The sequence below is a fragment of the Amborella trichopoda genome, chromosome 6 (genome assembly GCF_054954075.1).
Source record: "Amborella trichopoda isolate Santa Cruz 75 chromosome 6, AtrichopodaSantaCruz75HAP2 v2.0, whole genome shotgun sequence".
NCBI classification, from domain to species: Eukaryota; Viridiplantae; Streptophyta; class Magnoliopsida; order Amborellales; family Amborellaceae; genus Amborella; species Amborella trichopoda.
Window position 1 is genome coordinate 42,749,750 of NC_142341.1, and position 60,948 is coordinate 42,810,697.

Genomic DNA, 60,948 nt, shown 5'->3' on the forward strand with positions numbered 1-60,948 from the left:
GGTTTAGAACTGGCATCAAATATCCAAGATAGTCTTGTTGATATAGATGAAGAATTAGAATTTGATAATATTATAAATAGCTATAAAAGACCTTTATCTCCCATAAATGAAATACCAGAATCTTCTAATTCAAATCAAAATGTTATAAAAACAGATGATAATAAAAACCTACTCAACAAAGTAGTCACACACATATGGTTTATGTTAATAAAAATAATAGTTAATGAAGAATACAGTTTCTAGTCCCTAGCATTAATAGACTCAGGAGCTGATCTCAATTGCATAAATGAAGGCTAAGTTCCTACTAAATACTGTAGTAAGACAACCCAGATACTGAATACTACAGATGGGAGTATATTAATTATAAATTATAAATTACCAAAAGCTGCAATATGTAATAATGGTAATTGCCTTGAAATGCCTTTTATAATAGTCAAAGGAATAAACCAAGCCGTTATACTTGGAACACCTTTTTAAAATTTATTATACCCAATAAAAATTGATAGTTCAGGGATTGAGTCTAATATTGAAGGTCATAATATTAAAATTGAATTTATTGACAAACCAAAAATAAAAGAAATAAACAATGTTAAACAAACTTTAAGAAATAAAGAAAAGTTCTTGTATTATTTAAAAGAAGAAATAAAATATAAAAAAATAAATGAAAATTTTGCTCTCCCAGAAAATATTAAAAAAATTCCTGAAATAAAGAAAAGAATAGAAATAGAGATATGCGCGGACCTGCCAAGTGCATTTTGGAATATGAAAAAAACATATAGTAAGCTTGCCATATGAAGAAATTTTTGATGAAAGTAATATTCCCACTAAGGCAAGGCTCATTCAAATGAATCCTGGACTTCTTGAAATCTGCAAAAAAGAAATTGACGAATTACTCCAGAAGCAGCTAATCAGAAAAAGTTCATCACCATGGAGCTGTTCAGCTTTCTATGTTGAGAAGGACTCAGAAAAAACAAAGGAGTACCTAAACTGGTAATAAACTATAAACCGCTGAATAAGGTACTCAAATGGGTAAGATATCCTATTCCAAATAAGAAAGACCTGCTTGATAGACTCGTAAATGCTTGTATATTTTCTAAATTTGATCTAAAGTCGGGATACTGGCAAATACAAATTTATGAAAAAGATAGATATAAAACTGCTTTCAATGTCCCGTTCGGACAATACGAATGGATTGTAATGCCCTTTGGGCTATAAAACGCTCCTTCATAATTTCAAAATATTATGAATGATGTTTTCAATCCTTATACAAAATTCATGATTGTATATATAGATGATGTACTGATATTTTCAAATTCCTTTGAACAGCATATCAAATATACAAATGTTTTTATAAATGCAATCAAAGCAGTAGGCTTGGTAGTCTTTGCAAAGAAGATTAGTCTGTGTCAAACCAAAATAAAATTTTTGGGTCATAATATATTCCATGGAAATATTATTCCAATAGATAGAGCTATAGAATTTGCTAATAAATTTCCAGATGTTATTTTAGATAAAACTGAACTGCAAAGGTTTTTGGGATGTTTAAATTATATCTCGGATTTTTATGAAAATTTATCCATTGATGCTAAACCCTTATTTGAAAGACTAAAAAAAAATCCACCAGAATGGACTGATGAACGTACTTCAGCAGTTCGAAAAATAAATAATAAAGCCAAAGAACTACCTTGTCTCTCACTTTTCAATCCTGATGCTTTTAAAATTATTGATTGCGATGCTTCCGAAATTGGATTAGGAGGTATATTAAAACAAAAAATAGATCAAAATGAACATTTAGTACGTTTTACATCCAAAGCCTGGAATACAACGCCGCAAAATTATTCTACGCTTAAAAAGAGATTATGGCCATAGTACACTGTGTTACAAAATTCCCAAGTGATCTTTTGAATAAAAAATTTCGCATAAGAACAGATTGTAAAACTGCAAAAGATATTTTGCTCAAAGACAAAAAAATCTTGTTTCCAAACAAATTTTTGCCCGCTGGCTGGCAATCCTTTCTTCCTTTGAGTTTGATATAGAACGTATTAAGGGATCTACTAACTTCCTTCCTGACTTTTTAACACGTGAATTTTTGCAGGGGGACAGGGATAGAGAGACAAACGGAGATAGACGAATAGTACTGAATACAACTATGAGTAAAGGAAAAGAAATAATTCCATCCTCGTCCAGAAGCCCCCTAATACATTCCCCAATAACTCCAATCAACTGATAACAAGGCAAGCGAAAAATCTTGTCTCCTCTCCGAGCCCAGTTAAAATCCCAGCATAAAAAAAATCACTTATAGAAACTACTTTCATCTCTGATATAATATTAGAAGATGAACACATGGACATGGATCCAGTTGATTTGGCCAATTTATATTTAATAAACCATTTAAACCCTTCTAATAGCAATAAGACTAGGGAATGGGATGAGGCCATTCTTTTAGAAACCGGCTTTATAACCCTAGTACATTTTTGCTAAAAGAATACAAATACAATTTCCTATTCTAAATTCCTGATAAGAAAGATAATTTCTTATAAAGAATGGAGGATGGACCCAACAAGAAGCAGAAAGCTTAATGCTTCAGAATTCAATAATAAATATTACAGGTATTCTGAATATATAGATACCTGGCACAAGGTTTTCTCTCTTCAAAATAATTCCAATTCCCACACTTGGTTTATACAAATAAAACTACCAATAGTAACTAGATTTCCAAATTGGTTTAAAATCTGGTTCCAGATTTGGGGATCTGGATCTAAGATATTGCCACAAAAGTTACAACTTTCTCAACAAAAGTTCGCTGAATATAATAACAATAACCCCTAAATAGACCTGCACTTATATTTCATGGCTTATTATCAGATTCTATGGATCATGAAATGGTCTTATGCAATAACAGATGACTATACCCACAACTGAGAGTACATCCCAAAATTAGGAAAACAAGTCTATATTACATGGTGGGATGTCTATGAGAATAGAGCATTAGACCCTGAAAATATAAAATTGAGCAAGAGGACCAACCTCAGTACAAGAGAAAAAAGAGGACCACTTTGCTGACTATATAAACAAAATGTATGAGCAAAACCCAACTGCTACCGAAGACGAATTGAAGAAAAAACTATTACCAATGTTCGAAGAACAAGAAGAAGCAATGTCAACCTCAACAGCAAATGAAGAAGAAGATTATACAATAGAAAATGAAGACTGTGAGTTGATACAGCCAAGGATCGATTTTCCCTGAAAACTCGAAAAAAACCTCGAGACAAAAGCCCATCAATGTTAATAGCCATTACTATTAGAAGATTCCCTTTGTCTGCCACTTGCCCAATAAAGCCATCAATAATGACAGCTATTACTATTAGCAGATTTCCTTTGTCAGCCACCTGTCCGCCAATAGAGTCCATTGGTCGTCACCTAACCACCACAAGACAAACCACCGACGCAACTTACTATTCCTAGATACTACCGTACCACCAACTGTCAAGATTAGCCGGCAGCTGTCACTGTTCGACGCACCTACCGACAATCACCGACAAATTTTTCTTGTGCTGAGATGCTGTTGTGCTCCTTTTAGTCACCTCCGACCACTATGCTACCCTCTTTTAGTCATTTCATCAGTCATGAGCTGGCATCCACCTTTAGACCATAAATAATTGGACAATGGGGTATGAAGGCTATAAATGGGGACCTCGTCTATTCAAAGGCATGGGGAGTGTGCTCTCTTCTGCTCTTTCTGCTCTCCCCTGTTCTCTAGTAAGTTTCAAGTCTTCCTTTCCTCTTAAATCTCTGCAAGTCCGAGCCTCACCCTCCAAGCTCTACTCACTATTCCGTTGTGTTTCCACTCATATCTGAGCTCCCGGGTAATAAATACGTTGTTCTTCTCTCTACTTTGCAAATACATTGTTCTTCTCTCTACTCTGCAAATACAATGTTCTTCTCTCTACTCTGAAAATACATTGTTCTTCTCTCTACTCTGCAAATACATTGTTCTTCTCTATACTATGCAAATACACTTTTACTCTCTGTACCCTGCAAATATACTGCCCTTCTATCTGCTATTCTATTCTCTTCTCTGAGCTCACTATCTTCTCTAAAAAGCTATTCTTTGTTTAAATACCGTATATCGGGTGGTGTGTTTAAAACCACTTCGAGTTTGAGTGTTTGTAAGCCTATATGTGTGATTGTAATCTCAATAATTTGCCGAGTTATTGTCCTGAGGAGTGGTAGCCCTTCACCAGTTTCTGTATCTGTAAAATGTAAGTACTCTTCTGAATTTTAATGAAAGTTTATCCTTATGCAAGTGAAGTTTATTGTTAGTATAAAGTTAGATCTATTACTTATATAAATTGGGTTGTCCTTGATATTTCTCTTTCATTATTATTTACTCTGATCATTGCTTTCTTTTATGTCAGATATATTAGATATATGCTAAGTCAGGAAGGAAGTTAGTAGTGCCCTTAATATGTTCTATATCAAACTCAAAGGAAGAAAGAATTGCCTGCCAGCGGGCAAAAATTTGTTTGAAAACAAGATTTTTTACGTCTTAGGGTAAAATATTTTTTGCAGCTTTACAATCTGTTCTTATGAGAAATTTTTTATTCAAAAGATCACTTTGGAATTTTGCAACAGAGTGTACTATGGCTAGAATCTTTTTTAACCATAGAATAATATTTCGAAAGCATAGCAATCAATAATTTTAAAAGCATCAGGATTGGAAAGTGAGAGACAAGGTAGTTCTTTGGCTTTATTTTTTATTTTTCGAACTGCTGAAGTACGTTCATCAGTCCATTTTGGTGGATTCGTTTTTAGTCTTTCAAATAATAGCATCAAAGGCTAAATTTTCATAAAAATCTGAGATATAGTTTTAACATCCCAAAAACCTTTGCAGTTCAGTTTTATCTAAAATAATATCTGGAAATTTATTAGAAAATTCTATAGCTCTATCTATTGGAATGATATTTCCTTGGAATATATTGTGACCCAAAAATCTTATTTTGGTTTGGCACAGACTAAGCTATTTAGCAGAGACTACCAAGCCTGCTGCTTTGATTGCATTTATAAAAACATTTATATGTTTAATATGTTGTTCAAAGGAAAATGAAAATATCTGTACATCATCTGTATATACAATTATGAATTTTATATAAGGATTGAAAACATCATTCATAATATTTTGAAATTCTGAAGGAGCATTTTTTAGCCCAAAGGCATTACGTTCCATTCGTATTGTCCGAACGGGACATTGAAAGCAGTTTTATATCTATCTTTTTCATAAATTTGTATTTGCCAGTATCCCGACTTTAGATCAAATTTAGAAAATATACAAGCATTTACGAGTCTATCAAGCAGGTCTTTCTTATTTGGAATAGGATATCCTACCTATTTGAGTACCTTATTCAGCGGTTTACAGTTTATTACCTGTCTAGGTACTCCTCTTTCTTTTTCTGAGACCTTCTCAACATAGAAAACTGAACAACTCCATGGTGACGAACTTTTTCTGATTAGCTGCTTCTGAAGTAATTCGTCCATTTCTTTTTATGTAGAATTCAAGAAGTCTAGGATTCATTTGAATGGGCCTTGGCTTAGTGGGAATATTACTTTCATCAAAATTTTCTTCATATGGCAAGCTTACTATATGTTTTTTCCTATTTCAGAATGCACTTGGTAGGTCGGCGTATATCTCTATTTCTATTCTTTTCTTTATTTCAGAATTTTTTTTAATATTTTCCAGGAGAGCAAGTCTTTCATTTATTTGTTTATATTTTATTTCTTCTTTTAAATAATACAAGAACTTTTCTTTATTTCTTAAAGTTTGTTTAACATTGTTTATTTCTTTTATTTTTAGTTTGTCAATAAATTCAATTTTAATATTATGACCTTCAATATTAGACACAATCCCTGAACTATCAATTTTTATTGGGTATAATAAATTTAAAAAAGGTGTTTCAAGTATAACGGCTTGGTTTAATCCTTTGACCATTATAAAAGGCATTTCAAGGGTATTACCATTATTACATATTACAGCTTTTGGTAATTTATAATTTATAATTTATAATTAGCCTACTGCCGTCTGCAGTATTTAGTATTTGGGTTGTCTTACTACAGTATTTAGTAGGAACTTAGCCTTTATTTATGCAATTGAGATCAGCTCCTGAGTCTATTAATGCTAGGGACTAGAAACTGTATTCTTCATTAACTATTATTTTTATTAACACAAACCATTTTTGTGTGACTACTTTGTTGAGTAGGTTTTATTATCATATGTTTTGTATAATATTTTGATTTGAATTAGAAGATTCTGGTATTTCATTTATGGGAGATAAATGTCTTTTATAGTTATTTACAATATTATCAAATTCTAATTCTTCATCTGTATCAACAAGAGTATCTTGGATATTTGATGCCAGTTATAAACCTCTTCTTCTATTTTTAAGGAATGTTAATTCATTTTTTACTTCTATTATTTCATGCTTAAGCTCAGCAATGGATGGTTCTTTCTGGATACTGTCCTTTTTATTGAATCTTTTCAGGATTTCTGCTAAGCTGTAATCTTCTTGGGTTTTCACAAGAGGAGGCGGTTTCTTTTTTATTTTAGCTATCTGAATAAATTGGGTTAAAGCTTCTTTCTTTGCTTCTGAATTAGTTATTTTATCTATTATTTCTATAATTAGGTTATCTTTTTCAGTAAGAGTATGACAAAAACAATCTTCTATTTCCATATCTTTGGCAGAATCCGAGCTACTAAATATTAGACTCTCATTTTCTATTTCTCCAAGCAGAGGTTCAGAGTCAGAGCTTTGTGAGCTTTCTACAGATCCTCATCATTTTTCAAAATTTGATATAATTGATGTTTAATTTCGTTTTCTAGTTGCAAAGCACTTATTCTCTTTTTTATTTTACATTTATTTTTATAATGTCCTACTTTTCCACAATTATAACATACTGGTAATTTTCTTTTACCTTTAGTTCTTTCAAAACTATTTTTTGGAGGAAATTTTTTGGTAAATTTTTCCTTATTACTCTATTGCTGACAAGGTTTATACTTTTTATTTTTATTTTTTCTTTTATGGGGCTTATCAGACAGGTTATAGTATTGTAGCCGAATTGTTCACAGAAATCATCTAGTTCTTTCTTGCCCGTCATTCTCTGCTTATCTAATTGTCGTTTCAATTTTAAATCAGTATACAGGGCAAGTCCTTCTGCACAGATTTCTGCAGAGAGTTCTCTTAGAGTATAAAGGGAATATGATATTATTCTTCTATGTTTATTTTTTAATCTGGTTTTGACATTTTCAGCAAAGAAGTATGGTAAGTTTGTTATGAACTTTTCTATCCAATAGTCTGCACTACTGTCTTCTCGGGACAGAAGGCGAGAAAAGAATACTTCTTTAGACCATTTGTAGTGAGATAAAGTTGGACATCTTAGATTATATAATAAGTCCCGAGACCTAGCATCTACCAAAGAAGTACTTCCTACAAAATGTAAGGTTATTGTATAAATGAGTGTATTTACGACATCACTTTCACTATGTGGTATATCCTGATTATTTTCGTTTTTTACCGTCCACTGTCTTGTAGCATTTAATATTTGTTATCTAACAGTTTCAATCATGTGGAAGTCCCACCAACCTCTTAACCATCCTTTGAAGCCATAGACAATAGCCTTAGCTACTTCATGATCATGGTTTCTTGCTACTTTACAAGCAGTGGCATACATGGTCATATGTTTCATAGTATCTAATATATGATGGTCAGACATACCATCGATATTCCAATTGACAATTGTTCTCCCTGAGTAAGATACAATACTTGAAATCTGATCTTCCTCAAACTGTATATCTACTGGGGTTGGCCTAGTATAATATATCCTTGATTGGGCCGTTGGCCTCCATTTTCGTCCATAATCTATTCTATTAATGCTTTGGCCAAAATTATCTTCCTTAAAGGCTTTTTCCATATTTTGCATTTCAGCATTGGCTAGGTCCTCCTTTAATACTAAAGCTTTAGATTTGACTATAATGCCTTTCCTCTTTCTATCTTCCTTTATGTTAAGCTTGGACAGCTTTTTTATTAGTTCATCAACTAATTCTTTATTTTCTTCCTTTTTCTTAATTCCTTCCAAATTGAATCTTCCTTTATTTAGCTCTAGAGGGGGTTTAAATAAGATGGCCTTTGTCTTTTCATCTTCCTCCTTTATAATTTTGGATTGGGATTTACTTAGTTTTGTTTCAATCCTGGTAGTTTGTTTACCGATGGATTGGAGGCATAAATTAGTATAATTGTTTTGTTCGATTATGTGAGGGATAACGTCTATGTTATGACTATGATGTTCATTATCTTTTGGAATTAATTTATATGAGGAGGCTTTTGTTTCTGGTTTCTCTTTTAATGTCCCTTTTATCTGGAGATTTCTTTTAGGAGGGTGTATGCTTTGTATTTCCTCTCCTTCACTTGTTTGGTAGACTTGATATTGACTTTCCAATGTATTTAATTCAAAATTAGGTACTGGAATGCCTTTCTCTTCTAGGGTAGCTTTTAACCATAAGAAGAATCTTATGCTTTGTCTATTCTTTTTTACAAATTTGTTATATCTTTTATGCAGGATGTTTAGCATTTCCTTAGGAAATTCTATTAAATACCAATCTCTTATATTTTTATTTTCCTCAGAAAGATAGTCATTTTTTAACGAATCTATATCCATTTTAAATTTTCTCTCTTCTTGAAGGGCTAAAACATTGAAATCAAGGTAAAAAAATGTAGGTTCATTCCCAGATAAATTTGATTAATAGATTTTATAAACTGGTATATGAATATTACTATTAGTTCTAATTAATCCTTCTTATATTGGTTTATCAAGGATAGATGAGGTAGAATGCCTAGAAGGAGTAGGTATCCTACTAGGGGTCCTACTAATTCCTTCGGAAAAGTTTAATATGGTTCTACTAATTACCATCATGATATTCTATTATTTGGTCTGGTTCTCGGTTAACTGGAGTTTTGTAGTGTTGGTTTTCATTGTGTATAGATCACATATTGGCAATGTAATTTGTGACCATGTTACTGCCCTAGGAACAACAGTATTAGACTTTTCGATGTTGGTCTGAAAGAATACTGTTTGTCCTTTGGTGTCCATCTAGAGGACATTTGGATTTAAGGTGTTCATCACCTCATAACATATCATATATATTAGAGCAATATTTTGGGAACCAGGTTCATGTCAAACCCTTGTATTTTTAAGTTTAAAGTGAGGACTTTCAGAAGGTTGGGATCAGTTAGAGAAACAGAAAAATTAGGAAAGCAGTTGAAGTATATAGGACCATTACAGACGCTAGACTCAACTACTCCTAGTAACGAATCAGAAAACTTATTATGCCTACTATCTCTTAAACATAATAATATAGAAATGTTTAGTTCTAGCCTAGTTAATGGTTTAACTGCTATTTGGATTAATCCTATATGTAAATATTTATATTCCTTGTGCTTATGTTTTTTTAACATTTTCTCAGACAATAACTGGAAGCATTCTTGTTCAGTATTGACAGAGATACTTTGTTCAACTGTTTTTATAGCATAACTAGTTTTAAACTCAAAAGTACCCTTTTTATATATATACCGTAATAGGAACCTTGGGTATGTTCCAATTATGTATTTGTTTTTCGATATTATCGATAATTATTTCTTCACTATTCTTTATTCTAAGTGTACTGTTGGGTGATGATACTGTTTTATTGGGCATTGTCCTAATAAAATTTTCCATTAAGGTAACGGATAAGTACACGAGTCAACCTCTTACAATCCCTATGCCTCAGCGGCTCACTCTGGCCTTAAATGGCAGTACGGGTTTGGGCGACTTTGGTCTCAACTCTTGGACTTACCTCTAATGGTAAATTTTATTAAGCCTTTTGTCTTTTAAAACAGTATTCTCATCCTACAGTTTACTATTGTGGAGAACTTGGCTCTGATACCAAACTACCCAAGATCTGTTTTGAAACCTTATTCTATGTCTATTGTTCAATATTTAGACACTTAGAACTAAATCAGGTAACAATATTAGTTGAGCATATATCTAATATATCTGACATAAAAGAAAGCAATTATCAGAGTAAATAATAAAGAAGGAGAAATATCAAGGACAACCCAATTCATATATGTAACAGATCTAACTTTTATACTAACAATAAACTTTATTTGCATAAGGATAAACTTCATTAAAATTCAGAAGAGTACTTACATTTTACAGATTCAGAAACTGATGAAGAGCTTTCACTCCTCAAGACAATGACTCGGCAAATTATTGAGATTACAATCACACATATAGGCTTACAAACACTCAAACTCTTAGTGGTTTTAAACGCACCACCTGATATATAGTATTTAAACAAAGAGTAGCTTTTTAGAGAAGATATTGAGCTCAGAGAAGAGAATAGAATAGCAAATAGAAGAGCAGTATATTTGTAGAGTAGAGAGAAGAACAGTGTATTTGCAGAGTAGAGAGAAGAACAGTGTATTTGCAGAGCAGTGTATTTGCAGAGTAAAGAGAAGAACAGTGTATTTGCAGAGTAGAGAGAAGAATAGTGTATTTGCAGAGTAGAGAGAAGAACGGTGTATTTGCAGAGTCAAGAGAAGAACAATGTATTTGCTGAGTAAAGAGAAGAACAATGTATTTATTACCCGGGAGCTCGGATATGAGTGGAAACACAACGGAATGGTGAGTAGAGCTTGGAGGGTGAGGCTCAAACTTGCAGAGATTTAAGAGGAGAGGAAGACTTGAAACTTAGTAGAGAACATGGGAGAGCAGAAAGAGCAGAAGAGAGCAGAAGAGAGAACACTCCCCCTTCCTTTGAATAGACGAGGTCCCCTTTTATAAGCTTCAGACCCCAATCTCCAATTATTTATGGCCTAAAGGTGGATGCCAGCTCATGACTGATGAAATGACTAAATGAGGGTAGCATAGTGGTCGGAGGTGACTAAAAGGAGCACAACAGCACCTCAGCACAGTAAAAATTTGTCGGTGATTGTCTGCAGGTGCGTTGAACATTGACAGCTGTCGGCTAATCTTGACAGTTGGTGGTACGGTAGTATCTAGGAATAGTAAGATGCGTCGGCGGTTTGTCTTGTGGTGGTTAGGTGACGACAAATGGACTCTATTGGCGAACAGGTGGCTGACAAAGGAAATCTGCTAATAGTAATAGCTGTCATTATTGATGGCTTTATTGGGCAAATGGCAAACAAAGGGAATTTGCTAATAGTGATGGCTATTAATATTGATGGGCTTTTCTCTCGAGGGTTTTTTCCGAGTTTTCAAGGAAAATCGATCTTTAGCTGTATCAACTCACAGTCTTCATTTTCTATTGCATAATCTTCTTCTTCATTTGCTATTGAGGTTGACATTGCTTCTTCTTGTTCTTCAAACTTTTGTAATAGTTTTTTCTTCAATTAGTCCTTGGTAGCAGTTGGGTTCTGCTGCTTCATTTTGTTTATATAGTCAGCAAAGTGATTCTCTTTTTTCTCTTGTATTGGGGTAGGAATCTTTCTCAATTTTATATTTTCAAGGTCTATTGCTTTATTCTCATAGACATCCCACCATTTAATATAGACTTGATTTTCTAATTTTGGGATGTACTCCCAATTGTGGGTATAATCATCTGTTATTGCATAGGACCATTTCATGATCCATGGAATCTCATAATAGGCCATGAAATATAAGTGCAGGTTTATTTTGGGGTTCTTATTATTATATTCAGCGAACTTTTGTTGAGAAAGTTGTATCTTTTGTGGCAATATCTCAGATCCAGATTCCCAAATTTGGAACCAGATTTTAAACCAATTTGGAAATCCAGTTACTCCTGGTAGTTTTATCTGTATAAACCAAGTGTGGTAATTGGTATTATTTTGAAGAGAGAAAACCTTGTGCCAGGCATCTATATATTCAGAATACCTGTAATATTTATTATTGAAATCTGAAGCATTAAGCTTTCTGCTTCTTGTTGGGTCCATCCCCCATTCTTTATAAGAAATTATCATTCTAATCTGGAATTTAGAATAGGCAATTGTATTTGTATTCTTTTGGCAAAAATGTACTAGGGTTGTAGAGCTGGTTTCTAGAAGAATGGCCTCATACCATTCCCTAGTCTTATTGCTATTAGAAGGGTTTAAATGGTTTATTAAATATAAATTGGCCAAATCAACTGGATCCATGTCCATGTGTTCATCTTCTAATATTATATCAGAGATGAAAGTAGTTTCTATAAATAGTGATTTTTCTGATGCTGGGATTTTAACTAGGCTCGGAGAGGAGACAAGATTTTGCGCTTGCCTTGTTATCAGTTGGTTTGGAGTTATTGGGGAATGTATTAGGGGGCTTCCGGATGAGGATGGAACCATTTTTTTTCCTTTACTCATATTTGCATTCAGCACTATTCGTCTATCTCTGTTTGTCTCTCTATCCCTGTCCCCCCTGCAAAAATTCACGTGTTAAAAAGTCAAGAAGGAAGTCAGTAGATCCCATAATATGTTCTATGTCAAACTCAAAGGAATAAAGGATTGCTTGCCAACGGGCAAAAATTTGTTTGGAAACAAGATTTTTTACGTCTTTGAGCAAAATATCTTTTGCAGCTTTACAATATATTCTTATTAGAAATTTTTTATTCAAAAGATCACTTTGGAATTTTGTAACACAGTGTACTATGGCCAGAATCTCTTTTTTAACCGTAGAATAATTTTGCTGCAATGTATTCCAAGCTTTGAATGTAAAACAGACTAAATGTTCAGTTTGATCTATTTTTTGTTTTAATATATCTCTTAATCCAATTTCGAAAGCATCGCAATCAATAATTTTAAAAGCAACAGGATTGGAAAGTGAGAGACAAGGTAGTTCTTTGGCTTTATTTTTTATTTTTCGAACTCCTGAAGTATGTTCATCAGTCCATTTTGGTGAATTCTTTTTAGTCTTTCAAATAAGGTTTAGCGTCAATGGCTAAATTTTCATAAAAATCTGAGATATAGTTTAAACATCCCAAAAACATTTGCAGTTCAGTTTTATTTAAAATAATATCTGAAAATTTATTAGCAAATTCTATAGCTATATCTATTGGAATAATATTTCCTTGGAATATATTGTGACCCAAAAATCTTATTTTGGTTTGGCAGAGACTAATCTTTTTAGAAGAGACTACCAAGCCTGCTGCTTTGATTGCATTTATAAAAACATTTATTTGTTTAATATGTTGTTCAAAGGAATCTGAAAATATCAGTACATTATCTATATATATACAATCGTGAATTTTATATAAGGATTGAAAACATCATTCATAATATTTTGAAATTCTGAATGAGCGTTTTTTAGCCCAAAGAGCATTACGTTCCATTCGTATTGTCAGCACGGGATATTGAAACATGTTTTATATCTATCTTTTTCATAAATTTGTATTTGCTAGTATCCCGATTTTTGATCAAATTTAGAAAATATACAAGCATTTATGAGTCTATCAAGCAGGTCTTTTGTATTTGGAATAGAATATCTTGCCCATTTGAGTACCTTATTCAGCGGTTTATAGTTTATTACCAGTAGGTACTCCTCTTTCTTTTTCTGAGGCCTTTTCAACATAGAAAGCTGAACAGCTCCATGGTAACGAACATTTTCTGATTAGCTGCTTCTGGAATAATTCGTCAATTTCTCTTTTGCAGATTTCAAGAAGTCTAGGATTCATTTGAATGGGCCTTGCCTTAGTGGGAATATTACTTTTTTCAAAATTTTCTTCATATGGCAAGCTTACTATTTGTTTTTTCCTTTTTCAGAATGCACTTGGCAGGTCCGCGCATATCTCTATTTCTATTCTTTTCTTTATTTCAGTAACTTTTTTAAGAGTTATTGGGAGAGCAAGTCTTTCATTTATTTTTTTATATCTTGTTTCTTCTTTTAAATAATACAAGAACTTTTCTTTATTTCTTGTATTTTTGGTTTGTCAATAAATTCAATTTTAATATTATGACCTTCAATATTAGACTCAATCCCTGAACTGTCAATTTTTATTGGGTAAAATAAATTTAAAAAAGGTGTTCCAAGTATAACGGCTTGGTTTAATCCTTTGACCATTATAAAAGGCATTTCAAGGCAATTACCATTATTACATATTGCAGCTTTTGGTAATTTATAATTTATAATTAATCTACTCTCATCTGCAGTATTCAGTATCTGGGTTGTCTTACTACAGTATTTAGTAGGAACTTAGCCTTCATTTATGCAATTGAGATCAGCTCCTGAGTCTATTAATGCTAGGGACTGGAAACTGTATTCTTCATTAACTATTATTTTTATTAACACAAACCATATTTGTGTGACTACTTTGTTTAGTAGGTTTTTATTATCATCTGTTTTTTATAATATTTTGATTTGAATTAGAAGATTCTGGTATTTCATTTATGGGAGATAAAGGTCTTTTATAGCTATTTATAATATTATCAAATTCTAATTCTTCATCTGCATCAACAAGACTATCTTGGATATTTGATGCCAGTTCTAAACCTCTTATTCTATTTTTAAGGAATGTTAATTCATTTTTTACTTCTATTATTTCATGCTTAAGCTCAGAAATGGATGGTTCTTTCTGGATACTGTCCTTTTTATTGATTCTTTTCAAGATTTTTGCTAAGCTGTAATCTTCTTGGGTTTTCACAAGAGGAGGCGGTTTCTTTTTATTTTAGCTATCTGAATAAATTGGGTTAAAGCTCCCTTCTTTGCTTCTGGATTAGTTATTTTATCTGTTATTTCTATAATTAGATTATCTTCTTCATTAAGAGTATGACAAAAACAATCTTCTATTTCCATATCTTTGCCAGAATCTGAGCTACTAAATATTACACTCTCATCTTCTATTTCTCCAAGCAGAGGTTCAGAGTCAGAGCTTTGTGAGCTTTCTTCAGATTCCTCATCAATTTGCAAAATTTGATATAATTGATGTTTAATTTCGTCTTCTCATTGCAAAGAACTTATTCTCTTTTTTATTTTATATCTACTTTTATAATGTCCTACTTTTCCACATTTATAACATACTGGTAATTTTCTTTTACCTTTAGTTCTTTCAAAACTATTTTTTGGAGCAAATTTTTTGGTAAATTTTTCCTTATTACTATATCGCTGACCAGGTTTATACCTTTTATTTTTATTTTTCCTTTTATGGGGCTTATCAGACATGGGTATAGTATTGTAGCCGAATTGTTCACAGAAATCACTTAGTTCTTTTTTGCCCGTCTCTACTTGTCTAATTATCGTTTCAGTTTTAAATCAGTACACGGGGTAAGTCCTTTTGCACATATTTCTGTAGGGAGTTCTCCTTGAGTATATTGGGAATATGGTATTATTCCTCCATGTTTATTTTAATCTGTTTTTGACCTTTTCAGCATACAAGTATGGTAAGCCTGCTATGAACTTTTCTTTCCAATGGTCTGCACTACTGTCTTCTCGGGAATGAAGGCGAGAAAAGAGTACGTCTTTATACCATTTGTAGTGGGATAAAGTTGGACATCTTAGATTAGAAAATAAGTCCTCAGACCTAGCATCTAGACCATTTGTAGTGGGATAAAGTTGGACATCTTAGATTAGAAAATAAGTCCTCAGACCTAGCATCTAGCAAAGAAGTACTTCCTACAAAATGTAGGCTTATTGTATAAATGAGTGTATTTACGGCATCATTTTCACTATGTGGTATATCCTGATTATATTTTTTTTTTACCGTCCACTGTCTTGTAGCATTTAATATTTGTTGTTTAGCGGTTTCACTCATGTGGAAGTCCCACCAACCTCTTAACCATCCTGTGAAGCCACAAACAATAGCCTTAGCTAGTTCCTGATCAAGGTTTTCTACACTTTACAAGCAGTGGCATACATGGTCATATGTTTCATAGTATCTAATATCTAATGATCAGACATACCATCGATATTCCAATTGACAATTGTTCTCATTGAGTAAGATACAGTACTTGAAATCCAATCTTCCTCAAACTGTATATCGGCCTTGTATGGCACATCCTTGATTGGACCGTTGGCCTCCATTTTCGTCCATAATCTATTTTATTGAAGTTTTGGCCAAAATTATCTTCCTTAAAGGCTTTTTCCATATTTTGCATTTCAGCAATAGTTGGGTCCTCTTGTAATACTACAGATTCAGATTCGACTATAACGCCTTTCCCCTTTCTATCTTCCTTTATGTAAAAATTTCTTATGACAAATTTTTTATTCTACGCTTAAAAAAGAGGTTCTGGCCATAGTACACTATGTTACAAAATTCCAAAGTGATCTTTTGAATAAAAAATTTCTCATAAGAACATATTGTAAAGCTGCAAAAGATATTTTGCTCAAAGACGTAAAAAATCTTGTTTCCAAACATATTTTTGCCCACTGGCAAGCAATCCTTTCTTCCTTTGAGTTTTTATAGTACATTTTAAGGGATCTACTAACTTCCTTCTTGACTTTTTAACACGTGAATTTTTTGCAGGGAGATAGGGATAGAGAGACAAACAGAGATAGACGAATAGTGTTGAATACAAATATGAGTAAAGGAAAAGAAATAGTTCCATCCTCATCCGGAAGCCCCCTAATACATTCCCCTATAACTCCAAACCAACTGATAACAAGGCAAGTGCAAAATCTTGTCTCCTCTCCGAGCCCAGTTAAAATCCCACAATCAGAAAAATCACTATTTATAGATCCTACTTCCATCTCTGATATAATATTAGAAGATGAACACATGGACATGGATCCTGTTGATTTGGCCAATTTATATTTAATAAACCATTTAAACCCTTCCAATAGCAATAAGACTAGGGAATGGTATGAGGCTATTTTTCTAAAAACCGGCTCTATAACCCTAGCACATTTTTTCCAAAAGAATACAAATAAAATTTCCTATTCTAAATTCCAGATAAGAAAGATAATTTCTTATAAAGAATGGGGGATGGACCCAACAAAAAGCAGAAAGCTTAATGCTTCATAATTCAATAATAAATATTACAGGTACTCTGAATATATAGATGCCTGGCACAAGGTTTTCTCGCTTCAAAATAATACCAAATCCCACATTTGGTTTATATAGATAAAACTACAAGTAGTAACTGGCTTTCCAAATTGGTTTAAAATCTAGTTCCAGATTTGGGGATCTGGATTTGAGATATTGCCACAAAAGATACAACTTTCTCAACAAAAGTTCGCTGAATATAATAATAAGAACCCCAAAATACACATGCACTTATATTTCATAGCATATTATCAAATTCTATGGATCATGAAATGGTCCTATGCAATAACAGATGACTATATCCACAATTGGGAGTACATCCAAAAATTAGGAAAACAAGTCTATATTAAATGGAGGGATGTCTATGAGAATAAAGCAATAGACCTTGAAAATATAAAATTGAGAAAGATTCCTACCCCAATACAAGAGAAAAAAGAGGACCACTTTGTTGACTATATAAACAAAATGAAGCAGCAGAACCCAACTGCTACCAAAGACGAATTGAAGATAAAACTATTACAAATGTTCGAAGAACAAGAAGAAGCAATGTCAACCTCAACAGCAAATGAAGAAGAAGATTATGCTATAGAAAATGAAGACTGGGAATTGATACAGCCAAAGATCGATTTTCCCTGAAAACTCGAAAAAAAAACCCCCGAGACAAAAGCCCATCAATATTAATAGCCATCACTATTAGCAGATTCCCTTTGTCTTCCATTTGCCCAATAAAGCCATTAATAATGACAACTATTACTATTAGTTGATTTCCTTTGTCTGCCACCTGTTCGCCAATAGAGTCCATTTGTCGTCACCTAACCACCACAAGACAAACCACCGACGCATCTTACTATTCTTAGATACTATCGTACCACCAACTGTCAAGATTAGCCGACAGCTGTCACTGTTCGACGCACCTGCCGACAATCACTGACAAATTTTTACTGTGCTCCTTTTTGTCACCTCTGACCACTATGCTACCCTCTTGTAGTCATTTCATCAGTCGTGAGCTGGCATCCACCGTTAGGCCAGAAAAAATTGGAGATTGGGGTCCGAAGGCTATAAAAGGGGACCTTGTCTATTCAAAGGAGGCGGAGTGTGCTCTGTTTTGCTATCTTCTGCTCTCTTTTGCTCTCTTTTGCTCTTTCTGCTCTCTCCTATTCTCTACTAAGTTTCAAGTCTTCCTCTCCTCTTAAATCTCCGCAAGTCTGAGCCTCACCCTCCAAGCTCTACTCACCATTCCGTTGTGTTTCCACTCATATCCGAGCTCCCGGGTATTAAATACACTGTTCTTCTCTCTACTATGCAAATACTCTGTTCTTCTCTCTACTCTGCAAATACACTGTTCTTCTCTCTACTCTGCAAATACACTGTTTTTCTCTCTACTCTGCAAATACACTGTTCTTCTCTCTACTTTGCAAATATACTGCTCTTCTATTTGCTATTCTATTCTCTTCTTTGAGCTCAATATCTTCTCTAAAAAGCTACTCTTTATTTAAATACTATATATCGGGTGGTGTGTTTAAAACCACTCCGAGTTTGAGTGTTTGTAAGCCTATATGTGTGATTGTAATCTCAATAATTTGCCGAGTCATTGTCTTGAGGAGTGGAAGCTCTTCACCAGTTTCTGTATCTGTAAAATGTAAGTACTCTTCTGAATTTTAATGAAAGTTTATCCTCATGCAAATAAAGTTTATTGTTAGTATAAAAGTTAGATCTATTACTTAGATGAATTGGGTTGTCCTTGATATTTCTCGTCATTATTATTTACTTTGATAATTGCTTTCTTTTATGTCAGATATATTAGATATATGCTCAACTAATATTGTTACCTGATTTAGTTCTAAGTGTCTGAAAAAATAATTATCGATAATATCGAAAAACAAATACATAATTGGAACATACCCAAGGTTCATATTACAGATATATATAAAAAGATTGCTTTTGAGTTTAAAACTAGTGCTTTAAAAACAGTTGAACAAGCATCTCTGTCAATAATGAACAAGAAAGCTTTCAGTTATTGTGTGACAAAATATTACAAAGACATAAGCTTAAGGAATATAAATATTTACATATAGGATTAATCCAAATAGCAGTTAAACCATTAACTAGGCTAGGACTAAACAATTCCATATTATTATGTTTAAGAGATAGTAGGCATAATAAGTTTTCTGATTCGCTACTAGGAGTAGTCGAGTTTAGCGTCTGTAATGGTCTTATATACTTCAACTGCTTTCCTAATTTTTCTGTTTCTCTAACCGATCCCAACGTTCTGAAAGTCCTCACTTTAAACTTAAAAACACAAGGGTTTGACATGAACCCTGATTCCCAAAATATTGCTCTAATATATAGGATATGTTATAAGGTGATGAACACCTTAAATCCAAATGTCCTCCAGATGGACACCAAAGGACAAACAATATTCTTTCAGACCAACATCGAAATGTCTAATACTGTTGTTCCAAGGGTAGTAACATGGTCACAAATTACATTGCCTAATAATTGGTCTATACACAATGAAAACCAGCACTACAAAGCTCCAGTTAACAGTGAACCAAACCAAATAATAGAATATCCTGATGGTAATATTGAAATACAGTTTAATTCTAATAGAATAACCAGATTAAACTTTTCCGAAGGAATTAGTAGAACCCCTAGTAGGATACCTACTCCTTCTAGGCATTCTACCTCTTCTATCCTTGATAAACCAATAATAGAAGGATTAACTAGAACTAATAGTAATATTCATATACCAGTTTATAAAATCTATGAATCAAATTTATCTGAGATTGAACCTACGTTTTCTGACCTTGATTTCAATGTTTTAACCCTTTAGGAAGAGAGAAAATTTAAAATAGATATAGATTCGTTAAAAAATGACTATCTATCTGAGGAAAATAAAAATATAAGAGATTGGTATTTAACAGAATTTCCTAAGGAAATGCTAGACGTCCTGCATAAAAGATATAACAAATTTGTAAAAAAGAATAGACAAAACATAAGATTCTTCATTTGGTTAAAAGCTACCCTAGAAGAGAAAGGCATTCCAGTACCTAATTTTGAATTAAATACAATGGAAAGTCAATATCAAGTCTACCAAACAAGTGAAGGAGAGGAAATACAACGCATACACCCTCTTGAAAGAAATCTCCAGATAAAAGGGACATTAAAAGAGAAACCAGAAACAAAAGCCTCCTCATGTAAATTAATTCCAAAAGATAATGATCATCATAGTCATAACATAGACATTATCCCTCACATAATCGAACAAAACAATTATACTAATTTATGCCTCCAATCCATCGATAAACAGATAAACAACTACCAGGATTGAAAATATAGTAAGTAAATCCCAATCCAAAATTATAAAGGAGGAAGATGAAAAGACAAAGGCCGCCTTATTTAAACCCCCTCCAGAGCTAAATAAAGGAAGATTCAGTATGGAAGGAATTAAGAAAAAGGAAGAAAATAAAGAATTAGTTGATGAACTAATAAAAAAGCTATCCAAGCTTAACATAAAGGAAGATAGAAAGGGGAAGGCGTTATAGTCGAATCTGAAGCTTTAGTATTATAGGAGGACCCAGCCATTGCTGAAATACAAAATATGGAAAAAGCCTTTAAGGAAGATAATTTTGGCCAAAGCATCAATAGAATAGATTATGGACAAAAAAGGTGACCAACGGCCCAATCAAGGATGTACCATACCAAGCGAACGCCAGTAGATATACAGTTTGAGGAAAATCTGATTTCAAGTACTGTATCTTCCTCAGGGAGAACAATTGTCAATTAGAATATCGATGGTATGTTTGACCATCAGATATTAGATACTATGAAACATATGACCATGTATGCCACTGCTTGTAAAGTAGCAGGAAACCATGATAGGAAGTAGCTAAGGCTATTGTCTGTGGCTTCACAGGATGGTTAAGAGGTTGGTGGGACTTCCACATGAGTGAAACTGCTAAACAACAAATATTAAATGCTACAAGACAGTGGATGGCAAAAAACTAATATAATCAGGATATACCACATAGTGAAAGTGATGCCGTAAATACACTCATTTATACAATAACCCTATATTTTGTAGGAAGTACTTCTTTGCTAGATGCTAGGTCTGAGGACTTATTATCTAATCTAAGATGTCCAACTTTATCTCACTACAAATGTTATAAAGACGTATTCTTTTCTCGCCTTCTGTCCCAGGAAGACAGTAGTGCAGACCATTGGAAAGAAAAATTCATAACAGGCTTACCATACTTGTTTGTTAAAAAGGTCAAAAACAGATTAAAAAATAAACATGGAGGAATAATACCATATTCCCTTTATACTCTAGAAGAACTCTCTGCAGAAATCTGTGCAGAAGGACTTGCCCTGTGTACTGATTTAAAACTGAAACGACAATTAGATAAACAGAGAATGACGTACAAGAAAGAACTAGGTGATTTCTTTGAACAATTCGGCTACAATACTATACCCCTGTCTGATAATCCCCATAAAAGGAAAAGTAAAAATAAAAGGTATAAACCTGGTCAGCAATATAGTAATAAGGAAAAATTTACCAAAAACTTTGCTCCAAAAAATAGTTTTAAAAGAAATAAAGGTAAAATAAAATTATCAGTATGTTATAATTGTGGAAAAGTATGACATTATAAAAATAAATGTAAAATAAAAAGGAGAATAAGTGCTTTGCAATTAGAAGACGAAATTAAACATCAATTATATCAAATTTTGCAAATTGATGAGGAATCTGAAGAAAGCTCACAAAGCTCTGACTCTGAACCTCTGCTTGGAGAAATAGAAGATGAGAGTCTAATATTTAGTACCTCGGATTCTGACAAAGATATGGAAATAGAAGATTGTTTTTGTCATACTCTTACTGAAGAAGATAATCTAATTATAGAAATAATAGATAAAACAACTAATCCAGAAGCAAAGAAAGAAGCTCTAACCCAATTTATTCAGATAGCTAAAATAACAAAGAAACCGCCTCCTCTTGTGAAACCCAAGAAGATTACAGCTTAGCAGAAATCCTGAAAAGAATCAATAAAAAGGATAGTATCCAGAAAGAACCATACATTACTGAGCTTAAGAATGAAATAATAGAAGTAAAACGTGAATTAACATTCCTTAAAAATAGAATAAGAGTTGTAGAACAGGCATCAAATATCCAAGATACTCCTGTTGATACAGATGAAGAATTAGAATTTGATAACATTATAAATAACAATAAAAGACCTTTATCTCCAATAAATGAAATACCAGAATCTTCTAATTCAAATCAAAATATTATACAAACAGATGATAATATAAACCAGCTCAACAAAGTAGTCACACAAAAATGGTTTGTGTTAATAAAAACAATAGTTAATGGAGAATACAGTTTCCAGTCCCTAGCATTAATATACTCAGGAGTTGATCTCAATTGCATAAATGAAGGCTCAGTTCCTACTAAATACTTTAGTAAGATAACCCAGATACTGAATACTGCAGACGGCAGTAGACTAATTATAAATTATAAATTACCAAAAGCTGCAGTATATAATGGTAATTGCCATGAAATGCTTTTTATAATGGTTAAAGGATTAAGCCAAGCCGTTATATTTGGAACCCCTTTTTTAAATTTCTTATACCCAATAAAAATTAATAGTTTAGGGATTGAGTCTAATAGTGAAGGTCATAATATTAAATTTGAATTTATTGACAAACCAAAAATAAAAGAAATAAACAATGTTAAACAAACTTTAAGAAATAAAGAAAAGTTCTTGTATTATTTAAAAGAAGAAATAAGATGCAAACAAATAAATGAAAGACTTGCTCTCCCAGAAAATATTAAAAAAATTACTGAAATAAAGAAAAGAATAGAAATAGAGATATGCGCGGACCTGCCAAGTGCATTATGGAATAGGAAAAAACCTATAGTAAGCTTGCCATATGAAGAAATTTTTTATGAAAGTAATATTCCCACTAACGCAAGGCCCATTCAAATGAATCTTAGACTTCGTGAAATCTGCAAAAACGAAATTGACGAATTACTCCAAAAGCAGCTAATCAGAAAAAGTTCGTCACCATTGAGCTGTTCAGCTTTCTATGTTGAGAAGGCCTCAGAAAAAGAAAGAGAAGTACCTAGACTGGTAATAAACTATAAACCGCTGAATAAGGTACTCAAATGGGTAAGATATCCTATTCCAAATAAGAAAGACATGCTTGATAGACTCGTAAATGCTTGTATATTTTCTAAATTTGATCTAAAGTCGGAATACTGACAAATACAAATTTCTAAAAAAGATAGATATAAAACTGCTTTCAATGTCATGTTCGGACAATACGAATGGAACGTAATGCCCTTTGAGCTAAAAAACGCTCTTTCATAATTTCAAAATATTATGTATGATGTTTTCAATCCTTATATAAAATTCATGATTGTATATATAGCTGATGTACTGATATGTTCAGATTCCTTTGAAATGCATATTAAACACATAAATGTTTTTATAAATGCAATCAAAGCAGTATGCTTGGTAGTCTCTGCTAAAAAGATTAGTCTGTGCTAAACCAAAATAAGATTTTTGGGTCACAATATATTCCAAGGAAATATTATTCCAATAGATAGAGCGATAGAATTTGCTAATAAATTTCCAGATATTATTTTAGATAAAACTGAACTACAAAGGTTTTTGGGATGTTTAAACAATATCTCAGATTTTTATTAAAATTTGGCCATTGATGCTAAACCCTTATTTGAAAGACTAAAAAAGGAATCCACCAAAATGGACTGATGAACATACTTCAGCAGTTCGAAAAATAAAAAAAAAAGCCAAAGAACGACCTTGTCTCTCTCTTTCCAATCTTGATGCTTTTAAAATTATTGATTGCGATGCTTCCAAAATTGGATTAGGAGGTATATTAAAACAAAAAATAGATCAAACTGAACATTTTAGTCCGTTTTACATCTAAAGCCTGGAATACAACGCAGCAAACTTATTCTACGGTTAAAAAAGAGATTTTGGCCTTAGTACATTGTGTTACAAAATTCCTTATATATATATATATATATATATATATATATATATATATATATATATATATATATATATATATATATATATATATATGGGTTTGTCTAGAGGTAACAACCCCTCAAAATACAAAGATTCAAGTTAGAAGGGGTTGTGATTTTTTTATTTATTAAAACAATCATTATTTTTTTATTAAAAAATTATTTGAATAGATAATTTTACCATTAAGCAAGAGCAAATTTAAAATTTTCACAAAAGTACAATGGCATTTTGGAAGTAAGTGTCCTGGAACTTTATTTGTAGAGTGTCCTTGTTCTTTAGTTAAAATTTCAATTTTACCCCTTATGGAGATGATTAAAATACTTTATGTCTTATGGTAATATTTACAAATTTCCCCCACAAATGTATCTTTTTTTATAAAATAGACAACAAAAATAATAAATCTACCTTTTACAACTCCCTCTATCTTGAACCTTTGTAATTTGAAAGTTTGTGAAATTTAGAATATCATATATATATATATATATATATATATATATATATGGGAAAACTTTATATGGAGCTAAGGCTCTAAACAATCAAATTTTAGTCTATCTCAAAACATTCACTAGTAGAGTAAAAACTCTCTCTCTCTCTCTCTCTCTCTCTCTCTCTCTCTATATATATATATATATATATATATATATATATATATATATATATATATATATATATATATATATATATATATATATATAGAGAGAGAGAGAGAGAGAGAGAGTACCTCAAAAATTTCACTTGAAGAGTTTCTTTTAATGCTCAATTATCCTCATATTGATCATCTCGACATCCAGATGCATGGACATGAGAAAAAAAAATGGATTTCAAGTTTTGAATTAGTACATCTTGCAACGTATTTTTAGACCGTCAATTTTCAATATTTTCAAGTTTTCATTGATATACATGCTCTACACTATTTTTTAAGCTTTAATTTTTTATGATTAAGGTTGAAAATACATTTTTAGGCTATCACAAATATTTTCAGTATTGAAATCACATTTCTTAACACTATTTGAAGGTGGGCTCAATTTGATTGTTTAGAGCCTCGGCTCTATACACACACACTCACATACACATACACACACACGTATATATATATATATATATATATATATATATATATATATATATATATATATATATATATATATATATATATATATATATATATATATATATATATATATATATATATATATGAAAAGTATAGAATGAGACCATTTATCTTTGGTACAAAGTGATCACATTAATATTGACCATTGGATGTGAAAGTGGGTGGCTACAATTATTTCATTAACCAAGCTCAAACTTCAAAAGAAATTTTCTTGGACTTTGTGATACATCTAAGCTATCAAATTTCACATCGGATGGTTGTAAGTTATTGTCACCACCTTGTATTAAAAGTAAATGATCTCATTGTATACAATCCTCATACACACATACACACACACACACACACACACAAAAGAGACCACTTATCTTTTGTACATAGAGGTCACAATCATTCTTGTCCCTTTAATATCGAAATGGGTAGTTGTAAGAGTGTCTATTAATAGACACAAAGTTTCAAAAGGAGAATATCAGACTTTGTGATTCATCCAAATTGACATCAACTGAGCGGGATAATTGTGATATAATATTTATAAGAGTGTTTGATCTAGTTTAATGTTAAAAGAAAAAATGGTGTCTGTTCTAGTTTTGTTCAAACGTTTCGTACTATGGCATCTAAATCTATTCGACCAGTCAACACGACTTTTTTGTAGGAATTCAGTAGGAACCATTCCCAACCGACTTATAACAAACTTTTGATGTCTATATAAGGGTTCTAGTTCAGGTCATCAAGGGGACACACATAATCTTAGATCTAACATACCTAATTTTCCTATGGCACCCAGCCTTTGAAGATAGAAGCCCTAGAAGTTTATAAGCCTCATCCCTTAGATCTAAACCCTAGCTTCCAAACCCCACTTCTAAAAAATAAACCTAAACCTTACCTCTAGGTCCTTAACCCCCACACCTTAGATCTTAGAAACCCTAGCTCTAGATCTAGGTTACAAAACCCTATTATTACTTTAAATATTTCCTTTAGTTATCTATAGTTAGAAATTCCAACAACTTGTAAATGTCATGTTCATTCAAAATTCAAAGAAGAAAAGGCAAGAGGTGTAAATCATCCATGGTCCTTATGCGAGCGGCATCTTCTAATTCAGTCGTCCCGGGCCAACTGACCTAGGTAAATAAGTTTCTTATTTCTTTCTTCTTTAGTTTCCAATTAAATTTTGAATATTTTAGTTCAATTTAATCTATAGAGAATTTCTTTATTTTTGGCAAAAAGATCAAGCCGACACTACTGGCGATTTAAAGGAGAATTGACCTGCATGGGTTAATTGGCCTTTAAATTATAATTCAATTGTCATCCATACAATCTTTATCAAATATTAAATTAACTAGTTTTATAGCAATAGATCAGGGGATTTTAGATTTCAAATCCTCTTGATTTCGTGTTGTAAACAATATCTAAAATTGGGATGCATGCCTAACGAGCCTATAAATCTATGTTATGATAGTCATGTTGTCATCACTATCGTTACAAGATGCGCAAATAAACTCTAAATGCAAGCACATTTAAAGGAAGTTTCACAATATTTGAAATGTGATGAAATATAGAGATATAATGGTTAATTATATACCTTTGTATGAGATGATAGAAAATCCATTGACTAACATTTTGAGCTTGGACGAAATGGGCTAGGTGGCCTGGCCAGTCCCTAATAAAGTAAGGCTTGGGCCACAAAATCCGCCCCAGCCCCGCCCCGGCCTTTTTTTTTTTTTCTTACTTTTCTTTTATTTTATCTTCATTTGTTTTTTTGCCTAGCCCAGCCCTAATAGGGCCAAGGCCGGGCCTAGGCCAACGCTAAGGGAATATAGTCTAGGCCAAGGCCAATGCTAGCCCGGCTCATTGCCACCCTTAATCCCAAACGGCATTTAGGCCAAGTGGTATATGTTTAAAATTGTGGCATATTCGGCCATTTTTTTCAAGAATTTCAATAAGGATATACAAAAACCATATGCAGCAAATGTAGTAGACCCCAAGAGCTTTTCGATGGTCTAAGAATCACTCAAATCGGACCTATAGATCAAGCCTCATGGGAACAATGGGTAAAAGGACCAAATTGCCCATGTTCCCAGTCCAAGCACCACACGACATGTCGGGCCACATGCCGCACAACGTGTTGGGCCCCAAGACACGACCCATGTAGCATATGACTGCGCTTTGCAGCACGCATCAGGCCGTGCAACTTAATCAAATGTCACACTGTCAAAATGAGGCGCTGTCATATACTAAGATTTTGTTTTTAACTTTAATTGGATGCAACCCTGAAGGGAAAACATATGCCACTAGAGGAAAAACCCGGTGTTTAGTATTATATCATTCCTTGTAAAATGTTCTCTCTCTCTCTCTACCTTATACTATACAAGAAAGGCGTACCTCATAAACCCACCACAAAAGGTTGTTCTAATACAATAAAACCATCTAACATATTATCTAGATCTCCATTTTGAAGATTTTCAAGTATTTATAGATGTGTCCGATCTTCTGCATTTGGGCATTTGAATTCATAGCCAATAATGGGAATAGAGTTTCAAATAATTATAGAGATTTCTAGCACTCAAATTACTATCTTCCGACAATATTTGGAGGTGCACCTTAGTGAGTTCCAAAACTTGTGTATTATTTATAAAAAGAGGTTCGCCCCAATAACAAAAAGAGGGAAGAAAAGATGAATGACAAATATTTTAGTATTTTAGTTTTGAAAAATACTTGTGTGTATTTCAAAACAACAATATGCTTTTACAGTTCTTGCTTAAATTGTTTTGCAGAAAGAGAAAGTTGTGGGTTTGAGTCCTTACATTGAAGATGAGAGAGTTTATTGAGATGTATTTAAAAGCACACATTCATATGCATCATACTCTTAGTAAAAAAGTTTGAGCTCGTATTTTTCTGTAATTCGTACTTTTTGCCCACCTTTTCACCTACCATTTAACATCAATATGTTTGGGTGAATGAGATGCACGCATTTGCCCTCTCCAGTTGACTTGGTCTATAGGATTTGGAATATAGGCTTAAGGTACCCATGTGCAATTTAACGATAGATCCCAGCAATTTTTTCGTAAATATTTGTTTTTATTTTATATTTTTTTGCTATTACTTTTGCATTGGGAAATATAATGGGAAAGAGTTTATATAAGGATGCAACCTTATAATGTAGAACTACGGATACACCTCAAATATCCGTTGGAAAAGGTAGTCTTAAATTTGAAAGACCTTTGATTGATCATCTCGACATAGAGGTGTATGACCATGAAAAATAAAAAGATTTAAAGTCTCAGAAATAGTGCATTTTATAACATATTATCTACACTGTCTATTTTCAAGATTTTCATATGTTTATAGATCTATTTGATTTTAACCATTTTTAAAATTTAAAATTTTATAATTAAATATAAAAATAGATTTTGAGATAATCTCAAAAACATTTTACATCAAAATTATATATCATGATAAAATTTGAAGGTGCACCTTACCTCTACAGCTAGAGATGCATCCCTATGCAAACTGCTCCCAGTATAATGTCGAGTTGGTAGGTCAGGGACATGGTTGAGGAGTAGGCCTACCTATTACTAATAAACCATTACAAGGAAACCTCATTTCTAGAGAACCAACGCTTTACAATACTTTCACGATTCTCTCACTTAGATCGAGTATGAGATTATAGCTTGATAAGAACCATTTGACATCAATATAAGATTATAGCTTTTGATTAAAATTCAAGAATCACCAAAGCCAAATCAAGTATGGCAAAAGTCGGTCAACCAGAAATGATAATAAAAAAACTGCATATTTGACATATTCTAGATAATTGTTTTCGAGATAAAGGACTGATCATAGATCTTCCGGCCAAATTATTCATATTTTTCGATATCAATTCCTGATCAAAGAAAAAATATAGAAGAAGAATTTCCTTTTCTTTCTTGATCAGTTCTTCGATGTTTATCTAACATGCGTTGAAAGGGGGCATATTTTCATCCAATAAAATGACTTTTTTACTAAAAAAAGGGGTGGCGGCAAGAATAAACTGTACTCGACTTAATGATGTCATTTGAACCGTCTTCCGGGGTAGTGCATGCATTGGATCAAGGGGCATATATTATTTTCCCTTTTTAAAATACAGGAGTGGAAGGATTTTATTCAAAAGTATCCTTAAAATAATCAGTTTTCCCTCAAATTGTGAAAATAATTTTAATGGTGCCCCAATCAATGGTTAAAGCTAATAACCAAAATTCATTCTAAAGACATTGCCTCTATTTTGAGGCGCCCTTTACAAATGGTTAAAGCTAATAACCAAAATTCGCACTAAAGACATTGCCTCTATTTTGAGGCGCCCTTTACAAAAATGAGACTGTCAAATAATGAAAGGTCATGTCTTGCCTTTACAAAAATGAGACTGTCAAATAATGAAAGGTCATGTCTTTTATTTGGATTGCAACGCTGAAAAATCATTTTTCATTTTTTTTGGGTAAGTCAGTGGGGGAGAAAGCCCCTACCCGATTTTTCATTAATAGAAAAGGAATAACACATTATTACACAATTTTATAATAAGGTAGTTGCGCCAAATCATGTAATAAAAGAAGAGAGAAAGTCAGGCAGACAACATGAGCAATAGACCGATCCTCTCTTAGCGAGGGCATCAACTACCATATTTGTCTGATCGAAAACATGAGCAATAGACCACTTGTGAGGCAGAACCTTGCACGACAATTGTCAGCTATCGTCTGTAATCTCCAAGGGGCACGATGTTGATTTTTAATGGCATCTACTGGTAGAGATGAGTCACTCTCTATCTGTATTGAGAAGCAAACCGATTCTATCTTAAAAGAATGCTTTCTTCTAGAGCTTGTAATTCTGTAAAATTATTGGAAGCAAAACCAAAATGTTTAGTAAATGCCACCATAAATCCACCATTGCAGTTTCTTATGACCCCACCACTACTTGCCAAACCAGGGTTGTGCAAGGCCGCACCATCAATATTCAACTTATAACAACGAGCTTTCGGAAGTGACCATATAACTAGGACATGCATTTTGGCTTCAACTGGCACCACTTAATCTATATATGGCCAATAATCACCTTTTCTAATAGATGAAAGGCACATTCTTTAACTTCTGCAATGGGATTTACATGTGAAGTAATCCGAATGATAACCTGCTCTCTTCTTGATGCGTTAGTTCAAAAGATTCTTCTGCTTCTCTCCTTCTACAGAAAGCAGATTGTCATGAAGAAGATAGCCGTCTAAATGATAAAAAACCCCTTTGATTTGAATATGAAGACTAACCAACTACGAAGAGTATCCTGGCCCGAACTTCCAACCGCAACCGTCAAGCTAAAGACCGCCAAACACCCTGTGAGAAGTGCAATGAAGTAGGAGATGACGTAGGGTTCCTCATTGTTCCTGCAAAAAGGACAGATAGTAGCGATATGAATACCCCATTGCTGAAATATGGATGTAGCCGGTTGTCGATTGTGCCTAGCTAGCCAGGAGAACTACTTGGCCCGTGGATGACATTTGGCTGGCTAACCAAAGAGCACCAAATACAGGTCGAGGTGAAATCACTTATCATTCTTTGAACATGCATCTATACACTTTATATAAGAGCGATGAGTACATTCTCTTAGGGGACGTTTGTTTTTCTGAAAGATATCTTCTGGAAAGTTGAATGTTTTTAAATCTTCTGAAATGTTGAATATTTTATTTTGGAAGGTTTTAATAAGTTTTAGGTATTGTATTTGATAACCTGCTGTAATGTTAAGAAAGTTTTAGTCAATTTATATTTTTCGAATTATTTGTTTTTAATATTTTTATTAGATTTTACTATTTTTTAAAATAGACACTTAAAATTTGAAGTGTTGTGGATTTGTATAAAAAAAATTAAAATTAAAATACGAAATAAAGTCGTGACTATTGGATTGGATCTAGATTCAATCTGGACCGTTGGCTGACACTGTAGCTATCAGCCCGTGGGCTGACATGATCTTTTCCCATATATATATATATATATATATATATATATATATATATATATATATATATATATATATATATATATATATATATATATATATATATATATATATATATATATATATATATATATATATATATATATGGTGCAGTTTCTATAAGGTTAACCTTAAACAATCCAATTAAGGCGCACCTTAAAATTTTATCATAACATGTAATTTTGTTGTATAAAATTCTTTGCATCATCTTAAAATCTATTTTCATGCCAACTTAGAAAATTTTAAATTTCAAAATGGTTAAAATCAAGTAAATCTATAAATAAATGAAAATCTTGAAAATGAACAATCTAGATAATGTGCTGCAAGATGTACTATTTCTGATATTCAAAAACTCTTTTTTGTTTTTTCATATTCATAGATCTCGATGTCAAGATGATTGATTAGAGAGCTTTTTCAACATTGAAACAACATTTCCAATAAATTTTTGAAGTGCATTTGTGATTCTACATTTTAAGGTTGCAACCTTATATAACTTTTCTCATATATATATATATATATATACATATATATATGTATATATATATATATATATATATATATATATATATATATATATATATATATATATATATATATATATATATATATATATATATATATATATATATATATATATATATATATATATATAGATATATATATGTATATATATATATATATATATATATATATATATATATATATATATATATATATATATATAACCTACCTTGTATAGAGCCAAGGCTCTAAACAATCAAATTAGAGCATCCCTTTAAAAAGCGTCGCGAAATGTGGTTTCAATACCAAAAAACCTTATGATAGCCTTAAAATATATTTTTATCTTTATTAATAAAGTTTAAAGCTTCAAAATATATATATATATATATATATATATATATATATATATATATGAAAAATCTAGGATTAGCCCACTAGCTCATATGAACATATGAGCCCAACGGCCCAGAATGAATCTGGGCAGATCTGACGGCCACGGCCTCATTTCGTGTTAAATTTTAATTTTTTTTTACATATTAAAATTATTTGAAATTTTAGGCGTGTGTTCTTCTCATCAAAGCACACCTAATAAAAATATATAAAAAAACTATTCCAATAAAATAAAAAAAATACCCTCGAAATTTTTGGGGTTATTTTTGTCAATTTATTTCATGTAAAATATCTTTTTGATATTTTTCAAAGATTCAAATATTTTTTATGAACACACTCCTAAAATTTCAAGTAATTTGGATTTGTAAAAATAAAAATAAAATTCAAATACTACCAGACATCTGTGATCATTCGATCGGCCCAGATTCAATCTGGACCGTTAGGCTCATATGTTCATATGAGCTAGTGGGTTAATCCCAGCTTTATATATATATATATATATATATATATATATATATATATATATATATATATATATATATATATATATATATATATAAGTTTGTCTAAAATTAACAACCCCTCAAAATATAAAGGTTCAAGTTAAAAGGGGTTATGATTGGTGTATTTATCAAAATAATTATTACTTTTTTTATTAAAAAATTAATTAAATAGGTAACTTTACCATTAAGCAAGGGCAAATTTGAAATTTTCAAAAAAAGTACAATGGCATTTTGGAAGTTAGTGTCGTATAACTTTATTTGTAGAGTGTCCTTGTCCGTTAGTTAAAATTTCAATTTTGCCCTTATTGAGAAGACAAAAGTATCTTTTTGTCTTGTAGTAATATTTACAAATTGCCCCACAAAAGTAATTTTTTTTAAAAAATAGACTACATAATAAATAAATCCACTCTTCACAACTCTCTCTATCTTGAACCTTTATAATTTGAAGGGTTGTGAAGTTTTATATATATATATATATATATATATATATATATATATTACATACAACATATATATTTGAGTAATGATCCAATGCAACGGTTGTATCATAATATAATGCAACGACACTTCTAGAAAACTATGTTTGTGGTATTTGTGTGACCCCAATTTTGCACATACACTTTCTCAATAATCAATCCCAAAAAAAAAAAGCGTTCACTTTGGACCCTAGATATGTTCAAAATGAGTCACCTCAAAAAATAAATCTAGACCATTCATTTTATGAATTTCAATATCTTAGCCTTTATAACTCAAAATCATTTTTTTTCTTTTTTAACATTGTACATCTAATGATAATAAAGCCATTCAAAAAAATTGGAAATGAAAAAATCATTCTAAGGCCTAGATCTAAGCTTCTCACCAAAATGAACGGCCTATGTTAATTGGGCTAAAAAAATACTTTCTAGGTTGTGTTTTCAATTTTTTTTTTTTGTGATTGTTCATTAGAATGAAAAGAATGTATATTTCAAAATTTGGATCAAAGAAATAGCCATAAGATGGTTTTTTAAGGTTGTTGCATCATATTACTATACAACTGTTGCATGAAATCATTGGACTACATATTTAATATAGTATATTTATATATTATAGGAAAAAATTTTATATAACGTTGCAACCTTAAAATGTAGAATTACAGATGCACATCAATAATCCATCGAAAAAAGTTGTTTTGATGTTTAAAAACCTTCTAATTGATCATCTCGATATCAAACTGTATGAATATAAAAATAAACTAAAATTTGAGTCGCATATATAGTGCATCTTGCTACATATTATCTAGACCGTCCATTTTCAAGATTTTCATATGTTTATAGATCTACTTGATTTTAGCTATTTTTGGATTTTGTGGAGTTTAAATTTTTATAATTAGATATGAAAATAGATTCTCAGATAATCCTAAAAGAAATTACATCAAAATTACATGTTATGATAAAATTTAGAGGTGCGCCTTAATTGGATTGTTTAAGATTGCAGCCTTATAGAAACCACACCCTGTAATATAATAATATAAATATTATATAAATATAATATATATTTATATAATATATATTTATATAACATAATAAATATATATTATATATCATATATAATATAATAATATAAAGATTACATACAATATATATTTAATATAATAAATATATATTATATTTATATATTATATAATATAATAATATAAATATTAAATATTATATTATATTAGATTGTATTATATATTATTTATTATATATTTATTATCAATAATCAATCCCCAAAAAAAGAGGTTCAATTTGAACTCTAGTTGTAGTCAAAATGAATCCTCTCCAACAACGAATCTAGACCATTCATGAGATAAAAAATACTTTATGGATTATATTTTCAAAATTTTCTCTTTTGTGATTGTTCAATAAAATAAAAAGAATGTGTATTTTAAAATATGCATTCGTATTTTTAGAGGTAACGTGCACCTTCAAACTTTATCATGGTATATAAAATGTTCTTAGGATTATCTCAAAATCTATTTTTATATCTAATTATAAAATTTTAAATTTAAAAAAGGGAAAACTTTCTATGTTCCCTTACAACATAGAAGTACTATTCTTCCCCTTATCCAACCGTCCATTTTTGAATGGAGGGCTAAGATTGCCCCAATCATAATGTCACGTCTCTATACTATTTTATTTTAAATTTTTTTCTATAAACTATTTTGACACCAAATTTTGGACGTCCATTCCTCTATTAAACTCGTACTAACGAAAAATATAAAAAAAAATTTCCAAGAAAATAAAATGGCCAAAATACCTTTGAAAGTTTTAAGGGTATTTTGGTCATTATTTTTTATCGAAAAATTATTGTTAATATTTTTTATAGGTGCGCTCCAATGAGAAGATGGCACGTACCAAATTTCATATTCAAAAAATTTGTATTAAAAAAAACTAAAAATAAAATACTTTGAAACGTCAGATCTAAGGTCAAACAGTGAGTGGCCCTCTTGATAAAAATGGACGGCTGGATAGTAGGGAGAGGATAGAACTTTTATGTTTTAGGGGGAACATAAAAAGCTTTCCCTTTAAAAAATGGTTAAAATCAAGTAGATCTATAAACATATGAAAATCTTTAAAATGGACGGTGCGGATAATAACTTGTAAAATACCCTATTTCTTAAACTTAAAATCTTTTTATTTTTCATGGTCATACATCTCAATGTTGGGATGATCAATCAAAGGGTTTTCAATATTAAAACTACCTTTTTCGATAGATTTTTGAGGTATATTTGTAGTTCTATATTATAAGGTTGCATCTTGATATAAACTTTTTCTTTTAAACTATGAATCAAACGAATAACCTTTACATAATTTTTGAAGATTATCGTATTATATTATACAATCGTCGCATGAAATCATTGTCCATATCGACCCATGGGCCGATCCAAACTTAACTCCAACGGTTCGACGCGGATTAGAGTGCGAATGATCTGCCCCACCAATTCGGGCAGAAACAGTGTATTGACTTATTACAAGTCCCACCAAGACATTTAAGTTGTTGTCACATTTAATACGATTGCGCTTCTCAAGAACAAGTGGCAATGACCCTAACGAGCATAATTGTGGTAGAACCTCGAAGACCGTGCCACGGCGTCTTTACCCTCCCTATAAATGGATTTTGGATTTTGGATTTCGGATTTCCATTTCTTCTTTTGAGCTTTAGCCGCAGTTGAGTTGGGGTACGTACTACCAAATTAAGAAATTTGTTTGGCCTTTTTTTCTTTTTTTTTCAAAAAGAAATAGAGTGCCATTTATAATTGGAAAAAGTTTTATGAAAAAAATTTATATAGAGTTGTGGCTCTAAACAATCAAATCAGATACCACCTCAAAAATTTCACTAGAAGAGGTTGGTTTGGTGCCCAAATTTCTTCAAATTGATCATCTCAACATGAAAATGCATGGAGATAGTGCATCTTGTAATACATTTTTGTAGGAGTGAGAATTGACTCGATCCGAATTTGAAACCCGGATTTCAGATCCTAGTATAGACCCAAAATTTGGATCTCGGTGCAGGTGGATCCAATTCGGATCCGACCCAGATCCAGATCCAACCTAGTTGTTTTAAGTACTAAATTTTTATTGTATGTATATAATTTTTTTAAAATAGTATATATATAATTGGATCCGGATCCGATCTATACTGGTTGGATATGGCCCCGATCCGACCCGTTCTCACCCCTTACATTCTTGGACCATCAATTTTCAAGATTTTCAAATTCTCAAATATCTATTCGAACTACACTATTTTTTAAGCTTTAAATTTTATAATTAAAGATGAAAATATATTTAAGGCTATCACAAAGATTTCCAGTATTGAAACCACATTTCTCGGCATTATTTGAAGGTGCACTTTACTTTATTAGTTTGGAGCCTCAGCTCTATGCAAACCACATCCTTTATTTATTGACTAGCCGTAGAACATAAAAAAAAAAAATGCCCTATTTCTCTTCTTTCCTCGCTCCATTTTTCACACACGTATAGTATCATTCATTTCCAAAAACACGTCTTAGTGTTTGAACATAAACATGAAGAAGAAAAAAAAAACATGTAAAGTATCAGACCCCTTCTCCCTAAGCCCACATGCTGGTGCGGACAACCTGGTACACGAGGCCCGTGCAGCTTGGTGCTTATGGTAAAAGGTGACCTGTTACGAATGGCAGGTGTGTGAAATGTTGTATAGTGTGGCTAGTGTGAGGAGCAGGCCGACTAGCGCAACATGGTGCATGATGTACAGGTAGCCTAAGGCGTGGGATGCTAGGTACTGTGGCTAGTGCGAGGAGCACGCCGACTAATGCGGCATGATGCATGATGTGGGGCAGCCTTGTGCATGCGATGAAGGTAGCCTGATGCAGGCAGTTTTGTGCATGTGATGCTGCAAGATGGTGCGGCTAGTGCATAGAGCAGGCCTGCTAATGCAGCGTGATGAGTGTGGATTGATCAAGGGATGTTGCAGTGTCTTGATGGCTGAGGGTCGGGTAACCCCGTAGTGCATCAGGCAGCACATATGGCTGAGGGTCGGGTAACCCCTTAGTGCATCAGGCAGTACATATGCCATTTGGGCAAGACAGAGCTATAACACATGATGATCATGTTCTTTAAGCTTACTCCCTTAGTTGAGAGGAGTGTGACACCCTCTAGCGTGAGGGGTCATGGTGTGCAGCACTGGTGCATGGTGCAAGCACAGGCAGATGGTGGCTAAAGACCCTTGGCTGAAGCCTTGGCAGAAGACAAGTAGGTTGGGGGTTTGATGGTAGCTTGACCTGATGGGACATGATCAAGTGGACCATGTGCAAGAGGCGAGCTGTGTATGCTGTGCAGGCTGCATGAGGGGTCGTGGTGAGCAGCACTGGTGCATGGGCTAATGTAACGGCAATTGGCCTTAATGCGTGAGTGGGTGGTGCATGTGGGTGATGAGCCTTGTAACCGTCATCATGCAGGTGCAGGTGGCTAGTCAACCCACAGGGTAGTGTGGTGACTCGGTATGTCACCGACTTTGTCCACTCTGGATTGAGGGAGTGGGGAAGGTGGGCATAACGGCCACCATGAGCTTGGGTGCATGAGCAGTTAATATGTGTAATTAACCCATGTGGTGAGCTGTCAGGTGGCCCATCCAGGGTGCATGATAGGCAGGTGGCCTTCATGGTAGAGGCATGATGGTTATGGCAGTGTGCCACTTGAATTTCGAATGTATTATTGCGGCTATAAGTACCCTTTGCCCGACTCAGAGTGAGAGAACCGTCACTGTATTCACAAACCAATTATATGGTGAAAGATACTGGGCTGAGGCCCTTAGTATCATTTGCTTGTGTGTGCCTTGTGGTGTGGCTTGACTCTAACTCTATTCTCTATTGCGTGGTGTGTGTAGCCTCTGGACTAATGCTTGGTGCCGCACGTGGTGTACTCAAAGGGGCTACCCCGTGACATCAAATATCATGTAAAGTTTCATTCCCATGAAAACGCGTAAAGTATCATTCTTTTCCGTAAAAAGAAAACTCTGGAGTTTTCGTTTAATCTATCCATGGAGTGATCGTACAAGACAACTATGCAATAGGTGGTGCATATGCATAAATCTCAATTTGAACAATTGCTTTCTGTTTTAATTATTTGCAAATATACTGTAAACCTTTGCATTCTCCACTATTAACTGAACAGCCGCTACAGTTGTTAGTATGGTTATAATAGAGAAGCCTACTATATTGATCCAGTGCCATGCTTTCACCACATTATTTGCAGTATTTCCTCAAACCTGCAATCAAATACATGTCAAAGCTTTTTAATGGAGTAAAATGTATGACTTCAGCTTAAAAGACCATCATCTCTGTGTCAGTGATTGATAAGGAGAGGTTAGCAATGGTGGGTTTCGTACCTTCAAGAAGATCATGCTTAGGAAGACAAACGTGAGGGGGAAGAGCGACAGAGAACCCATGAAGTTCACAAAATCTCCCAAGAAAGGAATCAGGGCAGCCACAAATGTGTTCAGAGTGAACAAGCCGGCACGCAATAAGAAGAGGATCTTGATGTTATCTCTTGAATGCATACTTCGACCTAAGTGTAAGAATCTTGTATCAAGAGCCTCATGTACTGGTGTACAAAACATCTGATAAAAATTCGTTGGAAAGCAGTGTTAAAATGACCATTGAAGCTAATAGATTAAGTACAAGTGTGTGTGCGTTTGAGAGAGAGAGCGAGAGACTCACATGTTGTGATATGATTGTTTGCAAGAAGACAGTAGTATTCCCAATTACAACAGCCCACTTGGGTCCACTGAAATTGTTGGGGAGATACTCAGAGACTTTAGAACCATATGCCCAATATCCTATAATGGTCACAGCATAGTATATTGACAGACCTAAAGTGTATTGCATATAATGCCTTTCTCATGTTTTTCACAACAGGCTTTCGCAGTGTAGACTACATAATAAACCAATAACGAAATCGATTTGATTAGTAATTGGAGAAAGGCAATTGCTGATGAAACTACTGAATCCCCTGTCTTTTTGGTAGTGAAGAAACTAAACCTGAATTTCAGGAAGCATGCCCGATGTGTTAGTAGAAAGAATCGCTGAAAATGCATTGAATGCATTGAAAGCTTTCTCTATACTTGACCCCTGGACGTCATATCTCTTACTCACACTAGATTTCCCTGTAAAGGGTTATCTTCATGAGTGAGCACTAATCTTCTTGTACTTTGCTATGGATATTAATGCACAATATATTATTTGGTTCTCTATCAAGGATATGTTACCATCATTTATGGAGATTGCCATTACAATCACTACATATGTAAGAGTGAGGATGCTTGAGACTCCAAACCAGTGCCTCATGGCTGACATATTTGGAATCATGAAAGCAGATAAAAAATAGATAGCCCCAGTTATGATGATGTAGATTTGAAGTCTCAGAGTGGAGAGACTAAACTCAGCATGGATCGCCTGTTCAATTCTCAAAAGTAAAAACTATTAGCTATTGCAAGATTAATATCTGAAATTTATTAATGAAATTTGCCCAATTTAAAAAATGGATACTTACAAGTTTACCTTTTAGATACTTATTCTAAAAAAAACCAAGTTTACCTTTAAAGATCTTCCTGCTAGTAGGATAAAACCCATGTTTCCAAGGAGAAAAGTTAGAAATTGCAGAGCCCAGGTGATCTGATACATTCTTGTTCCTGTAAAGAATGAATCATAAAAGATAATTGCACATGAGAAGTTTAATCATGTCATTTGGAAGTCAGTAATGTATTTTAAGGAAAATATGTTGGTAAATTCATTGAAATTCATTATTGAAAAAATATCACCTTAGATCCTATTATTAGATTTCATTTCTCCATAGATCCCAAGTTTTAAAATGTATTTTTTGCCATAGAAATTCTACTTATTATATCTTTTAACCTCTTTGGATAAAAATGGGTAAGATGTATTTTTTGCTATAGAAATTCTACTTATTATATCTTTTAACCTCTTTGGATAAAAATGGGTAAGATGGGTCTAGAAGGTTAGAAGATATAATAGATAGAGCCTTTATGCTAAAAACCTTAGGTCAAATGAAACTTATAAATAGAGTTACACGTATATTTTCCCTTCATTTTTTAATCAGTGAAAAATGGTCTAGACATACCAAATAGACCAAATAAGTAGCCCATCATATCCCTGTATCTTATGAACCTCTGTCCATCGATTACCTGAAACCCAGCCAAGAGCCAATTTGCATACAGAGCCAAGAATCCTATAACGAACATGGCGATAAGCCCCCATGTCCATCCCAAAGGCTTTAGAATAAGATTAGAAAAGCTCAATATGTAACAACAGTTGAAGCTTGTAACAAGCAGCAGCCCTACTTGTATCCATGTATCTGTCAATAAATATAGATTGGTGAACCTTTAGTATTTGAAAGGCCTAATCTTGTGCTTAGATGACATTCGGGTTCAAGCAAAAAGCTATGATGGCTTTTTAACTCAGCCAGGTGAATTGGGTCATATGTCATATATCCCCAAAACAAAGCAAGTAAAAATAACTAAGATTGCTTTCCCAAAAAAAAACGAAAAGGAAAAACTAAAATATTCCAAGAAATGATATACTATTTCTGCAAATATTTTCCACTCTGCATCTTTTTAAACTACAAAATCCATGAGTCAAGAGGATTTTACTAAAATCATTCTCTTGACTCATGGATTTTGTAGTTTTTGGACAAGTGCAAACTCAGATCTAGCAAGTGTCCGAACAAACAAGGCCCAGTTGAAATCTCCAATGAAACTTTTATCTGATAACTGATAGAGCTTGGGAGTATTTATCATAAGGGAGAAAATCACAGTCCATAGCTATTCTGGCAAACAAGATTTAGGAGTTCAATTGTTAACAGTAGTTACTTCAGGGCACAAAAACTGAAAGGAGGCCCAAGACCATTACAAGAAACCAAAAAAAGAAAGAAGACCAGCAGATTTCTAGATAGGAAGCTCTCATTTCAAGCTGGTTTACCACTACACTGATGATAACAGCCAAAAACAAAATGAAAACAGGAAGCTTGAAGAAAAAAGAGTGAAACAGAACAAATAACATGATCAATTGTATGAGCAGTGCTTAACCCTGGTTCAATACTAAGTGCCTTTGGACTTCTCTCTTCTGCAGCTCTTCCATCCCCTACTTCTCCAACAACTGAAACTAGAGAAAGAGAAGGGGGGGCAACAGAGAAAGAGAGATAAATAATGCACCAGGTAGTGGGGAGATTTATAAGTGGGTAATGGGGACAGTGGAATGAGGATCACTGGAGAGAGAGAAACTCTGAAATCAATCTTACGACTAATTGGTGGTTTGTTACCGGTGAATTTGTCCTCTAAGGATCTGCAACGTGGAGGGGTGGTTCTATTTTCATATGAGATTTTTGTAAGGCCTAGGCTTTAAGAAAACAAAATAAAGCCTTACCTCAAATTCTCCGGAAAGCACATTTACAAAAGAAATCTCAATGATAGCTCTAAAATCAATTTTTAACACCAACAATAAAATTTGAAACTAAAAAACTTGATAGATCTTGTGGATATATGGACATTTATTTTTCAAATGAAATTGACAGTTTAGATAATTTGTTTCAATATAACTATTTCGGTCTATATAATCTGTTTCAATATAACTATTTTTAGAGCTCGAAACGTGAATTTTTTTTCACAACCATAATGTTCAAATCAAGTTGATCGATGTAAAGATTTTCTGATCGCTTAAATTGTGTTTTTCGATGAGTTATGAGGTGAGGCTTTATTTACCTTGATAGACCGTTTTCCTATTCTAAATGCCGAAATTTTATCCAAATTTTTAGCCCCAAAAGTTCCCCATGATAGATTTCACCCGAAATTTGTGGGATATTTCAGAAGATGGGGAACGGTGCAATGCGCCAGGAAAATCTTCTCCGTCCATCTACCTTGCAATGGGCTAGATCTCCACCGTTAAATTGGGTAATGCTATGGTTTAACCAGGGTTATTTTCACCGAAGTCTTACATGGAAAGGTTTTATTGTTTGTGGGGTTAGTTTGGTCTTTCACCAAAAATCAGGGTTTTATTTTTCATTCGACGAGTGTTTGGAAAGTCGGTTTCGGCCCATTCTTGGCCTTTAAATGGCCATGCTACGTCACGTGACCGACCGTGAGGTCTGGCTCGTCTGTACCATATTAATATTAAAAAGTTTCTAAGGAAAAATGTCCTTTAATCCCCTCTTTGAAATTTCTTGTCGGGGTTAACCAAAATCATTTGTACCTCTTCAAGTTTTAAATTTTTGGGTCATTAGCTCTTTAATTATGTTTTTTTTTTTGTTTTTTTTTACAAATTTGATCTCTTTGATTTACAAAATGCCAAACCCATTAGTCATCTCCATTTTTTTTTGTGACTTGATATACAAATGTTATTGATAATAATAATTTATAATTATTATAATTAATTAATAATTATAATAATAACAATAACAACAATTATATACTAATTGTTAAATATTTCATCTTTCATAGGTATTTTGATAAAGTTTTTATTAAATGAATAAATAAATAATAACCGTTAACAATAGTAACAAATATCTTGATTAATTATTTTTCAAGTCCAAACGACATCAATATAATTGTAAAATAGGTCATAATGTTAAAGAATTTTTTTTTTTTTTTTCATGTCTAAATTTATAGTGTGAGATCCACAGAGGTGAGATTGGTTTTAGGCAATGGCAAAGAAAGGAAAGGGAACATTTTGAAAAATAAAAAGATCAAATTTGTAAAAAAAAACAAAAAAAAACACAATTAGGGGGCTAACAATACCAACATTTTAAATTTGGTGGGATACAAGAGATTTTGGTGAACCCAAAGGGATAATAAAGATGAAAGTTTCAGGGAAGGGTAAAGGTCATTTTCCCAAGAAATTAGGAGTGGTTCATTATGTATTTTCATTAGTTTGTAAAAATAGGTGAATACTAAGACATTTTCTTGTATACATGTCAATATATTTATTAATGATAATATAATATTATAATATTGCATCAAAATAATTTAAAATATTAGAAAATACTTCCATATTATAAGATTAACAAAACAATTTTCTATATAAAGTGAAATTAGTGTTACATCAAAGTATCAAACGTTTATTAATTCGCTTTACTCATCCAAAATTATCACAATCAAACTAAGTATAATATTATATACTGAAAGTAAATTTATATTTTTATATTTTATAGTTATTTTACTATACAAATAATAACAAATCTAAAATGTCTTATAATACAATCAATTTTTAAAAAATCTTATTTACGGCTACAAGAAAAAATAATATATTATATAATTTATAATAAAAATAAATTAATCAATAAAATACAACATTTGGTTATCAATGTATAACTATTAATTATAATATTATAATAAACATGATTAAAATTATTTAAAAAATGTTTTATATCATATAATTAAAAACAAAAATAAAACCCCCATAAATTTTAAGGAAAATATCTTCTTACACACTCTTTTCAAACCCCCGGACCAACTTTAGCCCAAACAAAAGTTTAAAAGACATCATTTTTCTATTCCTTTCTAAACCCCCTTCTCTCTCTTCCCATGTTTCTATCCGAACCTCTCTCCTTTTTTTTTTTAATATTGAAAAAAAATCTTTTGAAAAAAAATATTTTTTTAATATTTAAAAAAGAAAGAAAGAGGTTTGGAGAAAAAATATGTATTTTAAACTTTTGTTTGGGCTAAAAAGATGGGGTAAAGTTAGTAAGGGTTAAGAAGATACAATACATTTGATCTCTATGTCGCAATATATATTATGAAACCTTAAGTCTGATGTGAAATAAAACTTAAAAATAGGGTATACGGATATATTATTTTCTAAATTTTACGGTTATGACATTGAAAAATATTCAAAATAATATTGAGAAAATGACCTCTAACACCTCCCTGAAATTTTCATTCCTATTGATCCCTGGTTAACCCCCCTAATTATATTTTTCTTTATTCTTTTTACAAATTTGATCTCTTTGTTTTACAAAATGCCAAACCCATAAATTAGTCATCCATATTTTTTTGTGAATTGATATATAAATTTTATTGATGTTAATAATGTATAATTATTATAATTAATTAGTAATTATAATAATAACATTAATAACAACAATAATATATTAATTGTTAAATATTTCATCTCCTATAAGTATTTTGATAAAGTTTTTTAATAAATAAATAATAATAACCATTAACAATATTAACAAATATCTTGATTAATCAATTTTCAAGTTCAAACGATATTGATATAATTGTAATGTTAAATAAATTTATTTTTTATTTTTTATTTTTTACGTCTAAATTTATAGAGTGGGATCCACAGAGGTAAGATTGGTTTTAGGCAATAGAAGAGAAAGGGAATGGAAAATTTTGTAAAATAAAAAGATCAAATTTGTAAAAAAGAAAAGGAAAATACAATTAGGGGGCTAATAGTCGCAAATTTTTAAATTTGAGGGGGTACAAGAGATTTTGGTAAACCCAATTGGAGAAGGGGTTAAAGGTCATTTTCCCAAACATATTTTTACCCTAAAAAATAGAAAATAAAGATGCCAATTTTTTTTTATTTTAAAAAAGCGTCTCGGCAACATGCACAACAACTATAAAAATAAAATAAAAATAGTAATAAAACCTACTGATAAAGTCATTTTACTAATAAATAGCAAAAACTTTTATATGGCATACTAATTAATTCATTTAATTAAAAAAATTAAATATTTTAATATGGCACACTAAAGCGGTTGACCGGTTGATGCTCAAAGAAATAGTCCCACATTGAAAAGTTTAAGATGGCCAAGCCACTATAAAAATTAATGTTACCCAGTCAAACTGCATAGGCTTGACACACACATTGGGGATTGTAATGCTTTAATGGATAGGGCCGCATTGATGAGCTTAAGTACACATGCGATGAAGTTTTTTTTTTTTTTTTTTGTCAAGGAATAAAAATGAGCTTAGATGGACGTGTGATAAATTACTTTTTGTCTAAAGAATAAAACATTGGAAAATGTAATGCTTTTTTTTTTAAAGAATAAAAATTTGGAAAGTATAGGAATCAGTGACGTGCCCGATTTTCACTTGGAAACCAGTAATGTGTCTGATCTAGTGGTTTAAAAAGGGATTGGTGCCCCTGATCGGGTGTCCCAAAAACCCATCCAGATCTGTGAATCGGTGATTCGGATCGGGAATTGGCCGAATCGTTAGGATTCAACATTAAAAAAATTCAAAAAAATTATTAAAATTTATTATAAATGTTGTTTTTTAGGAATCTAATAAAAAATTAGGGTACTTCATTAAGAATTTTCATTTTTTTGTATCAATATACGAATATTGAGATGTTCTTTTCCTGTATGAATTATTGTTAATTATTAAATTTACAACACACAAAAAGAGAAGCATAGAATTATCACGGATGAAGTATATCATCATACATGAACTACAATAAAGCATATAATTCGTAAAATACGACGTAATACCAATGTAAAATACAATTCGTAAAATACAATTTACAATGATATAGTCATTCACAATGCCGCTATTTATAGACTCGCCACAAATCTTCATTTTGGAAAACATAAATTAGTTCCTACTAGCCAAAAAAAAATTATGCAACATTATAGATAAAAAGAATATGTATAAGCCAAACTTAAAGTTAAGAAAAAAATTTATGATGATATAGTATCAATAAAAAAAAATTACAATAATATAGTCATTCACAATGCCACTACATGTAGACTTGCCACAAATAATATTTACAATGATATAGTCATTCACAATGCTACTACGTGTATCAAGATAATATAATTATAGCATATATATTAAGAACATACATACATTTTAGTGCATTAAAAATTTAATAATAAAATTGAAAAAAAAATCATGATAATCAAAACTTTGTCACAATTTTTCAGAAAATCATGATTTTCAAAAAAAAATTGAAAAACACCAACAATCACAATTTTTCAAAAAACTGATCACCAAAATTTGGTTAATCACACAAATAACACCAATAATCGTCTGAATAACATTGTTATCCTCAAAACCTCTTTGAAATCATTGACAATGATGCCCTAATTCGGCTGAAAAGATTTTTTAACTCTTTTTCTAAAATTGAAGCCACAACTCTATTTTTTTAAAAAATCGAGCAATAAAAATTGGTTAATCCCACAAATTACACCCAAAATCATATGAAGAACAACATTATCGTCAAAAACCCTATGATATAAATCATAATGGTGCTTTAATTCGTCTAAAATTTATAGTTTAGCCGGAAAAAAAAAAAAACCTAACTGTCCTTGAGAAAGCTGTGACTCAAAATAAAAAATCCACCACAAATCTACCGAAAAAGAGAAAATATGCTAAAATTTATGTTCAATAACATTATAAAGAACCAAAACCCTATGACATGAAGAAAATATTTGCTAAAACTTAATTGGAATTGATTAAATGGCAGAAAAAAAGAAGCTCTTACTTGTTCTTTTGAAAATGTGACTTCAAATCCAAAATTGACTTGCAACTGACCAAAATAATTGAAAATCGTGTATAATTTATCCTCAATAACTCTATTACGAGTAAGAACCCTCTGATTTGATAAAAAATAGTACTCTATTTTGTATGCAATCGATGAAATAGCGAAAAACCTAAACACAGTAACATGTTCTTCACAAAACCGTGATTTTTTTTATCTAAATTCGACTTTTGAGTTCGATTATAATGCTCAATAGGGTTGTAAAGTTAGATCTAAAGCTGGAAGATTCGATTTTGTTCCAATAATTGATAAAAACAATCCAAAACGTGATGATTTTTCATACTTTACATCGTTCATCAAGTCTTAAACAGTACCGGGCAGTTCACTATAGAGAATTATCGGTTCTTCTCTAGAACCTAACGATACTGCGTTTTTCGCTGGAATCGATATGGGGTGACCGATTCCTGTATCGAATCGTCAGAGTCCGTTCTAACTCGGGGATTTTAAAATGATTGGTCTGATCCGTAATCGCAAGTCACAGAGGGAGCCGCCGGGATCCTGATATACTTGAGGATCTGAGACGCCACAAATGATACTTGATCTAGGTCAAAACGATGATTTTTAAACCACGGTCCAAACCAATGTTAAAAAAACAAATCAGTGGCTCGAATCGGTCACACCCATACCAGTGTCGGATGGGGGAATCGATGGATCGAATTGGAGAATCAGCGGAAGTGACAATTTTTGGTTTAAAAATAGTGTTCTTCTAGTTTCTAAAAGAATTTTGGAGTGGTGCTTTATGTATTTTTTTTACTTTGTAAAAATAAGTGAATATTGAGATGATGTTTTTTCTGTTTGGATGTCTGTATAATTGAAATAAATAAATTAATAAATTAAATATAAGACTTGGTTATCATTGTAATTAGTAGAATTATTAATTATAATATTATAATAAACGTGATTCAAAAAACAAGGATATGACCCTCACAAATAAATAAATTTAATATATAATAATTCATGTAGATAGAAATATAGAATTTAAAAATATAAATTTACAATCATATTTTAATAATAAAAAATAAAAATAAATTCATACTTGCAATATGGGGCAATTGATAAAGCAACTTTAAAGTAAATCCATAAGTGGTATAAGTTAGTGTTATTTTTTTTCTTTTAAAATATCCCATAGACTAATATTTTCTTTTAATATTCAATATATATATATATATATATATATATATATATATATATATATATATATATATATATATATATATATATATATATATATATATATATATATATATATATATATATATATATATATATATATATATCCTATGAGCTAGTTCTATTGTTTTTTAATCGTAATTAGCTAATAGCCTAATATTAATCATATAATGAAATAATCCTATGAGATAATAGCCTAGTAGTATTAGTCTCTGTATTTTAGTTGTTGGGTAAGTAAATTTAATTTTTTTTTGGTGAAAGATAGGGGTGGTGGGCTCTATCACCAAATTATTATTTTTAATAATTTTTTTCCCTTTTTTTTTCATGTAATTTAATGCCATCATTGGGCGCACACCCCTCTTATTGACAGCCCACCCATCCCCACCTAATAATATTAAGGAAAAATGACCTCTAACCCCCTCCCCAAAATTTCCATCCCTAGTAGCCCCTTGGGCTTGCCAAAATCCGTTGTACCCCCTCAAGTTTAAAATTTTAGGATCATTAACTCCCTAATTATGTCTTTTTTTTTTTTACAAATTTGATCTCGTTGTTTTACAAAATGCCAAACCCATACATTCGCCATCCATTTTTTTTTGTGACTTGATATACAAATTTTATTGATGATAACAATAATAATAATTATAATAATTACAATAATAAAAACAACCATATATTAATTGTTAAATAATTAATCTCTTATAGGTATTTTGATAAATTTATTTAATAAATGAATAAATAAATAATAATAATCTATTAACAATAGCAATAAAGATCTTGATCAATCATTTTCCAAGTTTAAAAAATAGTGATGCAATTGTAAAATTGGTCATAATATTGAAAAAAATCATTTTCTTTTCATGTCTAAATTTATAGGGTGGGGTCTACAGAGGTAAGATTGGTTTTAGGCAACGGAAAAAAAACGGTAGGGAGTTGACTAATTGATGGGTTTGGCATGTTGTAAATTAAAAAGATCAAATTTATTTAAAAAACAAAGAAAAACATAAGTAGGGGAATAACGGTCCCAAAATTTTAAACTTGAGGAGCTACAAGAGATTTTTGGTGAATCCAAATGCTTAATAGGGATGGAAATTTTAGGGAGGGGTTAGAGGTCATTTTCCCTAATTTCTTTTAGAAACTAAGATAACCCTAATTTTATATATTTTTAGTGATTTTTGGAAAAAAATTTGTTTGGTACGAAACTTGCTGATTTGCAGATTCTCCAATCCGACACGTCGATTCACCAATATGACATAGTTTTTGGGGGACGATCCGGGTCGCGGACTTGTTTTTTTAAACCTTGATTTGGACACCCATTTTTTCATACATCAACGGAGGTTTTTTGAGTTTGTGTGGCATGCTGCTGCAGGAGTATTACTACTTATGATTTTTTTCGATCTTAAAATCTTGGGATCAACTCCATGACCACCAAAATAATTATTTCCATAAAAATGGACTTTATGTTTTTGAACACTTAAATCTGACCATTCAAAATTCAATGGTCTTATGTTCGATCTTAGGACGTTATTTTGTTCATATACATATATGTCTTTTACTTTCCCTTATTTTATCTTAATGTTCGTCGCTAGGTTGAAGCAATCACATTCCCAAAAATTTAAAGGCTTACAAATACTTCTAGATTTGAGTTCTAATTGTAAATAGACAAAATACTTGCTCGAGACCATAAAATATTTGGACATGTTCTTTTATTTACCATTTGAAGCATTGGTGTCTTTTGAATCTTAAATAATCCCTCATGTGTGTTACGATCAATGTTATTAGGATCGGACCGATCATTGAATCAATGATGATTTTAGTCCAGTGGATTAGATTGGCCAATCCAGTCAAAACTAGACTAAATATTAGTGGAATTGGCTGCACCGATTTTTAGAAAAAAGGAAAAAAAGGTTTGATATAATGTTTAAAAATGTGAAATATATTAGAAATTTTTTTAATTTTATTTAGCTGGTCGAATTGGTCAAAACCTATTAATTGGATCGGCCAAAACCGATCAAACCTTGGTTTTAACCAGTTTATAACCAAATTTAGTTTTTACCGTAGACTAGACAGGCCAAAGCATTAGTTGACGGTCCAACCTGTTGGACTACTGGTTCAATTTGGTCTTAATAACTATAGTCCAGTCAAAACCGGTCCAATCATTGTTTGAATTGTATGGACCGATTTTAAAAAATAAATAAAAGAAGTTCGATATAGTAGTTTATAGATATAAAATGTATGAAAAATTTTCCTCTTATTTAGTTAGTCAAACTGGTCAAAACCAACTAGTCGGACTGCTAAAACCGATCAAACCATGGTTTTGACTCATTTTTAGCCAAACTCGATTCTTACTTTAGACCAGACCAACCAAGACACCGGGTGACAATGAGATTGATCGAACCAACTGTTCAATCCGGTCTTGATAACAATTTTTACGATAGTGTTAGTGGATTGTTAAACATTAGATGGCTAGCACTTCCTTTCTATTATGAGAAAATATTAGAAAGGAAAAAGTTTATATAAGGTTGCAACTTTAATTCTAGAATTAAGGTGCACCTCAACAATCCATCATAAAAGGTTGTTTTGATGTTGAAAAATTATGTAATTAATCATTTTGATATTGAGAAGTATGAATACGAAAAGAAAACAATATTTCGAATCCTAAAAATAATGTACCTTGCAACACATTATCTGGACCGTATATTTTCAAGATTTTCAAGCATTTAGAGATCAACTTGATTTGAACCCTTTGTGGAGTTTAAATATTTTATAATTAAATATGAAAATAGATTCTTAGAATATTTGACACCAAAATTATATTTATGATAAAATTTGGAGGTGCCTCTTAATTTGATTGTTTTAGATTGCAACCTTATACAAACCGCACCTATTAATAAAAAAATATCTACCAACAAAGTAGTTATTTCGTAAGGCATTTTTGGCTTGGGTACTTCCTGAGCAATTTTGTCAATAAATGCTCAAACTGTGGGTCTTGTATCAGGAATAAGTGTGGCCACTATGTAATTTGCTCAATTGATTTTATGCAAGTTAAGTCTCTATTCAAAATTAGGATATTATTATTATTGTTATGATTATCAGTTTTAACCAATGGTTTAAAAAATGGATCGGTGACCCGGATCGGGCACCCAAAAAATCGATCCGGATCGGCAAATTGGCGATCCGAATCCGGAATCGAGTGAATCGGTCTGAATAAAACTTAAAAAAAATCCGAAAAAATTATTAAAATTCATTATAAATATTTTTTTTTAGGAATTCAATAAGAAATGAGGGTACTCCATTAAGAATTTTCATGTTTTTGAATGAATATGCGAATATTGATATGTTCTTTCCCTGCATGAACCGCCATTCAGCATTTAATTTACATCATATAAAAGGATAAACATAGAATTATCATTGAATAAGTATATCAACATACATGGATTACAATAAAGCATAAAATTAGTAACATATGATCTAAAAATAAAATGATAGACGACATTATTGTTCTTCTTGGTCATGCTGGTGCCATTGATTGAATTCGTTTAACAATTCATTGATTCGATCTAAAAACGAATCATCGATATTAGCAGGCGTCTGACTATTCCCAAATCCCTGAGTGTTAGTTTTTTGTTGTGTTCGCAATCTAAAATCCCCGAAGCTTGTCCATCCTTTATGCTCACTTGCACTGTCGTGCTCATCCCTACACTGCTGTTGTTGGGACTCGATATATGAATAATATGGCTGGGATAGAGTGGCCTCAGAATCATCATCTCTTTCATTTTCTCTTTGAATAATATGGATTAAAAAAAAAAAAACAAATTTTCAAAAAAATCGATCATGGATTAAAAAAAAAATCACAAATTTTCAAAAAATTCTATCATGGATTACAAAAAAAAATTCGATCATGGATTAAAAAAAAAAATCACAAATTTTCAAAAAATTCTATCATGGATTACAAAAAAAAATTCGATCATGGATTAAAAAAAAAAAATCACAAATTTTCAAAAAATTCAATCATGGATTACAAAAAATTCGATCATGGATTACAAAAAATTCGATCATGGATTACAAAAAATTCGATCATGGATTACATAAAATTCGATCATGGATTACAAAAAAAAATAAAAATAAAAGAACAAAAAATTCCATCGTGGATTACAAAAAAAGAAAAAAACAATTCGATCATGGATTACAAAAAATTCAATCATGGATTACCAAAAATTCTATCATGGGTTACAAAAAAAAAAAAAAAAACAAAAAATTCGATTATGGATTACAAGAACAAAAAAACAAACATTTCGATCATGGATTACAAAAAATTTGATCATGGATTACAAAAAATTCTATCATGGATTACAAAAAATTCGATCATGGATTACATAAAATTCGATCATGGATTACATAAAATTCGATCATGGATTACAAAAAAAAAAAACAAAAAATTCGATCGTGGATTACAAAAAAAGAAAAAAGCAATTCGATCATGGATTACAAAAAATTCAATCATGGATTACAAAAAACTCTATCATGGGTTACAAAAAAAACAAAAAACAAAAAATTCGATCATGGATTACAAAAAAAAGAAACAAACATTTCGATCGTGGATTACAAAAAAAAAACAAACATTTCGATCGTGGATTACAAAACATTCGATCATGGATTACAAAAAATTCGATCATGGATTACATAAAATTCGATCATGGATTACAAAAACAAAAAAATAAAAAATTCGATCGTGGATTACAAAAAAAGAAAAAAACAATTCGATCATGGATTACAAAAAATTCAATCATGGATTACAAAAAACTCTATCATGGGTTACAAAAAAAACAAAAAACAAAAAATTCGATCATGGATTACAAAAAATAGAAACAAACATTTCGATCATGGATTACAAAAAAAAAACAAACATTTCGATCGTAGATTACAAAAAATTCGATCATGGATTACAAAAAATTCTATCATGGGTTACAAAAAAAAAAAAAAAAACAAAAAATTCGTTCATGGATTACAAAAAATTCTATCATGGGTTACAAAAACAAAAAAAAAACAAAAAATTCGATCTTGGATTACAAAAAAAAAAAAAAAAACAATTCGATCATGGATTACAAAAAAATTGATCAAGTATTACAAAAAAATCTATCATGGATTACAAAAAAAAAAAAAAAAAAAAAAAAAAAAAAAAAAAAAAAAAAAAAAAAAAAAATTCCATACGGGACTCGCTGATTCCGCACAATGAATCGGCGAGTCACTATACAGAATCGTCCGGTTCTCTCTAGAACCGGACGATTCCCGTTTTTTTCGCCGATTTGATCCGTCTATTGCGATTCTCGAGTCGAACCGGGCGAGTCCGGTTCAACTCGGCGTTTTTTTAAACACTGGTTTTAACGGTGGGAATGGAGGGTCGGATACTATGTTGAGGCATCGGCTTCCAAACGACTGATGCCCTAACCCCATTCCCTTAGGACATGACCTTTTATGCACATATAGAATGCGCTTAAAAGTTTTCATTTTCTTTTCATTTTTCTTTTTTTTTCTTTTCATTTTTCATTTTTTTCTTTTTCATTTTTCTAAGTCACACGGATGACAAGTTTGAATTTCTAAAAATATAGGGACGTAAAAATACTATCCGATTGAGTTTTAATAAAGAGCAAATTAAGTATGGATACTAACAATTATCAAATGAGGATTTATTTGCTCAAAATTATGAGCATCACCTCCTTCCGTGTAATTTTTTTTTTCTCTAAATTAGCGCGTGTCCAGCAACGCAAACACCAAACACAAGCATCCTTTTATATTCGAGCGAATTTGCAGTTTCGTGCTTAAAGTATGGATAATTATTTTTTTTTGGCTTTCCAGAACATGCGAGCACCATTTTTTTGCTCTCACTCTCTATTTTCTTCTCTGAGGTTTAATTTCTCTCACATCTTCTCCCCCGATCTCTCAAGTTTTTCAGTTTCTCTCACATGTTTCATGATTATTCTCGTATGAATTCCTGAACTCTGGCGAAGAAGTCACGGAGGATTTCAGCCATGGAGTTTTCCTCAGAGCACAAAGGCGTCTTGGAGAATGGAGATGCAGAGGAGAAAGAAAGCTGATGAGATGAATGGGAAAAGCAGATCATAAAAGCACAGGGTACGGCAGTGAGAGAAAGTTGGACGATTCCCACGACGGTCGGAAATATTAAGAAGCTCTGCCTTATCCATCTCGGATCCAACACCTTCTCCGGCCATCTCCCACCTGAACTCGCTCAAATCCCTCTCGTTATGTTCAATGTTTCGAGAAATGGATTTCCGGTGATATTAGGCTCCATGACTGGCCTACAGAGCCTGGATCTCTCCTTCAACAACTTTTTTGACAATTTAGTACCCGTATCAGTCGGCTCTCGGGTCTATCTCTTAAGGTCTTCGGGTCTGGTTGGATCCATTGCCACCATCACTATGGGCTTTTTTGTTTTTTGGGTTTTCTTAACTATCATATACCCATATTATTCGCAACAAGTCACAATCACTTGCCCTTTGATTTCAAGTAGTTCGTTTGTCATTTAATAGCTAAATATGTCTACGAATTTTTATTGTATATGATCTTTAATAGACGCAAACGATCAGGGCTTGAAGTATTTTATCTTCAACAGTTTATGGGTATGGGTCGGATACAACCGGACCCAAACCCATACCTAAATAGTGTTCGGGTCTAGGTTTTGGACCCTGACCTAAGTCACGGGTTTAAATGTTGGACCCATACCCAAATCCGTGTCGGTTATACCTACCGAGTCTGGGTCCATTGCCAACCCTAACCTCTTGTTTATACTTCCGGACTGCCTTTTTGTGTGTTATAGGAAAAGTTAAATCGTAGGAGTTAGAGTGAGAGAGGTCATTATAATCCTAAACACTATGACTTTTTGACTGTGAGGGTATTTGTTAGAAAAATTTATTTTGGGATAAAAGTTACCATAAAAAAACGGGCAGGCTTTTTATGCTTCCCCTACAATATAAAACTTATAATACTTCCCCCTATCCAACCATCCATTCTAAATAGACGGCTTAGATGGCCCCAATCATAATGTCACCTTCGATACAAATTTTTTTTGAATTTTTTTTTATACAAAACATTTTGACACCAAAATTTGGGTATCCAATTCTCTCTTGAACTCACACCTATAAAAATATTAAAAAAATACTTCTAATAAAATAAAATGGCTAAAATTCCAGTAAAAGTTCTAAGGTATTTTGGGCATTTTATTTTATTAAATTTTTTTTGAAATATCTTATTTAGGTATGCCCCATTGAGGTGATAGCAAGTACAAATTTAATATTTATATAGTTAATATAAAAATATGAAAAATAAAATACTTTGAGATATCGGATCTAAATTAAATGATTAGTGGCTCATTTACTGGGGAAACATAAAAACTGTTCCCTAAAAAATTGGTTGCAGGGAGTTCGTAAAGAAAGTTGAGTCAAGGGCTTTGTTTTTTTTTTCTATGAACTACGCGTATGATTATAAAAAGAGAGTCAGTGACACCTCTCTATCCTTGCATAGTGGGACCTACATATTGTGGTTCATCAGGTTGACAAATTTCAAAGAATATTCTATTTGTGACTTGTTAATGATAAAAAGAAATAGTGAAACAATAAAATTACAGAATAAAATTCAATGAAAATGAAAGAATCAAGATTTGTTCAACAAAGTGAGAAAATTATGGTCTATGATGGGCTAAATTAAGCCCTGGGACCCACACTAGACCATCTCAACTTTCCAAGGGAGGAAACCAAAATGGTTTTGCATATTTTAAAAAATTTATACAAGGCGTCAATTTTATATCGTTGAAGTAACAAAACTCAAAAGCCCATAAGAAATGGTTGTTCTGGTGCCGAAAAACCTCAAATTGATCATGACGGTGGGAAAATCGGGATAACCTAAATCTCCATTTAATGTGATAAGCACCATACAACAATGAATTTAATACCTAAACAAAATACTCAATAACAATAATATGTGTAATATATTTGAAAAAAAATAAAAACAAGACAAAATAAATAATATAGAAAGTCTCCAAACCACAAATAAAATAGGCTACATCGACACACAAGGGACAAGGATGTGAAGAAATTTACAAGTTTCGGATTTGGTAGAGATTATCTTATAAAATACCAAAGCAAGGTCAAATAGATATTTTCTACCACAGTACCGCTATCAATCGACTCATCTCTTCATCACCATCGATCAAAACCATCGCTGCGAAGAAATGCTGACGAAAACCGCCTAATACGAGGCCACAATGGTGCTAGGTTTGTGAAAAAAATACCAATTTGCTCCCAAAGAAAAAATTTCTTGAAAATTAATGAGAAGAGAGATAAGTGAGGGTTCACATGAGATAAAGAAGGCATGTAGTTTCTAGGGGAGAGAGAAGATTGATGGTGAAGAAGAGTCATTTTCAAAGAATAAAATTGTCCAGTTGGAACATTTTTTCCTCAATGAGGCGCCATGATATTGGTTCCATCTTTCTTAGTTTCTCAATTCTTCTTTAAAATCGAGTGGTAAGCTTTTTTCAATAAATTATGGATTAGGTTTTAGCACAAGCATTTGGTGCATCTTATTTATGAATGATTTTAATCAGTGTTTTAACACCCAACGCTTTTTTATCTAGATTGTGGGTAGAGGTCCTGACATAGTTCTCGCCTAATCCCCATATATATATATATATTTTCTTTTATTTAGGCTCATTTAATTTTTTATTAAATCCACTCTAAATCCCACCTTATAAACTTTTAATTTAATTTAATATATTTTATTTATTTTTAATATTTTTTAGATTATCGATTTCAAACTAACCGAGACCCGATCTATATTCAATATGGACCGCCGATCCAACGCCCCACACGAATATGTGGGTGAATGATCTGCCCCTCCTATCCGGTTTGAAACACTTTTGACTTATTAGAGGACCAACAAAACATTTAAGTTGTAGTCACAGTCAATACGTGAGTCCTCTCACGACCAAGCGACAATGACCTTAAAGTGCCTAATACGAGCTTCAGCTGCATTTAAGTTGGGCTACATTGTCTACTACCAAGTAAGTTAAGAAATTGGCTTGGCTTTTCTTAAAGATAATAATAATTGAATTAGCCATTTATTATGGACACCGTTAGCATGCGGCCAAGCTCGCATATGTAGAAATGCGGGCATGGCAATAACTATCAGTTTTAAATATAATTTGATCCTAATATTTAGATAATATATAATCTTTAACATGGCGATCATGAATATCAGAAAACAAAAAATAAAAAACTAAAAATAATAATTATATTAAAAAAAACGCTTGAACCTGTAGTTGTTCTTTGATGGACTACCTATTTATATCCATCTTTTTTAAAGCGGATGTTTTATACCTCTGGACCACATATTGTAGAAATGGGATCCAGGCCACATTAGACAATTGCTCTTTCCTTATTGACTTGCTAAAGAAAAAAAAATGCACTTTTTCTCTTCTTTCCTCTTGCTCCTTTTTTCTCATACGTGTAAAATATCATTCATTTCCATAAAACATGTCTCAGTGTTTGTACCAAAAAACATGTAAAGTATCATATAAAATTTCATTTCCATAAGGAAAAGAGCCGGCTTCATCGGTTAGCCCTTGACGAGTTTGCCAAGCTACGCCTTAGGCTCAATTTCTACCGTGTTTAGCACTTGACGATTTGCCACGCTATGCCTGAGGCTCAATTTCTACCGAGGTTAGGGCCCTCTCCCCATAGACTCACCCAAGATAAAAAAAAAATTTCATTCCCATAAAGAGAGGTAAAGTATTATTCATTTCCATAAAATGAAAACTCTCAAAGTTTTCTTTTAATCTATCCATGGAGTGATCGTACATAGAAATGACGGTAGATATATAGGACAACAATGCATGGTTCATACATCTCAATTTGAACAATTGCATTCTGTTTTAATTATCTGCAAATATTCTGTAAGCCTTTGCATTCTCCACAATTAATCGAAGAGCCGCTACAGTTGTTAGTATGGTTATAACAGAGAATCCAACTATATTGATCCAGTGCCATGCTTTCACCACACTATTTGCTGTTTTTCCTCGAACCTGCAATAAAATCCATGTCAAAGCATTTTAATAGAGAAAACTGTATGATATCAGCTAAAGAAAGCTTCATCTTTGTCTTAGTGTTTTATATGAAAGGGGAGAAAATGGTGGGTTTCTTACCTTCAAGAAGATCATGCTTAGGAAGACAAAAGTGAGGGGGAAAAGAGAGAGAGAACCGATTAAGTTCACAAAATCTCCCAAGAAAGGAATCAGGGCAGCCATAAATGTGTTCAGAGTGAAAAGGCCAGCACGCAATACGAAGAGGATCTTGATGTTATCTCTTGAATGCATACTTTGATCTAAGTGTAAGAATCTTGTATCAAGAGCCTCATGTACTGGTGTACAAAACATCTGATAAAAAGTCATTAGAACGCAGTGTTAAAAAGACCATTGATGCTAATAGATGAAGTACAATCGTGTATTTGTGTGTGTTTGAGATAGAGAGAGAGACTCACATGTTGCGATACGATTGTTTGTAAGAAGACAGTTGCATTTGCAACTATAACAGCCCACTTGGGTCCACTGAAATTGTTGGGGAGATACTCAGAGACATTAGATCCATATGCCCAATATCCTAAAATGGTCACAGCATAGTATATTGCCAGACCTAATGTGAATTGCATGCATAGTGCCTTTCTCATGTTTTTCACAACAGGCTTTCGCAGTGTTGCCTACAGAATAAATTGAGTAACGAAATTAATTTGATTAGTAAATTAGAGAAAGGCAATTGCTGATGAAAGTACTGCATCCCCTGTCTTTTTGGTAGTGAAGAAATTGAACCTGAATTTCGGGGAGCATGCCCGATGTGTCAGCAAAAAGAATTGCTGAAAATGCATTGAATGCATTGAAAAATTTCTCTGTACCTGACCCCTCTATGGCATAACTCTTACTCACACTAGATTTCCCTGTAAAAGTGCTTCATGAGTGAGCTCTAAGCTTCTTGAACTTTGCTATGGAAATTATTGGGGGCCGTCATCCCCGCTGAATTACCAAAAAAAAAAAAAAAAATTTGCTATGGAAATTAAGGCACAATATATTAAGTGGTCCTCTGTCAGGGATATGTTACCATCCTTTACGCAGATTGCCATTACAATCACTACATATGTAATAGTGAGAACGCTTGAGACTCCTAACCAGTGCCTCATGGCTGACATATTTGGAATCATCAAAGCAAAGAGAAAGTAGATAGCCCCGGTTATGATGATGTAGATTTGAAGTCTCAGTGTGGAGAGACTAAACTCAGCATGAATCGCCTGTCAATTCTCAAAACCGTTAACTATTGCAAGATTGACACCTGAAATTTCTTTATGAAATTTGCCCATTTCAAAAAATGGAAGCGACTTAAAGAGAGAAATGAATTAAAAAAAGAAGTTTACCTTTAGAGATCTCCCTGCAAGTAGGATAAAACCCATGTTTCCAAGGAGAAACATTAGAAATTGCAGAGACCAGGTTATATGATACATTCTTCTTCCTGTAAAGAAAGAATTGTAAAAGATAATGTCACATGAGGTTGAATCATGTTATTTGGAAGTCGGTAATGTCTTTTAAGAAAAACAAATCACCAGTCATTGGAATTCATGGTTTAGCCAGTGAAAAATCGTCTACACATACCAAATAAGTAGCCCATCATATCCCTGTATCTTATGAACCTCTGTCCATCGATTACGTGAAACCCAGCCAAGAGCCAGTTTGCATAGAGAGCCAAGAATCCGATAATAAGCATAGCGATAAGCCCCCATGTCCACCCTAAAGGCTTTAGAATAAGATTAGAATAGCCCAACATGTAACCACAGCTGAAGCTTGTGACAAGAAGAAGCCCCACTTGTATCCATGGATCTGTCAATAAATATAGATGGGTGAACCTTTAGTCTTTGAAAGGCCTAATCTGGTGCTTAGAGGACATTCGGGCTCAAGCAAAAAGCTCTGATGGCTTTTCAACTCACCCCGGTGAATTGGGTCATAGATCATATATTCCCAAACAAGAAAGAATAACTAAACTTGCTTGGCCAACAGGAGAAAAGAAATATCTAAAATCTTCCATGAATTGGTTAGCCAATGATACTCTATTTCTGTGAATATTTTCCACTCTGCATCTTTTAAAACTACAAAATTCTTATGAGTCAAAAGAATGGTTTTCAATATTTTTGATGAACTGCAAACTCATATTAAAACTCAAATTAAGCTTGTCTCCGAAAAAAACAAGGCCCAGTTGAAATCTTAAATGAAACTTTTATCTAATAACTGATAGAGCTTGGGAGTATTTATCATAAGAAAGAATATCACAGCCTATAACTTTTCTCGAAAACTAGATTTAGGAGTTTAAACCATTTCAAGAAACAAAAAAAGAAAGATAACCAACTGATTTCTAGATAGAAAGCTCTCTTTTCTAGCTGGTTTACCACTGCACTAATGATAACTACCAAAAACAAAATGAAAACAGGTAGTTTGAAGAAAAATGACTGATACAGAACAAATACCCTGATCAATTGTATGAGCAGTGCTTAAGCCAGGTTCGATGCTAAGTGCCTTTGGACTTCTCTCCTTCTGCAGGCCATTCTCCTGGTCTTCCATTCCCTTCTTCTCCAACTGCTGAAACTAGAGCGAGAGAGGGGGGGGGGGGAGATAGAGAGAGAATGGATCACGTGGTGGGCAAATTTATAATGGGGATGAGGAGACAATTGGTCGTTCTCAGCTCATGTTGAAGCTTTGAAGAGAGAGAATCTCTGAAATCAATCTTTTGACTAATTGGTAGCTGAATACAAGTGAGTTTGTCGTCTAATGAACTAGTATTCGGAGAAAGACTAGCCATGACAATGGGTAGTCTTATAATGCCAATATTTTATCACAATTTTGGTTCTGAAATGCCCCACTTTCGTCAAACTTTTGGCAAAGTCATGATCCATTTCTGCTGAAAATTTTGGCAAAGTCGTGATCGATTTCTGCTGAAAATTTTGGCATGTTTTGAAATTTAATTTTTCAAACGCTTAGTGACCGTTTTAAATGGAAATAGTTTACTCTACGTAATCTTTTTCCATTGGAATAC

The 60,948-nt window shown here is 32.3% G+C and overlaps 1 protein-coding gene, 1 long non-coding RNA gene and 1 pseudogene across 3 annotated transcripts; 1 reads left to right on the top strand and 2 right to left on the bottom strand.

The window, feature by feature from the left end:
* The first annotated feature begins 37,824 nt into the window (after positions 1–37,824).
* Positions 37,825–38,760, top strand: LOC110007669 (uncharacterized). Its single transcript, XR_002281725.2, has 2 exons — positions 37,825–38,037; positions 38,337–38,760. It is a non-coding gene; the product is annotated as an uncharacterized LOC110007669 (long non-coding RNA).
* Positions 38,136–41,400, bottom strand: LOC110007668 (proline transporter 1-like; annotated as a pseudogene). The gene is made up of 8 exons (XR_016058613.1): positions 41,185–41,400; positions 40,230–40,454; positions 39,677–39,771; positions 39,349–39,535; positions 39,122–39,246; positions 38,801–39,014; positions 38,470–38,700; positions 38,136–38,349 (listed from the first exon to the last, which is right to left on the bottom strand). The product of XR_016058613.1 is annotated as a proline transporter 1-like (transcript).
* Positions 41,401–57,604: 16,204 nt separating this feature from the next.
* Positions 57,605–60,720, bottom strand: LOC18438692 (putative proline transporter 2). Its single transcript, XM_020670123.2, has 8 exons — positions 60,383–60,720; positions 59,517–59,741; positions 59,282–59,376; positions 58,972–59,158; positions 58,686–58,810; positions 58,361–58,576; positions 58,026–58,256; positions 57,605–57,905 (listed from the first exon to the last, which is right to left on the bottom strand). The coding sequence occupies exons 1-8, from the start codon at positions 60,474–60,476 to the stop codon at positions 57,756–57,758; spliced, it is 1,323 nt and encodes a 440-aa protein (XP_020525782.1). The 5' UTR covers positions 60,477–60,720; the 3' UTR covers positions 57,605–57,755.
* Between the last annotated feature and the right edge of the window lie 228 nt (positions 60,721–60,948).

What these genes read in the sequence shown, in the direction of transcription:
- LOC18438692 (XM_020670123.2), bottom strand. Translation starts at nt 60,476, where the DNA reads ATGGAAGACCAGGAGAATGGCCTGCAGAAGGAGAGAAGTCCAAAGGCA. An exon ending in GCATGCTCCCCGAAATTCAG is followed by an intron (nt 58,577 to 58,685) that starts GTTCAATTTCTT and finishes TTTATTCTGTAG; the next exon opens with GCAACACTGCGAAAGCCTGT. An exon ending in AAACAATCGTATCGCAACAT is followed by an intron (nt 58,257 to 58,360) that starts GTGAGTCTCTCT and finishes ACTTTTTATCAG; the next exon opens with ATGTTTTGTACACCAGTACA.